Source organism: Rattus rattus, chromosome 10 (assembly GCF_011064425.1).
Source record: "Rattus rattus isolate New Zealand chromosome 10, Rrattus_CSIRO_v1, whole genome shotgun sequence".
Classification (NCBI taxonomy): domain Eukaryota; kingdom Metazoa; phylum Chordata; class Mammalia; order Rodentia; family Muridae; genus Rattus; species Rattus rattus.
Genome location: NC_046163.1, coordinates 7,293,084 through 7,354,031, shown reverse-complemented (window position 1 = coordinate 7,354,031; position 60,948 = coordinate 7,293,084). Strand labels below are relative to the sequence as shown.

Below are 60,948 nucleotides of genomic sequence, written 5' to 3'. Positions count from 1 at the left end.
GAAGCAGAGGACAGTCCTGGACTGTTGGGCCTCCTGTGCTCACACCCCTAGTGCTGGGGTCACAGGCACATGCGGTCATGCACCCTCAGCTCTGTGTTACTTTTCCCATCTAATGTTAGTGTCAGTTTACTTTTTATTTTCCCAATGTATATACATCAATAACCAGTTATAAAATCAGATTTCTATAAAGTCACACAAAACTATCATTAGCTTTAAGTTTTTATTGAATTTCAGCCTCAGAATTGATAACAAGGTTTCGGTGTTACTGTTTCTAGCCAGTGTTTTCAGATACTTTACATGATTTCTGAAAGTAACTTTTAAGACATACCAGTTTTATATTTGTTAAAATCTTGGTAATTTCTCCAATTTTTTTTTCTCAATGTCAAGAGTTAAAAGTTCAAATATTGAAAATTTAGGATATTAGTATGGTGGTCACCACAATATAGAAAAGAAAAAAAATTATATAATCCTAAACTGTTTAAATTGTCCTTAACATTTCCTATAGTGATAGACTATGAATTTCAACCATAGAAATTTCTCATTAAAATGTTCAAGTATTTCCTATTTAAGCATATCTGAAGTTCTAAAACGTTTTGACTTAAATGAATTCGTATTGAGCTACTTAAAAAATAATTGTGGCACTTTAGTAATGCATTAATTCTACTGCATATCTTAAGTACCTCAGGTATAAGCTAATCAACAGCAGGTTACTAGAGAGAATAAAAAGTGCGGCTTTAAGGCGTGAGTCGCTTCGGGTCACGAGGGAACATTGAGGTCTGACGTACATTATGCAATCCTAAAAACAGCATCGTTACCCTTTCCAACCCTGTGGACAAGAAAATAACAGTTAATCTCCTTTTGAAAACCTCTCATTTACCAGTCCAAACGCTGAAACTATACCTAGTAAATATTCCTTTTCCTCCTCTCCCAGACACAGACATTCACCAATCAACTCTCTGGTTCCGAACCTGACAGATCTAAAATGCTGGCCAAGTAGACTCAGACAGAACGTGTCCTTTTGCAACTGGCTTGTGTATTCACTCACATACTGTCTGCACAGTGCATTTATGCTGAAGCATACACCAGCATTTCTGTCTTTTAAAGACTGATTGAACATCTTATTCCAGAAACAGTATGTTCTAAAATCTGGAATTTTGGGAGTATCATGCAATACTCAAGGTTTCTCAATGGTAAAGTCTATGACTTTATTCTAAACTTTAAGAAAATACAAAATTGAAACACTTCTGCTCCTGAACATGTCAGACAGGGGATCCTTAACCAGTACCACATTCTGCTGGCCCATCTACTCACGATGGATACTTGGCTGTATCCATGTCTCAGCCACTGTCAAAAATACCATGAAGATGTATACATATAAGTATTTCTTTGATGTGCCATTTCTAATTCTTTTGGGCACACACGCAGATGTAGACTGCTAGGTCACATGGCATTTCTTTCTTTAAGGTATAAACAGAGGCAGACTGTGGGATTCTATGGTGAATGAATCTTTATCTTGTTGAGGAACGGCAATACTGCCTTCTACAGGGGCGTACTGATTCTCCACATTGTTTCTGGTGAGTATTATCATAGCCTAAGTTAGCAGCTATCCTAGCCAGAGCAGGCGGCCCTCACTGAGGACTGGTGCTGCTGAGCACCCGCTCACACGCTCCCCAACCATCCATGTCCGCTGGGATGAACTCCTGCTCAGAGCCTCTGCCCATGTTGAACTGTTTACTTATTCTGAATATTCACCTCTTATCGAATATGAGCTGTAAATATTTGTTCCCATCATGCAAGCTGTCTTTTACTCATATCTTAACTTGAGAAAATGATTTATTTATGTAATTATATGTCAGTGTGTGTGCAGGTGTGTTCAGGAGGCGTCAGATCTCTTGCATCTGAGGTTTTAGGTGACTGTGAGCCCCCTGATGTGGGTGATAGGAACAAGCTATATACGCTAACTGTCTTTTCTCCTACTCCTAGTACTACGGTCAAACCTAGCCTTGTATATGCTAGACAAATAACTACTTTTTTGATACACAAAGTTTAAAACTCTCCCTAAGTTCAATTTGGCTATTAATTACCTTGCTGTGTTGGCCACAGGTACTGTATCAAGAAACCATGGCCAAAGCCAATGTTCTGATGCTTTTGCTCTGTTTTCTTCTAAAAGTTTAATAGTGTTAGTTTCTCATTTAGGTCTTGGATCCTCCATTTTGGGTTATTATTTTTATATGTGGTTATGTATGGGTTTAACTTTATTCTTTAACATGTAAATATAAATTCTGTTCTAATCATTGGGGAAAAACATTGTTCTATGACCTTTAAAAAGGATTTATTTTTATTTACGTATATGTGTGTGAATACATGAGTTTATGCATACTGCTATGTATGTAAGAAGCCTGCTAAGGCCAGAAGAAGGCATTAAGGTCCCAAAAACTGGAGTTATTAATGGTTGTTATGTGGGTATTGGAAACTAAACTCATGTCCTCTGCAAGAGAGGCACGGCTCTGATCACCACTTCCCCAGGTTCTTTAACATAACTATCTATAAGCAACAGCAGTATTACCAATGCCGCCACCAGCGTGAGGAGGGGCTCCAAAGCGGAAGGAATCAATGTAAGCTTTTATTTTCTCCAAATCTAAAAAAGAAAAAATAACTTATCACCTTAGAATTTTTAAAAAAGCTATTACTAAAATGAAGATGAGGGAGACTTATAACAAGACACCTTTAAAATGTTCACAAACGTGTTATTTTTATAATATACATGTTTAAATATTTTAAATTACTTACCAATTCCATGGTGTAAAGCTCTCTCTGTAAGCAACTGAGGATCATGTATTCTTTGTGCTCCAGACAATATTTCTTCTCCTCTCATGAACATATCGTAAGAGTTGGACTGCTTCTACAGAAGAAAAATGAATGAGTCCACACTATTTTACTGTTATCTCACTTTTCCTAGGATGAACGTGTGGGAGAAACGATGTCCCAGTTACTGATGACCCTTCTACATAATTTCCTCTTGATGGCAGAACTGCTAAGGGCAGAATAGGTTTGTTTTCTCTGTTCATATTTCTGTTCTTTCTTTGCCTTACTTCTCAGTGATCAGAACACCCCATCTAAGCAGTGGTGTGGTTTTACTTCACTTTATTGCCTGAAAAGTTTTTTTAAAAAAAGATATGGATTTTGGTCTGTTTGATTGCAAATTACCAATAGATATCTAGTCCATTTAATAAAACTCATTTATGGGAAGTTAAATTGAAACTGAATTAACCTATGCCTAACTTGTTGCCTATCAGGCATTTGATAGTATTAGTTTTAACTTTCCAATAAACAATAGCTGTGATTCCCAGATCACTTCAGTATTACCTGGAACTTGTTATAAGAGCACTGGCTATTCTTCCAGAGGACCCAGGCTCAACTCCCAGCACCAACATGGCAACTCAGAACTATCTGTAAGTCTCTAAGGGGATCTGATTCTCTCACACGAATACATATAAAATTAAATAAGTTATAAAAAAACAAAAACCCCACAATTTACCACCTTAGTGTTAAATTTAGAGAAGTAAATTCCCAGTTCAACCTAAAGAATGAGACTCTCACTAAACTCTGAGTATCTAGTACTATTAGATTTTTTTATTATATATGAGTGCACTGTCGCTGTCTTCAGACACACCAGAAGAGGGCATCAGATCCCATTACAGATAGTTGTGAGCCACCATGTGGTTGCTGGGATTTGAACTCAGGACCCCTGGAAGAGCAGTCAGCGCTCTTAACTACTGAGCCATCTTTCCAGCCCAGCTATTTAGCATTTATAGCCCCCATTCCAATAAATCCTCAGAAAAAAATGACCTAGGATATTAACTTAGGTTATCAGAACTAATTTGTTACAATATTCAAATTTGGTTACTAGAAAGTTGTCTTTCTTTCCCACAAATAAATGATTTAAGATCAAATTACTTACAGGATTTCTTGGGTCAGGCATGGTATAGAAAGGTCTTACAGCCAATGGATATTTATCAAGAACATAAAAGTCTGTATCATACTATTAAAAGAAAGAAACTGTGTTAGATCTATACAATATTTTGTGGAAATTTGTAATATTAATCATTATATTAACATAAAACCCTTGAATTATTTTCCTAATAATTTAGTTTTCTGTTTAGATATGTAAAGAAAATTGGGTAATGTTCATCAAATGGAAACAAGTATTAAAATAAGTATGGTTAAAGTGTTTGACATTTTTTACTGTCTCATAGGCTTAGTTAAAAAGCAATTACATCTCAGCTCTTCCTCAACTCTATACTGTTTTGTTAAAGCTGCAGACGAGAGAGAATGGGAGAGAATGGGACAGCGTGCTGGAGTGCTGAGACAGCACGCTCAGGGCTGTGCAGGGCTTCACAGGAAGTATTTCAAGTGCAACCAGCAGGAGGAGCTCAAGGTCTTTCTCCACCTCATCAAACCACAATGAAGATAAACTTTACTCTGCTTTGGCTTTAGATTTAGACTAAAAGCAAGGGTGCACAGGTTAGACCTTTACTGCTCAGAGACCTTCACTAGTAATCTGTTAATCTGCTGTCCTTTAGAGACATGTCATACACTGAATTTAAATGGTTGATCATGACCTGACCAAACATTTTTTTCATTTTCTAAGAACAAAAGTATGGTTCTCTTTACTAACTCTGGAGACATACCACTGCAGGGAGATGGTAAAAGATTTTGCTATTTCTTTTCCTAAGGAACATTCCAGATTAAAATAATCCAACACATATATGAATCCTACCTTTTCCTTCACCAAACGACCCAACAGTTTTTCATTTGGTGTACTGAAAAAGAAACATGAAAGTAGTATTTGAAGGTGAAACAAAACTCTCTTAATTTTAAACTTTGTCTAAGTTGGATCTCCTAGAGCTGAGTCACACGGGCTGTTGTGAAGTAGCTTGCTGTGAGTGCGGAGAACTAAACTCACCATTTCTGGATGGGCAGTCAGAGCTCGTAAGCACTGAGCTATTTCTCTAGTCCCCACCAAGCCACAACTTAAACTACTTTTTAAATGACAAAGGCACCTTTCCATTGGAGGGTCTCAAAGGAAAATGGACACACGGTCAGCTGTGCACCCTGCTTCTTTCTTAAGACAGACACTTCAGGGAGCCACCTACAAGTGTACCTCCCACAGCTACTTGGTGCACATACACACACACTGCTCCAGCACTTACAACCAGGCAGGGTTTAGGATTCTGCTGATCCAGAAACGGGAGGCAGAGTCTTTACTAATTATGTAAAATAAAATCTACTGGGTTAGGGTTAGAAGGTCTTGCCATTAAATAGTCTCCTTTCCTATTATTCCACAAAGGTCTATAGCACAACAACCAGTATACCCAAGTCTTTAAATAAACAAATAATGGGCTTAGAGTCAAGTATATTTTTTGGGTAAAAAAATAAAAATAAAGGCAACCACCTTCTGCTTCCATATATTTCCTATGTACTGTCATGATGCTTAACTATTTTGACCAGGAAACTCTGAATAAAATGTCTATTATTGACAGCAATTTTCTATTTTTTACTATGTAACTGATTCCTAAATAATAAGGAATAATATAACAATAATTATGTTTAGGTAACAAAATATGGAATATTGATAACACACAGACATTAGTATTTTAGTCCTGTATGGGGTGATTAGGATGCTCTTTACCCCTGTTATCATGGTGATTTTTAGCAGCGGGCTTTTTTTTTTTTTAAATAAAGATTTATTTATTTATTATATAAGTACACTGTAACTGTTTTCAGATATACCAGACAAGGGCATCAGATCCATTACAGATGGTTATGAGCCACCATGTGGTTACTGGGAATTGAACTCAGGACCTCTGGAAGAGCAGTCAGTGCTCTTAACCACTGAGCCATCTCTCCAGCCTTCATGGTGATTTATAAAGTGAAGTAACATTATAAATAAAAATCACAGGCAAAAGCCAGGTTTGGTGGTGCACACCTTTAATCCCAGCACTTGGGAGGCAGAGGCCAGTGGACTTCTGAGTTCAAGACCAGCCTGCTCTAGTAGTATTGGCAGCGTAGAGACCCTAACTCGAAAGTACAACAAAACAAAACAAAACAAACAAACAGAAGGGAAAACTCTTCACATTCTCTTTCTTGTTCTATATTACTAGAGTATTTCATAAGGTAAGTTAGGTTCTATGCCCTCTATGGCCCTTTTTACACACACACACACACACACACACACTTCTCACTGTCTGTTTGTCTGTCTAGATTTTGGTATATAGACCAGGTGTGTCCCTTGAGTGCGGGGACCACTATGGCTGTCCATAAATACTTTTTAAAGGTTCATTTACTTTTACTTTATATGTGTGACTGTTTTGCCTGTATATATGTGCACTACAGGAATACCTAGTGTTCTGTAAGACCATGGTCCTCTAGAAGAGGACCTATGGATAGTTGTAAGCCATCTGCATTAGAAAGCAAACTTGGATGCTCTGAAAGAGCAGCAAGAGCTCTTAACTGCTGAGCTCCAGTCCTGCCCCCATGTGTGTATGTATATAAATAAATTATATTTACTTGTTGTGTGTGACTGTTTGCCTACATGTGTTCTGCAAGAATGGGCAAATATTCTTATCTGCTGAGCCATCTTTCATTCATTCTGAGGCAAGGTCTAAGCTGCTCAGGCTGGCCCAGATCTTGTTCTGTAGTCCATGCAAGCTTTGAACTAGTAAGCCTCTTGCCTCCAGAGCACACGGGATTACTGGCCTATGCCACCAGGTATGTCTTCCTACATTTGTTATAAATAGGGAGAAAACTGAAAAGTTATAGACAAAACTATTGACACATAGGCAAACAGTATTAACTGTAACATTTTAAATTTTACTATGTAAAATAGTATTACGCAAAATGCTAATGTTAATAAGAATTATCCCCTAGGTGAAGCAGATTAAGTCCAAGCATTCTAGTTAAAGGAGAAAATGTCGGAGACCAACCTCAGATCTTCCTCATCGTCCATTTCAACTCCGGCTTCTCTAAGCATAGCCAAAGCCTCACAATACTCCAGTCTTAAAGTTGGCTCCAAAAATTTGAACGGCTCACATGGGAACTGTTTGCTTACAGTTTGAATTTCAGTCTGAAACCTGTATGTTCAATGCTTTAGTTAATAGTTAGTTAAAAGTTTCTTCCACAAGAGGTCGCTATAAGCAATACACAGTATCAGTCTTTGAACCAGTGACTGAACCAAGAAAAGCATTATCAAATTGTTTAGAATTAATAATTAAAACATTTCAGTTTCATGCTTTTTAAAAAAAATTACAGTGGCATTAAAGGATTAAAATATTTACAGTAACTATCAGCTAACACTGTTACCCGAACACAAAATACCCATTTTGTGAAGCATTAAAAACCCAACTTTTTTAATCCTTTCTTATCCACAGGACACTAATGCATGTCTGCCTCGCTCTCCCATCCCACCATGCTTTCTAAGTTATTTAAAGAGCACTACTTCTTTCCTATTGTGACATCCCCAAGGCCCAATGTCTACCCTGCACATAGTAGGACAAGAAAAATGGTAACTGCAGAGACCTGCACTTCTGTTGTGAAGGATGGTTTCTTTTTTCTGAGACCCTGATTAGCCTCACACTTGTAATCCGCTATGTCACTGTCTCAAATGCTGCGATTTAAAAGTATCAGCCACCATACCTGGCCCAGAGATATTTTAATAAGATTTAGAAAAGCTTTTTTTTTTTTTTTCTTGCTAAAATATTTATGGATGAAATGATAGGAAACTTGCTTCAAATGGGGAAGGGAAATGGGCATAACAAGAACTAGCCTGACAGTACTAAGTACATGGGGTTTGCGAGGCTTAATGTCCCCAATTTAAACATGCTATAAAGTAAGGGCTGGAGAGATGCCTCGTGGTTAAAAGCATTCTTCTTTTGAAGAGGACCAAGTGCAGTTCCTAGTATCCATGTCAGGCAACTCCTAACTGTAGTGTCAGAGAAACGGACACCTTCTAGACTCTGATGACACTTGTCCTCAAAACATATACACATACCACCCCCACATATGCATAATAAAAGCAAAAATAGTCTTTACGCTCATATGGGATTCCAGGTGTGTGTCGCACCTGGCACAATCGTTGATTTGGAAATGACTGCTGCTCTGACTGTTTGCTCCTACTCTCTGAGACTGCTGGGGCCTTCCCAACAGTTGACAGGTCCATTTGCATATTGTCCTGCATCCTAAACATGAGTGGGATACAGCACAAGCCTGACAGTCTAAACTACAAGGGACAGAGTAGCAAACGGTTTCTAAATGAGCTATAAACTATAATAGAAGGCTGTTTTTCAAACTGTTGCCCCCCATGACCACTCCCCAAATCAAAAAACAAAACAAAAAGTGCATTTGTTTTGAAATTAAGACCATTTCAGGATATTAAATAATTTTAACCTTTCTTGAAGTCCTTTGAATATTTGCACCAAAGTGTCAGCGATCTCTTCTACAACTTCATGGTAATGATAATTAAAGGCCATTTCAATATCCAAACCAACAAATTCAGTCAGATGTCTATGGGTATTGGAGTCTTCGGCTCTGAAAACTGTTAACCAAAGAAAAACAGGACAATATTTTAAGCCTTGGGTAAGTGTGAGGACTTAACTGCAGATTTCTGGTTGGTAGTGCCCAAGTGATACTTTTTTCCCACCCCACAGCTCGAGATGGAGCACTGATAAGCCATTTGTTTTAGCATTCTCCTAGACAGCAAGTTCATCACAAACTCCCAAGTCCTGGTGAAAAGAAGAACCAAATGCAAATTAATAAGAGGCTCTTGAGAAACCCCAGGGAATGCAAGATCCTGAGGCGCCACCTCAATAATTAAAACCAGACTCAATTATGACCAATATAGTGAGTTTGTCTCCATTTTATTAAGATATGACCCAAGCAAAATGAAACTGCGTAAGTGAAGCAACATTATACACTTTGCAGCAACTCCCAGTGCAGCCCCATGCTGCCCGCATCCCCCTGCAGTCCTCTGACCGACCAGCTTGGCTCACCTTTCACTCTACTGCACTTTAATATTCCTGTAACCAGCCCCACGTGGACACTCACGTCCACTCACAAGGACTCCCAAGACATAAAATACGTCTGAAACCTTTACACTTTGCAATTTAATCTTAGCCTGTCCTTCTACCTTCTAACCATACTCATTTCTATTTTCTCTGGTAGTCCATACTTTTAACATCACCTCAGTTTTTATATATCCAACTACATCCTTAAAGACACTGTAGTTTGAGTTTTCTTTCACGGTGACTCTAGCAATATTTCTACACTCACTGTTAAATTTTACAGCACATTCTGATGCTTCTTTTTCCTTTGAGACAGGGTCTCACTCAGTAGCCCTAGTTGTCTGGAACTCACAATGATCCTCCTGTCCCAGCCTCCTGAGTACTGGGTTATAGGCACGAGCCACCACATGACTCCCTGACACAGACTTAAGGAGATGTCATTTGGATATACTCATGGGGTTATTTTGCAGTTCATTTGCTTATTCCCCGCATGGCATATTCAGTACAAGCAGTGGGGATAACATGTTACCTTTTCACTCAAGGCATGGTCTGTGAACTAGGAGTGGCAGCAGTCACCTGCGTGCGTGTCAGAGCCCAGTCTCAGGTTTTACCTGAGGGTGCAACAGAACTGCATTTCACCAAATCCTCATCAGCATTCCACATGTGCTGCTGCTTCGGCACCCAGCCTAAGAATACTCGCAATACATGTCCGGCAAATAGCTGCTTGATAATTCCACACTGAGATGCCTGTGCCAGTTCCCCTATTAGCAAAAGCTTAAGCGTGATACCGTACTGCCTTATATTGTCCGGTGCCCATAAAGGCTGGAAACAGGCATCAAACCCCTCTAACTGGAACCCTAGGTGGTTGTTGGCTATGGCTCAGCAGTTTAGAGCACTGGCTTCTCTTCCAGAGGACCTAGGTTTGATTCCCAGCACTTGCATGAGAACTCATTGAGATTTGTCTGCCTCTGAGTCCTGGAATTAAAGGTATGTATCACCAAGCATGCATGGCTGGTCCTTAAAGCATTAACTTTTAAGGTGAGGTGTTGTCATTTACGTGCATGCACGCCTTGCCTTGTGTGTGTATGCCTACCTTTTAGACACACACACACACACACACACACACACACACACACACACACACACACACACACACGCTTTCAATTCTATCTTGAAGTTCAGGTCGATATTTTTTCTGTTTGTTTTTGTGGAACTGAATGGAGAGCCGTGCACACACTAACATGTTCTATCACTGAGCTAGCCATGCACCCAGCTCGTACATTCTAGTGCTTGCACAGTCAGCATGTAGAAGGGTTCAAGCTTTCAAAGTAAACTGGTAACCGCTCTACAATTAATAGACTTAATACAATTATTTAACTCAACATAATCACACAATTAAGGAACATATAAATGAAATATCTTACCTGGCCCAATGCAGAAAACCTTCTCAAAATCAGCACAAATGCACATCTGCTTATATAGCTGTGGAGACTGAGCGAGGTAGGCATTATTTTTAAAATAGGACACAGTAAAAACATTGGCTCCTCCTTCACTGGCAGCTGAAACACAAATGTTTGCATTACATCATCAACTGTATGTTAAGTCATGTGAATTCTTAAGTAAAAGAAAAAGTAGTTCACTTAGAGAAAAAAAGAACACCTAGAAAATCGAGAATTGCAGATAAATGTTCCCTTTTCAGAACTGATTTTATATTTATTACTTTAAGGCTATAATAACCTACATGAATAAATAGAAGGAAAGACATTCTTAATCCCTTTCTTCCCTTTTTCTGAGTCAGAGCCTCATCATGTAAAGCTACTGTCTTAATTTTCTTTTTTGAGACAGGGGTTCTCTGCCTTTCCCTGGCTGTCTTAAAACTCACTCTGTAGATCAGGCTGGCCTTGAACTCAGAGGTCCACCTGCCTCTGCTTCCCAAGTGGGAGAATTAAAGGTATGTGCCACCATGTCTGGCATTTTAATTATTTTTCTAACTGTAACAAAATACAATGTTTAATTAACTGCTATTCTTTTTTTTTTAGAGCTGGGGACCGAACCCAGGGCCTTGCGCTTCCTAGGCAAGCGCTCTACTGGATCCCCAACCTTAACTGCTATTCTTGCTTGTATGTAATATATGTATATTGTATGCACACCTTGTAGCAGAGGAGGTCAGAAGAAGGCACTGCATATCCTGAAACTGGAGTTACATATAGATGGTTCTGAGCTACGGTGTACGTGCTAGGAACTGAGCCTGGGTCCTCTGAAGAGCAACAAGAGCTCTTAACCACTGAGCCATCTTTCCAGCCCATGAATGATAGTCTTTAAAACTATTTATTGATTTAGTGTATATGTTCACCTGTGGGGAATGCATTGGAAGGCCAGAGGACAGCTTATGAAGGTCGGTTCTCTCCTCCTCTCCTTGCCCGCAATGCCCTGGGGACTGAACTCACGTTGTTGGGCTCGGTGGCAGTGGCAAGCCCCTTTACTCACTGATCCATCATACATTGGTCCTGAAATGATTTTGCCTCCTTTGGAGAAAAGCTCTCGTTATGTAGCTCTGGCTAACCTGGACCGCATAAAGATCTACCTGCCTCTGGCTCCAGAACGTTGGGGTGAAAGGTGTTTTGCCATGAGGACCAGCTAGAATGCTATTTGTAATACATCTTTTAAGTGTTATGTCAGCAGTTCTAAAAGGGTAGATGATCAAGACAAGATTCTCATGCAAGAATGACATTAATGGGTATCTAGTGATTTTTACAATGCATTTTATACAAAACCAAATTGCAGTACTAGTAAATTTACGTAATAAAAATATCTATGGTCTAGTAGGAATTGTGCTGTGCTTTGCTACTGCATTATTACCTCATAATTACCACAAAATGACTCTTGAAGGAAGAATAGGGAACACTGTAGACCATGGTATTAATGACCTTGAAATGGAACTAAACCTTAAGGGACTCTTGGGATTATTCAGTTAATAATTAATATAAGCAACACCTAGAAAGAACAATTAATGTTTTTTAAATACAGGAAACATTATGAAGCATACCTGAAATTATTTTAGGAGTTTGGATTTCCACAAAACCTTTGTTAATTAATGTTTCTCGGAAGAGATGGCAAATGCCAGACTGGAGATGGAAGATGGCCTGACTGGTTGATGTCTGTAAGAGAGTATCAAGATCTACTTTAATCAATCTGGAATGCCAAGCCTTCACCAAGAGTAAGTCAAACTATTCCGGTTCTCAACAATTAAGGCCAACAGTACTGGACTGGATAGAACACACAACAACCCAAGCCAGAAGATGATGAAACTCGCTGCAATCTAATGAATACATATGACTACACTGAGCCATTTTGACTAGAGACGCTTCCTGAGCAGATGGTCTAATTTGTAAGAATTCCATTTGAGAAAATACTCAACTATTAATAAACACCTTGCTTGCAGATCCTCTCAGGGACTGTTTTTAGAGGTAACCCATTAAGTGAGATGTGTCAATATTTACATTGCATACAAATACTCTCCTAAGTAAGAGTTTAGCATGGAGCAACAAATTACCAGAGACAATTGGTGGTATAACCATCACCACCAATTATATGCTAACTATAGATAGCCATGCATTTGTTCCATTAAGAGCTTGCTACTGTCTCCTTTTCTATTTCCTTTCATTTTTTTTCTCTTCACCTCCTTAATTATTCTGGCTTCCTTTGTTTACTTTCAGTCTCAATCAGGATTGATAGTGACCAGAGCTCTCTATTAATTATCTGTGCTCCAGTCAAAAGAAGTGGCTTCTTTTGAAGTCTTGCCTAATACATTAAAGGAAAAAAATGTTATAACCAGGTAGGTGTCTGGTAAAATACCGGACATCAAACCATACCACTGGGTTGGTACTGAGGAATTTCAATGAATTGTTCTATGGCACAGCTCACTTCTGTGTAGGCACACACAGCATTCTGATGATGCGGACACTAAGGATGAGGTCACCTCTCTGCATCTCCTTTACTGGAAAGAAGATCCGGGCTTATTTTTGCTTGTTTATTTGTTGTTTGTTTTCCAAGGTAGGATTTCTCTGTGTAGTCCTGGCCATCCTGGAACTTGCTCTGTAGATTAGCTGGCCTTGAACTCATAAAGGTCCTCTGCTTCTTGAGTGCTGGGATTAAAGGCTTGTGCCATCACCACCACCCAGTTGGGGGTTTATTTTTTATATTTTATTCTGTGTGGATGTGTCACACCTTATCTTCGAGGTCAAAGGATAACTTACGGAAATTGGCTTTCTTTTTTTACCACATGAGAACTTGGTACGGAATATCAGGCTTAGTGGCAAGTAACTTTATGCCTTGAGCCATCTTGCCATCTCAAACCAGGGCACACTTAAGCAATGCTACTTTATAATTCAAATTCAAAGTACAAATTAACGATTTCTCACAAAACAATAAATATTCTAAAAGCCTCTATAATCTGTTTAATTATTCACTTTGAAGATATTTACATTTAAAGGGGAGAGGATTGGGACTCTACTTATTTACTTGTTCATTTACTCATTCATTCATTCATTCATTCATTCAATTTTTTGCATTAAGTGACTTAAAGAAACACCAGTTCACCCAATCACCACAAATTGTGTATCCTTCTATTTTCAAAACTTAGTAACCTATACGTTAAAGATACATCAAATGTCATTTATATTGCTACACATACGGAAACACAATTCACTTTAGTGGAAGATATTCTGTAAGGGCCACTAGTTCGCTTCATAGCATTTATTTCTTTTAGCAGGCATAGCTAAACTTAGTACTTTTAAAATGCAAATTTTAAAACAAGACCAAAAAACAAAAATACTGTATCACATATCAAACCCCTATTTTTGGTTTCCTGATTATATCATATCGATAAACCTGTCAATGTGTGTGGAAAATGGACCATGTTATATAGGAATAAAACACCTCCCTGCCCCATTAAGCTCCTCAAGGCACTTGCTGGCTGCTAGAAGAACAGGTACCTATTTTATTAAAAAGAAGGAACTGGGGATATAGCTCAAGGCTGTATCATTTGTCTAGTATGCTAATAATATTCAAAAGCCTGTGCTCAATTTGTATTACAGAAGAAGAAAATATTAAAAAGAAGAAAGCAGGAGTGTAGCTCAGCAGTGGAGGTCTTGCCCAGCACGCACAAGACCCTGGGTTTAATCTCTAAACGCAAAAAATCCAAACCAAACCAAAACCAAAAAACACCAAGAAACTGAACACAGTTATTCAGATGATAATTCCAGTATGTCCCACTTTCTACTTAGCACCTATATGCTAAAGGGTATTCTCCAGCAGATTCTATTCTACCTCTTAAACGGTTTGTCATGATTATGCAGTGCACACCTGTAACACCAGCTCCTAGGGTGAGATAGGAAGCCTGCCACAGACAGGGCGGGGACAGAGTCCTGCCACAATGAAGAATAAGGTTGGCAAGAAGAGTGAATCAGAATTTATATTTTGAAAATACGGTTTTTCTAAAAGCAGTAAGAAAGAAAAAGTTTCAAAGGAAATCCTTAATTATTTTGATTATTTGTAATGCTGACAAGAATTCTTACAAAGAGAACCACACTTGCTACTTCTAACTGAACTTCAGTTATCTTTGTACTCAAGACATAAAAAGCCACCACTAAGAAGCTTAAGTATCTATCTCTGTATGGAAACTTGCCTAGAGGAAAAAACTGTCCTCAGAGGGATTGTGCTCATCAGACCAAAGCACAAAGCCTGGAAACTCTGAGTCTACTGTTGAATCATGTTCCGCATCTGCTCCTTCAGTCACAAAGCATCCTTAGGACACTGGAGGATGACACGGAGTTAGTAAAATCTAAGCAACAGTCAAGGGACTTTTCTGTCTTCTGGACAAACAGTCATTCTAGTTAGAATAATAATATTTAAAGAGAATCAAAACCTGCTTCTGCCAACTCTTTTAAAATAGAGACTAATTTTAGGGACTGGAGATAACCCAGCAGTTGTTAGACAAGGTAAAAATAAAGGGGGAAAATTGCTCAAACCAAGACTCTAGAGAATCAGTCTCCCCGAGGTCACGTTATTAGAGAACACTGCACCAGGAGGTGGTGGGAGTGTGGTACACACCTTTTATCTCAGCTCTCAGAAGGCACAGAGAGGCAGGCAGATCTATGTGAGTTCGAGGACAGCCAGGGGTACAAGGGGAGATCCTGTCTTAAAAAAACTAAAAGAGGAGGGAGGGGAGGGCTGGAAGGAGGAGGAAGAAGAACAATAAGAAAGAAATCACTGCATCTTTTCATCTTTTAGGACAAGAGGCCAGGATAATGGAAGAATCCGAAGTGTTGAGAAATCAGACAAGCCCACGTCTACAATCGAACTGTCAATGGTACTGAGTAGTTCACCAGTCTCACAATAAATTATTTTTAGCTTGTGGCTTAAAAAAAAACAAAACAAAACAAACAAAACAAAAAAATCAATTGCTACCTCAACTGAACCCACTATAGATAGCTCTTGCTTCTTTCTAGTTCATGGTTTATGAAGCTGGACTGAAGAGAGATCTGATGAACATTTCTCAGTTGCAAATCCGAAATGCTCTACAATCTGAAACTTTCTGAACATTGATATGATGCTATAAGCAGAAAAATCCACACTTCAAGACGGTCTTATGCAGAAAATTAATTTAAAATATTGCATATAAAATCACCTTCAGACTATGTATACATACAGATTATAAGTGAATTTCATTTAGACTTCAGTTCCATCTCCAGAGTATCTCGGTATGTACATGCATACTCCTAAATCTGAAAAGACTTCAAAATATTTAGAGTTCCAAGCACTACATACAAAAGACATTCATTCTGTCATAGAAAACTGGATAGAAAGCTATTTCTAAAATTATACCTTTTTCATTCCAAATGAGCTATTTAAAAAAAAAATCAGGTTGATGTAGAATTTATAATCAAGTTCAAGTAACCTCTGAGATAAAAAAAAAAGCCTGGAATCACTGAAAAACTGCAATTATATTAGCATGATAGGGGCTTCAGCAGAGCTCAGGTTAAATCCCTGCCAAGACTCGAGCATTCAGACATGGGGGCACGCGATAAAGGCACTGCAGACTGAGAGTGGTGGGTTTGCAACACAACAGTATCAGGCATCCCTACAACACTGATTCAGGCCAACAGTTACCACACATCTAAGACACTCCCCGGACTACCCTCAGACCATCTGAAACTGTGTTTAAAATGCTACAGACTATGGCAACCACCCATCTATGATTCTTATAGCATTCCCAATGTTCTCTCTGTTGCTCACAGAAATCAGCATTACTTCAACTCGTTTCTGCCTCTACTCATTTCCGCCACGGTGGGTTTCACTTACATAACCATTATTTCCCTTTAAATCACACCTTAAATCCTTAGCAATATCATATATGAACACATGAATTTGATTTGCAAGTTAAATCACATTAGCTATTAAAATATAATGTATCTGATTCCACTATATGTATCTGTATAGATTTCCACTATATATTTCCAGTTTTAGAAAAATATTGCAAAATTGAAATGTCAGAAATTCCAATATGCTGGCATGCAAACTATATTGCCAAGAAAATCTTTTGTATTAAAAGGGTATAAAAATTCTTTAGAAATACAGATTTTTTTAATTTTCTAGTTGAAAAAGAAAACAGACGATTATTATAAACTGTCTAATTGTTGTATAAGTGTTTTAGGATTTTACGGTTTTGTTAATGACATTCTTAGAAAGGGATACATTGGGCTGGAGAGATGGCTCAGTGGTTAAAAACCATGCCTGCTCTTCCAGAGGTCCTGATGGTGGCTTACAACCAACTGTAGTAAGATCTGATGCGCTCTTCTGGTGTGTCTGAAGACAGCTACATACATGATAAATAATTCTTTTAAAAAAGGGGAATACATTTAAGTTTTTTTTTAGATTTATTTTATGTATATAAAGTATGCATATAAGTGTTTTGTCTGAATGTATGGATGTGTACCATGTGTATGCCCATTATGTCCTCAGAGGTCAGGAGAGGCCACTATTAGATTCTCTGAAACTGGAGTTGCAGATACTTGTGAGTTTCCATGATAGTGCTTGGAAACAAACCTGGGTCCCTGGCAAGAAGAGCAAGTGCTCTGAATTGCTGGGCCATCTCCACAGCCCTCCACTCCCCAATGCATTTATTAATATTTGTTTTAACTAAAAATTCACATGAATGGGTGTATGCCATGTGGTTTCAGTGCCCAGGGAGGTCTACAGGAGCATGTTGGATCCCCTGGAACTGGAGTTAGTTACAAGCTGTCATGTGGGTGCTGGGAAACCACAGTGCAAGAACAATAAGCACCCCTAACAACTAAGCCATCTCTCCAGTTCGCGCCTAAATCAAAACAGACCAAAACAACACAGCACTTATGTGTGAGGGAAGGCAGGTACCTGCCATGATGCATGTGGCAGCCAGAGGATGACATTCAAGAGTTGACTGTCTCCAAGAATGTTATTACATTGTTAAAGGCGTTTTTTCTCAGAAACCTCTGAGTTCAATGACTTCTGTAAGAGCCCTCACTCACTCAGCCCCTACTATGGATCACTGTGGCAGTTCACTTCACCCTCCAACAATGGCAGGCTATTTGTGAAACTCTGTGGAAGGGTGGCACGTACACCAGAATCTCTCTTTGACTTCTTATTCTTAGGCACAGATAAAAGTCACCAAAATAGCAATATTTACATTTCCTCTTGGGGTTCATTCTGTAAATAACAGTGTTCCCTAAATAGGAATATATTACATTAGTTAGTGTAACACTGCAATTTATTTATTTCAAAAAACCTTTTACTGTTTTATGTGTAGGAGTGCTTTACCTGCATGTTTATCTAACATTCTATTCATGGAATGCTGTTGGAAGCCCCAAAAGAGCACCAGATCCTCTGAACCTGGAAGTTACAGGACTGTTACAGTTGTGACCTGCCATGTGGGTGCTGGGAACTGAACCCAAGCCCTCTGGAAGACCAGCTAGAGCTCTTATCCACTGTGTCATCTCTGCAGTCCATAGTTTATTCATTTTTTAATTGACCCCCTGCTCATGTTACCAGTTTCATATAGATAAACATTGGAATATATAGCAGTTACCTACTTCAAAGAACTCCTAGGTACTTTTAGGAGATTAGACCGTTGTATGAGGTCTTAGTGCAGTCCTACCTTCCTGGGATTGTCAGGTTATCGTACAAGCTGAACTATTTTAAAAAAGCATATCACATTTAGGCTCCAGATATAGTTAAGTCCGTTGAGTACCTACCCAGCATATTATGAGGTCCTAGATTCAATACCCAGCACAACCGGATATAATAGCATCTGCTTAGACTATCAGAACTTGAGAAGTAAAAGCAAGAGGATCAGAAGTTCAGGTCATCCTCAACTATACAGAAAGTTCAAGTTCAGCTTGGACTGCATGAGGCCTGTCTCAAAAACAATAAACACAAGGGTCTGGTGAGACGGCCCAGCCAGAGAGATGCTTGCTGCTAATCCAGGTGACCTGAGTCTGACCCCTGAAATTACCTGGTGTAAGGAGAGAGCCAACTCCCACAAGCTGTCCTCTGACTTTCACATGTGCTCCACTGCACGTCTCCCTTCCTCAAAATATACAAGTGTTAAGGACAAGGGTTTGGCTCACTGGTGCGTAAAAAGGCAAGTGCATATAGTGATTACTTACACTCACAGCACTGTGGGGCCAGAGGCAGGAGCAGGCTGGTTAGGGAGACCGACCTCCAACAGGGACCCTGCATGTAGTAAGAGACCCTGCATGTCTCAATATGTAAAGTGAGGAGTGGTCCAGAGGAACTTGGGCAACTGCTTCAGGCCCTAACACACAGATGCATGAAGGGCACAGGCACTCACACACACACACACACACACACACACACACATCTTTACACACGGACCTCCACAGAGGGGAATATGCACATGCAAACCACAAACATAAAAGACATATCCTCTACTTAGTATTTTCACCAACCTGGGCCCAGTACTGCTAGGATCTCCAGCTTTTCAAGAAAAGTCATTTAGATGTTAGTATGAAAACCTTCCCAACTTTCTTTTCCTCCCACAGATCATAACACTACAAGATGGCCTCCAACTCATTTTTCTTTTACTTGTTTGTGAGCTGGTCTCATTACTGTAGCTAAGACTAATCTCTAATTACCTATGTAATCTAAGTACACTTTGATATTTACTGCCTGAGCCTCCTGAATTTTGGGATCACTGGTACACACAACCAAGCCTGGTTAAATCCTGAGTTCAAGTGATTGTTCTGTCTTAGCCTCCCAAATACCCGGGATCGCAGGCCTGTGCCATTGCTCTCAGCAAAACTTCCATTATTCAATGGTGGCCATGCATTTAAATTAAAACACCCACACCACTAATGTAATTTTTCTGGGCCAACCTGTAGAGTAAGCCAATAACAATGTTGAACAAATACTATGAGCAAACACATTATATCCAACTCCTATGACCAAATACATGAAAAAAACCTGAGCTTTCTAGGCACTACCAGGTTGCTTTTTTTTCAACATTACTTAAAAATGGAGATTTAAAAATAAGACAGAAAGTAAATAGAAGAAACACTCATACGACAAGGGGACACGCACAACTCCAGAAGAATCAAAGTCAGACAGAACTTGGGGGAGCAAAGAACCTGAGCATGAGATAGAGTACTTAAGGAGGAAGATGTGGTCAAACATTAAGAAAGAAAGATGACAAATCAATGATGAAACCACTGAACTCTTTCACTTGCAACCAAACCAAAAGGGAAATAGAAGCCCCATGAGACGGGAGTGTAGACCGCGACAGACGGGGACCTGCTTCTTCATAACAACACCTGTCCCTACCTGGCTGCACTAAATTGTAAGCAATTTCTTTCTCATCTTGTAGTGATTTAATGGTTGCATTTCCACTTGCTGACCAACCTGTATAAAACAGACATCACCTGGAAGCCACCCAAACATTGGTTTTTATAATCATCTGTTGTTTTCAAACAAAGGAAGACAGTACCCTGTGAACTGTACTCATCTGCTCCTGTTACTGGCAGTCCTTTCTGTGGGAAGGGCCAGTCAGAGAGGTACGCTATGTCTTACATCATGATATTAACACATAGGCAAGTGGCACTTAGCTTTATGGTCTCTCCACACATTTCAATATTGGCATAACAAACAAATGAGGCATACCCTAAGGTCAATGATTCTGTTGTCTAATCTTGTATCTTGGTTAACGGTAGCTCTTCCATCCTTAAAAAAAAAGAGAGAAGTGGGAGGGGATGAGAAAAACAGATTTTACCAGTATTCTGCAGCACACAAGCACACATACGCCCCACTCTAAGAAGCGACGTTTCCTTTTAGTGAGAGATGTGTATGTTAATAATGTACATGGAAACCAAGAAGCCAAGATAATGAACAAAATAAAAAGAAAGCCAGGGAAAAGTCAGTGTTAGAAGGCAGAGATAATGCTGGGGATGGTATGGAATGCCTTTAATGCTAGCACTTGGGAAGCTGAGGCAGGTGGATCTCTGTGAGTCTGAGGCTAACCAGAACTCATAGGGAGTGAAACTCTATCTCAAATACTCTCCTGCCCCCCACTCTCCTGCCCCCCAACACCACACACCAACAAAAGAGAAAAGGGAGCGAAGGGGAGAGAGGCTTAGACTAGATATGTCTCAGTGGGTAAAGCATATGTTATAAGGGATGAATACTGGACTTCAAATGCCAATTATTCCTGGCAGTAATACATGAGGCTAGCTAGACTAGCTTAATTAATGAGCTCTAGGTTCAAAGAGAGATACCCTGTGTCAATATAAAAGGTTAAGGTGGTTAAGGAGGATAGACACCCCACTATCAACCTCTCGAATCTAATCTGCACATATGTACCTACGTACACGGGAACATGGATACACATACATATGCAGCCACCCACACAAAACAGAGAGATGATAAAATGAGAAGGGACAGATAAGCACCACAGCTTTCTTTCCCTTCTCCAACTCTCTGCATTCTGGATTTAACCTGTATGCCCTTGCTAATATCTAACAGGAAAAATACACAGACCAAGTGCTTTGTGTTACTAACCTATGCAGTTTTTTTTTTTTTTTTTTTTTTGGTTCTTTTTTTCGGAGCTGGGGATCGAACCCAGGGCCTTGTGCTTCCTAGGCAAGCGCTCTAACCACTGAGCTAAATCCCCAACCCCTAACCTATGCAGTTTTAAAAGTGTGCTCTGGGGTCTTCCCAAGGTCCCCTAAGACTTTCAGGAATCCCTGAAATCATTCTCTCCTTTGGGGCACTAGTGGGGGTGGGGACAGTGTTTCTCTGTGTAGCCTCAGCTGTTCTAGAACTTGCTCTGTAGACTAGGTTAGTCAGAGATGCGCCTGCCTGGAATTAAAGGCCTGTTCTGTCCCACATGTGGCTAGACCTCTTTCTTTCCTACAATGCTTTTCATTCTCACTCATGAGTCTATTAAGAAGTTTGTGGGCTGGAGGGATGGCTCAGCAGTTCAGAGCACTGACTGCTCTTCCAGAGGTCCTGAGTTCAATTCCCAGCAACCACATGGTGGCTCAAACATATGTAATAGGATCCAGTCCCCTCTTCTGGTGTGTCTGAAGACAGCAACAGCGTACTCACATACATAAAATAAATAAATCTTTAAAAAAAAAAAAAAGAACTTTGTAAAAGCTGTATGGTTGGTAACTTCTCAACACTGTGACTTCAAGAACTATGAAAACCTAGACGTATACAGTTAGATATTTACACTTTGTCCATATTTAACATGATGTCACACTTGTAACAGGAAAGTTTTGTTTTGGAAAATATAAAGTATGTTTTGGACACTTACTTTTTATCTAAAATATATTCAAGCATGCAATACTTTGCTGACAAACACATCAATAAAACAAAAGCTTATGGGGTTATCTTTTATATTTTTAAGGAAATAAAAAAGGACTTTTTCCTTTGGATTCTGGGACGCCTGTCTGATAGACAAAGCTCTATCACTGAGCTGCAGCAACCTTAACTGTAAACCAGATCAGGTCACCAAAACTTCTAAGGAGTAAGAGCAACGTACTGACCCTGGCCTCTTGAATACGAGACTAACCCTCTGCCCTGTAAGTTTAAGAACAGAACTCAGATCAATCTCTAGGTACTGAATACAGTCAGTGTTACTGACTACCCAGAGCAAGCACAAAGTGTGACACAAACTTTACCTCTTCTCCTTCCACCTCAGGCCGAATGGCATCATCCAGCTGCAAGGGCAGGCGAGGCTCAGCCAAGCTAATCACATAAATCTAAAAGTGAGAAATTGCCAAAAATATTAAGTCAAGAAAACCAATTATCTTCTGTTTAAAGACAATGTACATGAAATGATGTTTGCATACATCTTTAACTGAAAATACTTGGTGAAATAAAATAAGGTGATATCCATTTAAAAAGGTCATTTGTTTTTATTTTATGTGCATTGGTGTTTTGCCTGCATGTATGTCTGAGTGAGAGTCAGTTCCCTGGAACGTGAGTTACAAACAGTTGTGAGGTGCCATGTGGGTGCTAGGAATTGAACTAGGGAATTGAATCATTAATCAATTGCCCAGATGATATCCATTTTTAATCTATGTAACAGGGATAATATTTTTGACTTTATGGATTGTTTGAAGTCAACAAAAAGAACAAATATTTTATAAACCGTAGGTATACACCAATGTAATAAATGAAAACTGTGATTAAAAATCAATTCAAAGCTTCATTTTAAAATGGAGTCTACGGGGCTGATTTAGCTCAGTGGTAGGCGCTTACCTAGGAAGCGCAAGGCCCTGGGTTGGTCCCCAGCTCCGAAAAAAAAAAAAAAAAAAAAAAAAAAAAAAAAAATGGAGTCTACCACAAGAACCAAAGCATTAACACAGGAGTTGCTATTACTGTTAGCAATTCTGCAATTCTCAGTCATTCCCCACCACTATGACCTGCTAGGCCACGCCCACCTTCTTTCTTTATTCTTTGTCTCCTTTAACTGTCTCCTCTCATTAAACATCACATTTCTGTTCTTGCTCGTCTGGTCAGGAGCTGCCTCACAGGGGATGCTCTTTTATGCTGTCAAAGTCCCTCAATAAGCACACTAATTTCATATTTTACCGATAGAAATAGTGAGTTTATGAGTAAGGCAGTGTACGGTCTGGTTTTGTGTGTCAACTGACACAAGCTGGGATTATCACAGAGAAAGGAGCCTTCCTTGAGGAAATGCCTCCATGAGATCCAGATGTAAGGCATTTTCTCAATCAAGGGTGGGAGGGCCCATTGTGAGTAGTGCCGTCCCTGGGCTGGTGATCCTGGGTTCTGTAAGAAAGCAGGCTGAGCAAGCCAGGGGAAGCAAGCCAGCAAGCAGCATCCCTCCATGGCCTCTGCGTCAGCTCCTGCCTCCTGACCTGCTTGAGTTCCAGTCCTGACTTCCTTTGGTGATGAAGTGTAAGCTGAATAAACCCTTTCCTCCCCAACTAGCTTCTTGGTCATGATGTTTTGCACAGGAATAGAAACCCTGACTAAGACAGGTAGGGTTTTCTGAACACTCTTAACAACATATTGTCTTATCACTTACACTCAGTGACTCACAAAAGGGAATTAACTTTATTTAGTTAAGCTAGGAAAGGAAGCTATAGTCTCCCAGTTTGTAGATTACACTTGGCATTCAGATAAAGTGTCAGAAGGCTTTACTCTAAAGTAGAATTATCTATCATGGTTCCCTACACCCAAGTTTTAGGCTTCCTTTGGTTAACACAAACTTGACCTTCATATCCCAAGCTGAAGAACCCAAGTGCTACTGTGACTTTCATAACCAGTGGAAATCCACCCTCTCCTCCATTTGGTCTGAGTTCACAGAGTACTTGACACAAAATATATAGCTGTAACTGTTGAATACATTAAGAGTGAGGGACAGTCAATTGCTTATGATACAATTTAAATTTGTTGTAAAATACTTTATTATTATATTATTAATATATAGAATATATCACGACGATGATGGAACTTGTAAGTTTCTAAGACTTAAATATTTATTATTGATACTTCTAATGCAAGATATGTGCCATTGAGGTAGATTCCTTCCAGTAAAAATCATAAAAATATGTGGTTTCTTTTTTTTTTTTTAAGTCATTAAGTTTTCCTTAGTAGAGTACTGAAAACATGTCAGTTGGAAGATAGTGGTGACATATCCTTTTTGTCAATATAAACAGATTTCTTTGGTAGACTTAACAAAGAAAGTAATGTGTCAGGTCAGCTCAGCAACAATACAAGATTTTCTGTATCTCAGAGCTCCATGACAATTAACTCCTATTAAATTTAACTTCATTCCCAAATCCATGGGTATAGATGTCCTGAACTCTCTTGAGTGTGCCAACTAGTCGTTCTTATGCATGCTCCTAAGTACTCTGCTCCTCTCTTCTGTGGGAAGGGGTCTCTGTGTACATGTTCTTTCTGAGGGAGGGAAGAACTATCCCTTGTCTTGGAAACTTCTTAAAACTTTATTTATATGAATGTGCACATATATGATTATTTTTGCTCACATCATAGGACCAGGTCAGAGAGCCATTTTTGAGTTGGTTCTTTCCATGTATTGAGTGGGTCCCACAGCGCATGCAAACTAACCAATTCAATGACTAACATAAACCTCAGAATTTTACATCAATTTGTTGTTGTGGTTTGGTTTTCCCCTGAGACAGGCTAGCCTCAAACTCACAGATATCTGCCTATCTTGTCTCCAGTTGCTTCCATTAAGGGTGTATACTAAGATGCCCAGCTACAACTATTACGAACATAAAGATCTGACATAAAATGGTCTAAGAATTCCTCAAATCTATATATAATCTTATCCGTGTCTCTCTTATTCTTTCTTTTCTTATGGTGCTGGGGGTCAAATCCAGGGTACCATGCATACTATGCTGTATCTCCAGCCCTCACAATTATATTACAAAATGAGGCTACCTTCTGGACGTGCAACTCAACATCCTGCTGTGTACAGCTTCCAATTTTCTGATTTACTTTTCTCACAATGCCTTCTACGTCAATAATACTTTCTTTGTTGATGCTGTCAAGAGAAAAAAAATCCTCATGTTAATAATCTCATTAGAGGTGTCAGAATTCATTTGGTATTTAAGCAGCAGAATATGTCAAGCCATTCTTTAATGCAGGAGACAGTTTCGATAAAGCCAGCCTCTTCGATCTACTTAAAGCATGCTATTATGCAGTATACTTTGGGAGACTTGGTTAAAGTGATGACTTTTTAAAAAGATGCCACAGTTTAGTAACCATTTATAAGATATTTGGGAACATAAAAGGCAATAGGACAAAGTGAACTGTGAAATGTGAAGTTTCTGAATTATTAAAAAACCCTTTCCTTCTTATATTCGCGATTCACTAAGATCAGCATTTCCTCTAATAAGAAACACTGGCTTCAATAAATGCGATTACTGTTATACAATGAAATTAAGTAATAGAAGAAGGTCAACCAAAAAGTGTTCCAAGTACTAAGATTATTAGGGTGCTGCTTTGCAATCACAGTTTCATTGCCTAAGGTTTCTTTGTTCACCTTGCCCCTGGACTGTGACTGATAACCTTGTTGTGCACTCACACTTAAGGAGTGCTTATGTGACACTTGTATTTGATGAAAACTGTAAGATTTAGTGTTCATGGAAAAGTTCTTTCATTCTGCTACAGAATTGCACCTTCAGTAGTTGTGATGTTACTAGATACCCTGGAAACCACACACTGCTACCTTTACACCAGAACACCACAGAAAGCCACAAGGTAATCTACAAAGGGTTGGAAAGCCTAGGCTGAACTGCCTAGGATTCTGTCTGGAGGCAGAAGCATTGGGGTCTCTGAGTGAGTTCAAGTAAAGCTAGAGCTACACCGAGACCCTGTCTAAATAAAATAAAATAAAATAAAATAAAATAAAATAAAGAATTAACAGCTATCCGTAGCTTTTCTCTTTTGAGTATCCTGTATCACAGTCATGACTGAATACCTAGCTAAAGAAAAATCATAGTTTGTAACTAAAAAGTAGGTGGAACAACCCTGGCAGTGTAGTGTCTGCCCGACTCTTCTAACAGCTGCCTGTCTGCATGCATGAGCACACCTGAGGCCTGAAGAGGCGTTCAGGGCTTGTTTCACATGTCTCCGGGAGGAAAGTTTTTCCTCACTTCTCAATATAATATACTGGTAGCTAACCCTACTTCATGATAGCACCAATCTTCCTCTTGTCCATAGCTCATAGCTCTTTGGTTTTACACCCTCTGACTCCCATGTAGAGGCCTTTGATAATCCTCTCCATCTTCTGTTAGCAGGGAGCCTTCTTCAAAGCCACTTAAACATGCCCTCCACCTCCTTTGAGACAGGGTTGCATTACTTAGACCGGCTGGACTAGAACTTACTATATAACCATGGTTGGCCTCAAACTCAGACAGCTGGAATGAAAGGTGTAGACACCATGCCCATAACACTGCTTTAAACAAACAAACAAACAAACAAACAAACAAATCACACTGACTTAATTCTGTGTGTGTTTGGGGGTGGGAGGAGATGCATATAAACCAGTCGGAAGCCCTAGATGACTGAAGTCCTGAGTGAACGTGTGTTTGTTGACAGGGATACAGCAATGTCAGGGACCCCATCAAACCTCAGGCTCATGGGAAAATGGTAGTTTTCCTCTGGACCATGTGCAGATGTTGATGATGTGAAGGAAATGTTCCCCACAGCTTACACCCCATTAGATATTTACTGCCTCAAGACTGCTCCCTACAGAGACTACTCCTACTAAAATTAGCTAAACCTGTCTCCTTAATCCAGTGTATACTATAAACCTTGCTTCCTTGATTAAATTGCATGCAACAATCTGCTTTTCTGTTTACCTCTATAAAACGAACATGTTGGACTAGCAGGGTGCTGAGATTCAGACTCAGACAACTCGGGTAAGCCAGTTCTTTAATCTGATCGTGTGGGTGCAAGGGACCAAACTTGTCAGGTTTGACAGCAAGGACCTTTTCTTGCCAGACTACTTTGCTGGCCCAATCGCTCCACTTTTTGTACTTATTTTTAAGATTCATGTGTGCATGATGAGTGTTCTGCTTGGATGTATACATGGGTACCCTGTGCATGCCTGGTGCCTACAGAGGCTAGAAGAGGTAGAGTTACAGATGGCTGTGAACCCAGGTCCTCTGTAGAGCAAGTATTCTTATCTACTGAGAACTCTAATTTTACACTAGTTTCCTTCCAGAAAAATATAAAAATTTGAATGTAATGGTTTGTATATGCTTGGGCTAGGAAGTGGCACCATTAGGAGGTGTGGCCTTGTTGGAGTGGGTGTGGCCCCCTGTTGGAGTGGGTGTGTCACTGTGGGTGTGGGCTTAAGACCCTCATCCTAGCTGACTGGAAGCCAGTATTCTTCTAGCAGCCTTCAGATGAAGATGCAGAACTCTCAGCTCCTCCTGTACCAGGCCTGCCTGGATGCTGCCATGTGCCTGCTTAGATGATACTGGACTGAACCTCTGAACCTGTAAGCCAGCCCTAATTTAATGGTGTCCTTATAAGAATTGGTCATGGTGTCTGTGCCCAGCATTGAAGCCCTAACTGAGACAGTGAGCAAAGAGACCCTCTGCTTAGGACTGGCTGGAAATTTCCTTATCAGTACCAGATGTTAGGTTTCAAGTGGAGACAATTGGATGAGGTGCCTATTTAACATATCAAAGGGGACATGAAGGCCAGGTTCTCGTATTCTTCAGCCCCTACCTTTTGTTACAAGGCCATCCTGACTGGCATACCCCACCTCCTACCCCCAACTCTTCAGCCCAGGGGGTTAGGCTGCTCCTCCCTATATAATCCAACATTTTGGTTACTGGTCCTCTTTGTACCTTTGGGTCTTTTGGCTGCCACCCAGCCCCAGCACCGCTCAGTCTGCTCATGTCCACTGTGGACTCTCCCAGATGGCCCTGCCTCTGGATGTGCTCTCCCATGTGTCTGTAATATACTTCTCTTCCACCACACCTAGGAACAGTCAGTCAAGTTCTGTTTTCCTATTTTATTCATTCACACATGTTCTTTAAATTTTGAACAATCCATTTAATAATAATAATAAAAAATATATATATATATTTTGGAGCTGAGGACTGAACCCAGGGCCTTGTGCTTGCTAGGCAAGTGCTCTACCACTGAGCTAAATCCCCAACCCTAATATTTTTATATATCTAAATGTATGCCTTTATCTACCCCTATTTGCAGAAATGAGTGAGTTCACAAGAAAAAAACATAAACAAGAAAATTAATTTATAACAAAGGACTAATTCTAAAACTTTCTAGTAGAACCTGTAAGCAGCTGAGAGTTTTCTGTGTATTTGTGTGTGCAGATGCACATACATGCACACTTACAGTCAGCACAGCGACAAAACTACCTGCCGATGTAATTTTTTTTTCTGAGGTGGGGTGGTTTTGAGACAGCTTCCCAAAGCCCAGGCTGGCTTTTATTTAATTCATTATGTAGCCGAGGTTTTCCTTGAACGCCTTACCTCCATCTGAGATTACAGATGTGTCTGTACCACTACACCCAACCCCAGAGCAGCATGTAAAGACAGTGTATAGGACACAGTCTGCCACCAGAAAGACACTGGACTAGGTAGCATTCAATTCCACATTTGAAACATGCCTCTATGTCTGCATTTTGAAAAAGAATTGTCTCTACCAGGTAACTAGAAAGCTTGAGTTTCATAGATGCTGTGTAGTGCAAAATAATCCCTGGTGGAAAGCAAAGGAACTCCCAAGAGCTGATTCGGTACAGGAGAAATGGAGGGCGTAAATTACACACATCTCTGCCAGAGCTAGGTCAGTCGTTTTTATTATTAATGCCTGAAACACATGGTCACTGCATCGTAGTCCAGTCTCTTTCATTTTCAACCACTCTTTTGACTCTCCATATAATTAATCACTCAGTAAATAAGATAAATTAGTACAGTCTTGATATCAAGATGTTCTTAAGGAAAAGGCAAAACAGATTACATGCCATTCATTAGGAACTCCCAACCACTAACTCAAAACTTTAGATATAACCAACAGTTTCCATAGAACAATTTGCAAAAGGAATGAATCATTTTTATATTTTATAAAAGCCTTCTATAATGAGTTTGGCTTTGTTTTGAAAGTTGTTCTATAGTCCATGTTGGCCTTGAGCTCATTGTCCTCAGTTTCCTGAGTGCTAGGATTACAGGTGTGTACCACTTACCCACTTCAGAGGGTCAGTTTATTAAAACATAATCCCGACCTGGTTAGGTTTCTATTGTTGATAACAAGATGGCAAACCCAACTTGGGCAGAAAAGGTTTATTTCATGTTTTAGTTGTAGTCCACCAAGAAGGAACTCAATAGAAACTCAAGGCAGGAAGGAGCCCGGAGGCAGGAACTGAAGCAGAGACCATGGAGGGGTGGGGCTTCCTGGCTTACTCAGCCTTCTTTCCTTATACAACCCAGGCCCACCTGCCCAGGGGTAGCACAGATCACAATGGGATGGGCTCTCCCACATCAATCATTAATCAAATGAAATCACCACAAGCCATTCTGGTGAGGACATTTTCTGTTGAGGTTCCCTCTTCTCAAATGATCCCTGCAGAGGTCTCTGTGACCAGCATGGCCAGCAGAGTAACAATGTGTGGGAGGCAAGAAGGTAGTTCAGTTCAGTAGCCCATGTTGGTTCAACTAGTTTATTTTAGACACATTTTGTAGAGCTTTCCTGGTGATGATTAACTTAATCTTATATGCACAACAATAAAGCTTACGTTGTGACTACACTGAAACTTTTTGTAAAAATACATGTGATGTCTTCCATAAAGATGGGTTCTGCAGATTGACAAGCTCATGATTTGGGTCTGGAGGAGGACCTGGTGTGGTTTTAGCCACACTGATAGCACAAAGGGGACCATGTCCATTCCCAGCCTTCTGGGCAGAAAATAGGTTATACATCCCTCCCCTTGAAGAGACATCCCTGGCTCTCCTAGTACTCATCTGTGAGCACAAGGACCTTGATACCCTCCCAACACACACAAAAGCCAACTTGTGCTGACGCTGACACATACACACACACACACACACACACACACACACACACACACACACACACACACACAACAGTACAACTGAACCCTTGTCAACTCAATACACAAGCATATAACTATTAAACTGTAATCTTTGTCCCTAGATCTCATTCTAATATTAATATCAAAAAATAAAACATAAATAACTTTAACTGTTCCAGTGTTTAAAAAGTTCCAGTCATGGAACTGGAGAGATGGCGCAGTGGTTAAGGCACCTGGCTGTTCTTCCAGCAGACACTGGGTTAGACTGAAGCACCCATACGCTAATTCACAAGTGCCTGTAGCTCCAGTCCCAGGGGACCTGACACCTTCCTCTAGCTTCTGTAGGCACCAGGAATACAAGTGGTGCCCAGAGATACATGCAGATAGAACATTCATACATAGAAATTTAAAAAAAATTCAGTTAATTAGGCGCAGTAAATTGAAATTGGTCATAACACATCTATCAGTGAATCAGAACATGAGGCTGCCTGTGTCAGCCCCTTTTCATGACTGGGATCTTCAGAAAAATCAAATGCCATAGGTGACGTGACTGGCTGAGACACGGGGCTGTAACAAGCCTTGTGCTTACTCCAAATTAAACATTAGAAAGATCAAATACTTTCTCATCCTTTCATATAAATAAATAAACAAAACTAGGAAACTACAAATGAATGAAGGAAGGGAGATAGGGAGGGAAGGGAAGGAGGGACCAACACAAAGGCATATTAGTGAATTTTCTTTCCCTCAGTGAGTCATTTACTCTGGAGATCACTGGACTAAAGAACAAAACTTATAAATGCTGTGAAAACGCTCCTATTTAAGTAGATAATCTGAAGGTCATTGCTCAAATTTTCCTTTCTACACAGGCATGAGATAAATGTTAAGTAGCACACTCCTCTAGTCAAAGGCATGGCAATACTACATGCACATGGGGAAGAGAGTGAAGATGTAAACCTGGGGAGGGAAAAACCATCTCAGCATTCTTATCTTGATGTTGGGTCCTGGGCCAAGTGCCAGCTCTTCCACCCTCCTTTTTTTCCTCCTTCTTTCATTCCTCCAGTTTTGTTTTGTCTTTCTGGAGTACGGTGTGTTAGCACTCAGGAGGCTGAGGTAGGAGGACTGATGTTGAGTTCAGACACGTGGATTACAAAGTAACTAGAAGCCAGCCTGGGTACAGCATGTGACCCTGTAATCTATCTAAAACACCAAGCCAGACCAGACCTCCAGCTTAGACGGTCACTCATCTGGGAAAGACAGACAGAGCAGCACGGTTTGTTCTTAGATTTTAAGCTACTTATTGGCTGTGCTGAGGCTGGAGTCTGGGGCTTCACTATTCATGTTAGTGAAGTATCCTACTTCCTACTGACCCACATTCCTAGTCCTTAAGCTATTTAAAAAAAAAGTTAAGAAAACATGGCTTTAAAACTTATCTTCTGGGTTCAGTAGTTAAGAGACCCTTGTTGCTTTTGCAGAGGACCCAGGCTCAGTTCCCAGCACCCACCTCTGGTGGTTCATACTCTGGCCTCCATGGACACTACACACACATGTTGTGTACTTACGAACATGCAAACAGTGTCACACACAGAAAAGAAAAATAATTTTTAAAAACCACCTTATTTTTTCAATTACAAAAGAATACTTTATTATCCAGATTCAAATGCTAATCCAACTTCATCCTCTATGGTCACTGGTTTCTATTTGGTACATAACTTCACATTTTTTTCTCTCATTTGCAGGTAATATGGAATGCTTTATAAATTTTATGTTACCATTTCACAGTATTTTGTTGAATTTATCTGTGTTTTTCTAAATGCTGAAAGTTAACACACTTTTATTTTGTAGCTCAAAAAAAAAATCAGCGTAATATGCAAATCTCTAAAGCAATGCCCACTTTATTGCGCAGCCATTGCCTTCTAAGTCCAGTTGTTTTCCACTTAAACTTTACAAGTGCCCATACAATAGGCTTTATCATTTAAAGATAGAAAAAAAAGATCCTAAGAGGTTAAATGATTAGCGACCACCGTGCACCTGGCCCAATAAATCAAAGGTTATTTGTTACTGACTCAAAAATTAGCACTAAATTTAAATATAAATATTATCTTCATCACACTTGCAAACAATCTACTCTCATTTTTAAGACCCTATGGGCTATGTTTCTCTAAAGCAAAGCTTTTGTGACATCTTTTGTAATGGGCCATCTGCTAAGAGTTTTCCAAAGTCCACGAATCTTATTACCTTCTTCAATAGTGCTGATATAGCTTGATGCCCTGATGTTGCCAACTTTCACAGAGCTCAGCAGAATCTTTGTATGAAATAATAAGTTATTAGTTATATTTAAGCTAGGTGATTTAAAGCCATAAACTAGCTGAGAATTCCTGACACCAGATTTTAGACTTAATCTTACGTGTGTATGGAGCTCCTAAGGTCAGAGAATAAGTTAGAGTGTCAGTCCTTACTTCTAGTTGGTTTGGGACAGGGTCTTGTTATCATTTTCCTGCGTTGTATGCCAGGCTAGCCAGCCAGAGCTTCCAGGGACTCTCCTGTCTTTACTCTTCTGTGTGTCTGGAGGAGTGCTGGGATAACAGACCTGTAGGATTCTTTGTCCAGTTTTTACACCGATGACTCAAATTCAGGTCCATAGGCTTGAATGGTATGACAAGTGCTCTAGCCACTGAGAAACCTTCCCAGCCCTAGACTGAAGTTTTAAAAAAATTACTTATAGGGCTGGAAGATGGCTTAGAAGTTAAGAGCACTGGCTGCTCTTCCAGAGGTCCTGAGTTCAATTCCCAGCAACCACAAGGTGGCTCACAACTATTTGTAATGGGATCAGATGACCTCTTCTGGTGTGTCTGAAGACAGCTACAGTGTACTCACATTAAACAAATAAATCTTAAAACCATATTACTTATATATTTATTGCTATGTATATGGGTGTTTTGTCTGCACACCATGTGTGCACGGTGTGTTTCGGAGGCCAGAAGAGGATGTCAAATCCTCTGCAACTGCAGTTACAAACAGTTATGAGGTGCTATGCAGGTGGGAATCAAACCCAGTTTTGTGTAATAATAATTGGTTCTCTTAATTGCTGAACTATCTCTCCAGGCCTCCTAGACTAATTTTTAAAGCATACCTTTATTCAAAATTTCGGGGGGGGGGGAGCCGCATACACACACACAGTCATCTCTTCCCTAGCAGACAGCACCTTGTCCCAGCAAAGAGTCAAAGCATGTAGGTTCAAGGAGTGGCAATGAATAACACTGCAAGGCCTTGGCCTAAGCCACCAACTTATCCAAGTAGATACTTGGCTTCTTTGATTCTCAACTCTAGGCAAGTATTTGCTCTTACCAGAGAACTAACATGTCTCCCTATTTTTTAATCTCTTTCCCTTTGTTGACCCTAGTTTGGCAGGTGCCTGGACCAATGCAGGTGCCATTAAGTTTTCTAAGTCAATGAGACTTCTGAGTACTATTTTTTCTATTTCACAGCTCTAATAGTTAATGTAGTAAACAGAAATTTTACACCTACCAATCAGGGAAATATCTATTTTAGGTGAAATATCTCAAAAGAAAGAAAGTAAAGGAAACTAGCACGTAGCTAGGTGACTCAGTAGAGAATGAGGACTGTGCTGCGACTCACCAACCATCACACCATTCAACCACACGACTAATGTGGAGGAAATAAAGCACACACATATGTAGGTACAGAATAAGCTTTGTTTTCAGAATCAAAACAGCCCGATGTTTGGGACAGTGCGCATGAAGAGTAATAGGTAATTCTTAACTTTAAAAACTACTGAAGCAGAGGCCGGAAGAGCTCTGTGAGTTCCAAGTCAAACTTGTCTACACAAAGTTCTAGGCCAGCCAGGTTCCTAGGTGAGAGGCTGTCCCTTACAAAACAAGCATCCAAACTACTATCCATATCAGTTACAGTTCTTTAAGGCTGCTGCTATAAAATCTGCTAAAACCTCAAAACCTTGCATTTATATTAACTGCTGTCCTCTATTAACACGTATGTGATACTGAAAGGCTTCCAGAGCACGTTACCAAAACAAACAAACAAAAAACCGCCCCAGCCATTATAAGACTTAACTGTAACTCACACAAATGACACTGAACTAAAAATGTTTTTCAAAAGAAAAATAAAGTCTGACTTCTTGTACAACTCTTTAAAGAATCAAGTGACAATGTAAAGTGAGGTCAAAGGCATAGCCTTCTGCTTTCCGAGAAATTTCATTTTCAGAAAGACTGTCCACCATTTCAGACACACAATTAAGATTCTGGCCTTAAAATCCCTATGGAGTCAGATGTGTCAACTTCCCTGTGTAATTCATTCAGTTGTTTCATTTTTCTGCTCATTCAGTCACAAGAAAATTGATCCAACAGATTGATTAAAATGATCTGCTCAACCATCCTATGGCACTGAATCTAATTAGTGAGCCAACTTTTGGGTGAGAATATTGATAAACTGGATAATCCCAGGACACATTTTCCTCCACATTAAACTCCACTGTTTCCTTTCAAGGAAAAAAATTCAAAAGCTTAAAATTAGTAATACAGTTTAGTCAATAAGGCCTCAGATTTAATATCTAAAGTAAATGCTAAGATCATTACCTACTTAAGATATTAAAAGTGACCTTGATTTCTGCCTTTTAAGTGATTAGGAAACCCCAGCTGGAACTATCTGATTTGGTATTTTTAATAGTGGAGTCCTGGCTTTTCTCCACCTGGTAAAGGCCAATGGGAATAGGGTTAAACATAGGGCTGTATGGAATTAACATATAAATACCATTCTTTCCCCCACTTTGTTATGTAAGAGTTCATGTTCTATCGTCCAGTGTCCGTGGGCTGCAATCTTCAAAATGGAAACACCTAGAGAGCCAACAGTGTCCTGATGCTCCCTCCACAGTACAATCAGCCACAGCATTTCATATGTAAAGACGGACCCAGGAGAGAATAAACACTAAGTGCGGATTAAAAGCTGCCTTTTCCTCACACACATATTTCTGCGGGTATTATTTTCTAAACCAGATCTTGGCAGCACAGTTAGTTGGCCCACTCCCTAAAAGCAGCTGGCTTCCCCCAAACAATGTGCTACAAAATATTCCTTCCAATCACTTCATGCTTCATTGGTCCTCAGAATCTTAACGTCAGCTAAAAACATAAGTAAGCTTTTCATTTGATTTAAGCACAACACCCAGAACTGGTTTAGAAGCTGGTCATGTGCTGTTTTCATCTTAATAGGAAGCCACTGCATATTTTACAGAACTTATTTGTTTTTCAAATTTTTCTTGTGTAATTCTTCTTATAAATGAAAGGATAAAAAGCAAAGATCCTCAAGAATTCTGCTAATTAACGAAAGTATCTAAAGGCTGTAAGTCTTAGTATCTAAAGGCTGTAAGTCTTAAATTTTGATCCCAATTGTCAGGTAGAATATATGGACGGGCCCAGCTGAATGGCAGATCAGGTCATGATTCACACAATGGCCTCAGTCTGGGTGTGAGAAAAGCACCAGGAGTCTGTAGAATGAGGAGCTTACACACATCGCCAGGCAAGGGGAAGAGAAAGCAGAGGATAAGGGAGTTCTGGGTGAGGTACAGTATGATGGGGAGCAGTGAGGGAAGGGCCTAAGAAAACAGTGGGGTTATTTCTACTGAGTTCCAAAACTCTGAAGCCATCTTCCACTCCTGTTATTTTTCTCATTCCCACACAGGAGTAGTTAGCAAACAGGCAAGACCTTTTTCAAGAAGATGTAACACTTATTTAAGAGCAATGCCAACACTATCTGTCTATATCAGGCATTGCCAATGAGAAACATGAGCCTCCCAATCAGTGGTAATGTGGGTGACTTCAAGCATGAAGAAACATCCTGTGAACTGACTTACTAGTTCTACCCATCTGCACTTGATGTCCTACCTTCCCTCCAATTCCAGGCAGCTCCTACAACTATTTCACAACAAAAGCTACATTCACTTCATTCACAAGCAAATCACAGATATTTCCCTCAAAGTAAAGTACCACACTTACTACGTATTTACTAACCACCCAACATTTGTAAAGTTGTTCACCTACACTTAAAAAGTCAAATTCTTGTCTTTTAAAATTGAGCCATTAATTGGTCCTGTCAAGGCTCAATGTCCCAGTGTAGGGGAATGTGAGGGCAAAGAAGTGGGAGGGAGTGGGTGGGTGGGTGAGGGAGTACCCTCACAGAAGCAGGGAGTGTGTATGTGTGTGTGTATGGGGGGGGAGGGGGATAGTAGGTTTCTGATGGGGAAACCAAAAAAAAAAAAAAAAGGGGGGGGGGGATGACACTTAAAATATAAATAAAAATGCAATTTAAAAACTGAGCCATTAAGTCTCTCAGCATTATGCCATTAACCTCACTCCCCCATAAACCGTGATCTTATTGCCCAATTCCAGGCTGCACAGTGATTTTTTTTAGGGATGTACATGTCACACAACAGAACTGACAATGTCTTAAGTCCCACTTTAGAAAAATGTAATTTAATAGGATGCTGCTCATGTCTGTGCCCTGAGAGCACTTTCTCTAGGGAGAGCACAGAGCAATTTAGGGAGTTTTGGCTTGTACAGCTGTGTGATAAATACCTGCAAGGCAGAATGGCGAGCAACAGGACCAGCCAGTAGATCCTTGTGCTTCACAGAAGCCTGGCAGAAGGCAGTTACTTGGACTTCTAAATCTTGAGTTGCATTTTCCCCAACATTACCACATTACCACACAGCTGTATTCACTGGGGGATTCTGCACTTCATTCCTTACAATGGGAGTGAGGGAAATTATAAAATACACTGCTGAAGGCCATGCTGGTGAGGAAAAGGCCAAGCCTTATCAAAAGTATGTGGGGTTATTAGGTCTATTTGGTAGCATCAAGGTCCACATTTGTAACTATTAAATTTTTTATTACTGAGATTATTCAGAAAAAGTAACTGTCATTGCAAACAAACTCAGTTATAACTCCTTTTCTTCTATTGTTTTTACAACATGCTTTTAAATATGAGGTGATTTCTTGGGAAGGCCCTTCTTCTTTATAAAAGAAACAAACATTAGTATTAAAGTTAGAAAACTTAATTCCTCCTTTGGAATTGTTTTTTGTATCAATGAATTCTAACTATTTCTCTTGTAAACCCCACTGTTCCCCATCCTCCTGGTCTTCTCCCAGAACCCTTCCCTCACTCCTCCCCATCGTCCTGTTCCTCACCCAGAATTCCCTTATCCTCTGCTCCTATGTAAATTCAGTATTTCAATCCCGTGTTTCCTTTGTTAAGACAGACAGAGACCGCAAACCAGTGCTTTAATTCATCTGGAGATTGCACCAATGTTTTCAAGAAAATTGTCTTATTAAGCAACCCAAACAACTACCAATTATCACCATGAGTCTTAGTCACAAGAATCTTCATTTTTTACAAGGTAACAAAACCCATCAATATACCTACTATTAATTACTCTTGCTTAATTCTTTAGTATATCAGTGCCAAGAGTTATACAATTACAATCTAAGCATGTACTAAAGCTACTGTATAAAATTGGCTACATCATTTGTATATAACTGAAGGTTTTATAATTTGCAATAGCTTATACTTTCTCCCACACATTGCTAACTGTATAGAGTCTAATTTTAATGCACTAAATAAATAGGTACATGCTTTAAAATCCTTTCGGCACATGCCTTTCATTCTAGCACTTGGGAAGCAGAAGCAAGCTGTGACAGACAGAAACTCTGTCTCAAAACACCAACCAACCAACCAACCAAACCAACCACAAACAAACAAACAAACAAACAAACAAAACCAAAAGAGCAACAAACTCTTACAGCTCAACTGTTAAGTATGAATGCCATCTAGATCTTTGTTGAGTTCTACTTCATAACCATGAATATAGAATTATCTGTATTTCTGTTTAAAAGAAAATTAATTTCTTGTATTTGTGAGTGGGTGAATGCCCATGGAGTCAGAGTACCTAACCTCCCTTCTTTCCTATCTCAATATCCTGCTTCTTGCAACCCAAACAAAACAATGTTCTTCTGTAGAGCTCTTAGCCAAGCAGTAATTCCGTTACAGCTAGGAAAAAACAAGTTTTATCTCTTTTTTCCCCCAGACTCTTTGGTGTCAAAGTTAAAAGCTGTAACATTATTAATACATGTCTGACTTCCTTCAGGAGGAAATCATCTGCAAAAGCACACTGTCTTATTTTACATACTTTTATTAGTTAGAAAACTTGTTGCTCATTATGCATCTCAAAGGGGTGGGGGAAGGGAGGAAACAAAACTCAACAAACACAGCAAAATCAAGTTGCTGTGCCTGTTCAGGGTGCCAGGCTTTTGTGGCTCTACTTGGAAGGAATGTGACTTGTCTGTGAAGACTGCAGCTTCAGCAGTTCCCAATGAATCACAAGCCTGTGCTCCATATTTTCTCCTTTGTGAGTTTAATGTATTCAAGCAACACTGAACTGACAATTTAAATAACTACATTTTTAAACAAACGAAGCATTGATGTTAATGTATGAAAATGGTCCAAACCCCTGGGAGTCTTGGTTCCCACCATTGTTTATTCTGACAACAGGATATAATTGCTTACTTACTTGGCAGCAAATTTCACCATCTGCTTGCTTGCATGGTCTCCCACCGCCACAAGAGCCTGGACATTAAACTGCTGCTGCCTCAGGACTAAGAAGCACTGCTTCCCTGCAGGAGACAGAAAGAACACGGCACACTAAGAACATATTATTTCAGGTTTTACGAAGGAAAATGCTTTTCCACTTTAAGACTAGGTCAAAATTTATACACTCATCCATAAAGTATATGCCTATGTTCATCTATCGCTTTCAAAGCCAGCATACCCACGCTCAACTGACAGTTACGGAAACACTAGTTTCTATGAATACCAAAAAGTACATTTGACAGGTTCTTTTGAGAACATAGAGATACATAAATCTAGAAGATTACTCTGTAGCATTAAACAAATTACAAGTTATTTCAGATGACTTTCACCATTCAACCAAATGTCTCTATGTTCTACAGGCAAGGAGACTGCACTACCATGGAGACTTCAGTCATGCAATCACAAAGTGCTAATCAAGTGTTTACTAGTTAGAGTGCAGTGTCTTTGGGGTGGTCCATCTACGGGGGTCCTTCTGCCAAAAGACATTTCAAAGAGCACACAGATTAGCAAGCTAGCTCCTGTCTGTGGCATTCCATTTCCCACTCACTTGTCCTTTGCAGCAGTCCCACGTTTTAAAACTTAGCAATATTACTTTTGTCAGTAAAATGCCACTTTTCCCCCCTTTTTTTCTTTTCCTCCATCTTTATTAACTTGGGTATTTCTTATTTAAAATGCCACTTTTTAATAAGTCTTGTAACTAATTGTACTTTCACATGTACTTTCACGCATGCTGGTCTTTTGCTTCCTATCCTTTCATAAGAGTTGTCATTTCCTATTCTTAGCCTGAAAAACATTACTTATGCATTCTGTATCATCCATCCCTCTTCTTCCAAGGCAGATCATGTTAAGTCTCTGATCGAGTTCTAGAAAACTATTTCCTCATAAAGATGAATTAATCTTTTTTTTAAAAGATTTATTCATTTAGTATATATAAGTACACTGTAGCTGTCTTCAGACACACCAGAAGAGGGCATCAGATCCCATTACAGATGGTTGTGAGCCACCATGTGGTTGCTGGGAATTGAACTCAGGATCTCTGGAAGAGTAGTCGGGTGCTCCTAACCACTGAGCCATCTCTCCAGCCCGAATTAATCTTTCTAAGACCATGTGTCTCATCAGATTATCTTATGAAACATCACAAATTATGACTTTTTATTATTCTTTTATATTAAAAATTAACCTTGCAAAAACAAGCAAACAAACGAGCAAACAAACAAAAAAGAAACCAAAAACTGGAAGCAAACAGTTACTACTGCCAACACATAGAATTTTAAATGTGACCAGAGTGCAATCATGAATTTAAATAAGGTTAGCCAGGCATTTTGGCCCACACCTTTGATCCCAGCACTTCGGAGGCAGAGGCAGGCAGAGCTTTTTCAGTTTGAGACCAGCCTGATTTATAGCTACAATATGAAAATAAATAAAAAATTTTTAAGATTTAAAAAAGGCAGGTTGCAAGTAGAATGTCAACAGAGATAGAATTTATTGACTTGGTAGTCACATAATCGACAGATTTTTATCATGAAAAAAAAAAAAAGATACTAACTTTTCCCTCTTGTTTTACAATATGATTCAGATAAGAGTTAAAACTAAACAAATTCAAAGGCATTGAAGGTACTGGATGATAAAAGATTACCCCCAAAACTTGCACATAATCAAAATGACATTATCTAAGAATATTACTATGGAACCCACAGCTGGATCCTATCCCACTTAGAACACAATGTATAGAGAAATAGAAGGTGGTGTGCTTATTATAAACCCAGTGCAGGCTGAGAGAACCAGTATTTTAGCTGCTGTAGTAGTTCATACAGAAGCAGCCCAATCTTCCCTCCATTATAAAGCTTCCCAGCAATACAATACAACTCTAAAACAGCACAAAAGACTCCTAGTGAATGGAGACTTCTAAGGAGTTAACAAAAGGGTTAGCACTAGGAATTAACACTCCACAGAATGGTTTGATAGAGTAAAAACTTTGAAACCTATTTTTTGTCTGTTTGATTGATTGGATAGATTTTTTTTTTTTCCAAGTCAGGATTTCTGTGTATTCCTGGCTATCCAGGAACTTGCTTTGTGGGTAGGGACAGGTTTGGGATTAAAGATATGGGCCACCAGCATCCCAGCAAGACTTTGAACTCTGAAGGTCAGAGAAAACATCCTATCACTTCTACAAAGTGGTCTCACAGGAAAACTATTAAGCCATTGTAGGTCTCTGCTATTCATTTGCAAAATAGAGACTAGCATACTTCTGAAAGGTTTACTCTTCTTATGATTTATAATTGTGAGGATGATATATTGGCAGCTTATTTGAGGATTGCTTATCATTCCTATTTTGTAGGTGAATAACTATGTACAATTTATGCAAAAAGGCTGAGGATAAGGATAACTATTCAGTAAACATTTACATGAGAAACTGATCAAATTGCACAGGCAGTCCCATTTGTTTTTGTTCAGTATGCTAAGGGGTGGGGAGAGACGACTCAGCAGGTAAGTGCACTTGCTGTTCTTGCTAAGGACCCAGGTTAAGTTCCCAGCACCTACACATCAACTCATAATGCTAACTCCAGCTCCAGATGAGATTCAACAACTTTTCTGATGGCCTAAACGCTATTCTCATGTGGTGCACATACATATATGCAAATACTCATAAACATAAAATATTTTTTTAAATTACATAAAAAAGTATGTTAAAATTGATGGTAAGGGGGGAAAAACATCAAAATGTGGCTGGGAACAACTGACAAAATAACAAGGAATATTGCTCTTCTATTTTTCTATTTTTAGAACTTTCTATAGGCCGAGAGTGCTGGAATATATACCCTAGAGGCAGAGTCAGGTCAACACTTATGAGGTCATGTTTTACCTTTTCTATTCAGTGATCTTTCAGGCCAGCCAGGAGTACATAATGAAACTTTCAGAAACAAAACGAACAACAAACCACCACACATACACCCTCTTTCTATAATAAAAATCTTTCCTAATTAAAAAGTTTAAAAAAATATGTATATAGAGTATGCACATATGTATGGGTTGGTGTGCTTGCCTATATAGACACATGTGAAGGCCAGAGGTTGATATCAGGATGTCTCTCCTCAATAGCAGCTCACACCCACGCTCACCAACCCTGTGTGTGTGTGTCACATGGAAGTCAGAGGACAATCTGCAGGAGTTTGTTCTCTCCTTCTGTCATATGCACTCTCAGGATGTGACTCAGGTCATAAGGCTAGTAAGGCTCTCACGCACTAAGCCATCTTGCTGGCCCTCCTTGAATTGTTCAGTTTCTGAACCTGAAGCTTGTCGCTTTGAGTATACTGGCTGCTAGGAATCCACTTGTCCTCCACCATCCATCTCAGTGTTGGGTGAGAGGTGCATGCCACAATGGCTAGCTTTTAAGGATGGGTTCTAAAGATCGGAACTCAGGACCCTATGCTTAGGCAGTAAGCACTGTACACACTGAGTAGTCTTCTAGGCCAAAAAAACAAAAACAAAAAAAACCCCCCACAATCATAGACAAGGCACAAAAGGAAAAGTCAGGGCTAAAAAGGAAAACACATTCTAGATGCACCCTTGGGTGTGGGATTCAACACACAGAGTAAAGAAAATGTGGGAACGTCTAGTAGGAGTTAAACACAGAAGGAAATAAGCATCCCAAGATCTGATACATCTACTACTGGAAAGACTATGAAGGGGCAAAGTAAAAACAAAAACAAAAATGAAACAGAAAAGGCCACAGACTAGGAAGGAGGGCTGAATGGTCAGAGTCCCCTGCGCTCACTCTGCTCTGATCCTAAATCGTCACGTCTGTGAAGCCCAAGACCTAAGCACCTGGCTTCAGAGACTGAACAATAGCTACCAGACGGAGAAAACATGAAGTAGACGCCTGTAATGCTGGAACTCAGGTGAACAAGATTATCCAGTCAGACAGCTGAGGTTGAGGCCTCTCTGGGCTACATGGGACAGACAGTATATCCAAAAACAAATGAAAAAAACAATCAAACAAAAAGCCTCCAAACAACTAAAACAAACAAACCCGAACAAAGAGGGCAAAGCATTTCATCGGGAGAGCTTCCTGGTCCAAGAAGAAAACCGGTAAACAATGAAACTGAGGACTAACTCATACAACAAAGGAAGAACTTTTCTTTGAAAATGGTACAACAGGGGGTGGAGAGACAGGGTTCAGCAGTTAAGACCACAAGCTGCTTTTCCAGAGAATTCAAGTTTGAGCCCCATCACCCACGAGGCATCTCAAAACCAGACATAACCAGTTACTTCTAAGGGACCCGAACAACAATTAATAGGACTAGTGTATAAAGTTCTTAAAGATTTATAAGAACAATGAATCGCCCTTCACAAAGACAAACAAAAACAGGCAATGATTCAAAACGGGTAGCATGAAAGAAAAAAAAAATTATCATCTGGGCATAGTGAGTCACACCTTTCCCAGCACTTGGGAGGTAGAGGCAAGCTCTTTGAGTCCAGCCTGGTCTACACAGAGTGAGTTCCAGGACAGCCAGGGCTACAAGAGAAAGCCTGTTTCAAAAGAAAAACAAAGCAACAACCAAAGTTAATTGTAAGGCACGAGATGTTAGTGCTATGAGAGCAACAGAAGTTGAGGCAAATAATGGTGATACATTATTAACTTCTCAAATGAGTAAATTTAAAAAAAAAAAAGAATATTCAATGCTCAAAGAGTTAAGTAAAAAGCATCCCACCGTAACTGGCTAAAAGTAAACTCAGCCAATGCTAATTGAAGGGCAATCTGGCAATGAGCAGGATATAATTAATTATATTTTAGATCACTTTCTTTTTCTCTTTTTGTTTTCAAGTGTTTTGTGTAGCTCTGGCTGTCCTGGAACTCACACTGTAGACAGGTTGGCCTTGAACTCACAGAGGTTCATCTGTCTCCACCTTCAGTGCTGGAACTAAAGTCCTGTGTTACCACCACCCAGTTTAAAAAAATATGTTTCTTAGGATGTATGTAAAGGGAATTAAGTATGGAAAAAGTCATAATGACAAAGACATTCATTACATTAATATTCATGGAAGAAAATGAAAACTGTTGCCCCTCATTTCGTGTTTGTAGGCTTCATTCACACAACAGACCTACAGTCAACTTCGGTGCCACCGTACCAAGCAGTCTCTGTGGGAGTGTTTCTAAATACTACAGCTTTACAGATAGTCTGGTCAGAAGGAGTCTGAAAACCCAGGGCAGAAAAGCCGTTCTGGTGCCTTGGCCCAGAACTGTCTACTCAAACTATTCCCATCAGTACTTATGAGGCCAAGGTCTTGCCATGTGCTAACACCTGCAACTGTTCTTTCTTTGGTCCTGCCTGTGACATTGAGAGATATGCACTGCTTAGTTCAATGTTCTATAAGGCACTGCCTTGCACATGGAGAGCCAGGAGCAGCATACACGATCCTTCTGTATAAAGTTAAACAGTAACAGCAATGGTTGTGTGTGTACTAGCACAGGCCTGGGTTTGAGCCCCAGCACCATAAACAATACATAGTAAATCAGTCTGGGAATACCTATATGCACAGACATGAAAAGATAAAAAGTATGGGTTATAAAATTGTTGACTCAAACATAGTCTTCATACTCAGGCTCATGAAATCAGTCTGAAAAACTTATGGCTAATTTTCTATTTATTACTGACTTAATTCCATATTATTTGAATATGTTAAATAAGGTATTAGTTTTATAATGAAGAAAACAAATTAAGAATACTATAGACAGGATTACTAAGGCTTGGTTGCTTCTAGTCCAGCTGAAAAAGTGTGAGCGATTCTATTTCTAGGACAAAGCACCATGGCTGTCGCTGGAGCGATGGCTCAGTGTTGAGGAGCACTTCCTGTTCTTCCAAAGGATCTGGGTTGAATATCCAGCTCACAACCGTCTGTAATATAGTTTGTAAGGTATTTGATACCCTTGCACCAATGCCAATAAAATAAAAGTTAAAACAAAATGTTGTAAATGATATAAATGCTGTTATACAGTATAAACAAAAAAATTAGGTTTATCCTAAAACAACTTCAAAATGTCATTTTAAACTTTTTTTCCCTCAAGGAAGTCTACCCAGGCTGGTCTCAAACTGGAATTTCTATTTTTCTGGGACCATAGATCTCACCTTCACTGATGAATTTAAAAGCTGAATAGAGAAGATAGAGAAATGCTCAGTAGTTAAGAGTATATTAAGAGAGCTCTACTCCCAGCACCCATATTGGATAATTCACAACTATGTGTAATCAGGTGCTAGGAGTCTTATGCCTCTGGGCTCAAAGAGTACCTTTACCTAAAACCAGATAATTAAAAATAATATAAACTGGGGTTGGGGATTTAGCTCAGTGGTAGAGCGCTTGCCTAGCAAGCGCAAGGTCCTGGGTTCGGTCCCCAGCTCCGAAAAAAAAGAAAAAAAAATAATATAAACTTATACCACAAAACCCAAAACAAACAACTAAGCAAACAAAAGAAAACAAAACCGAAGAGAGTCATGGATGAGATTTCTTTTTAAAGGGGGAGGGGAATAACAGTTCTTAAGGGAAGCCTTGGTCACATGGATTCACTCTATCGGCTCAGCAGGCTCAGAGCACTTGTTCTCTCAGAAGAATGGAGTTCAGCTTCTACCACCCATGTCAGACACTCAATAAATAAAACAATCTTAAAAGAAAAGGATCGAAGCATAGTGGTACACATCTTTAATCCTAGCAAAGGCAGGTTGATTTCTGTGAGTTCAAGGCCAATCTGATCTACATAGAGTTTCCGACATCCAGGACTACACAGAAAGACCTTGTCTCCAAAAACAAACAAACAAACCAAACAACAAAAAGTGCCTGAGCTAAAGACAGTGGCTCACACCTAGGTTCCAGTGCTCATATGCACATATCTACAAGAATACATACCATAAAGAAAATCTTTAATAGTTAAAAAAGAGAAAAAGCAAGCGTCAGGTTCCCAGTCAACTGAGAGAGAGAGAGGCAGTCAACTACATATGATTATCTGTTGCTTGGTTCAAACTGTCACCAATTTAAAACTATCACTACACTACTCAAAGTCTGACAACAGTATTCATTTGCTTAAGAATTTGATATTAGAATAGACAAACTCTTAATAATAATTAATGGTATTGGGAAGCATGAGTATAAAATGGCAGAATTTTAAAAATTATATGCATATATTCATCTGTAATAAAATGCTTTAAAAAACGCACTAAATAAGTTCTTCTGAAGAGACAAAAATGACTTAGCTTGGGGCTGGAGAGATGGCACAGTAGTTAAGAGCACTAGCTGCTCTTCCAGAGGTGCTGAGTTCAATTCCCAATAACCACATGGAGGCTCCCAACCATCTAGGATCTAATGTCCTATTCTGTAATTCAGGTATACATGGAAATAGAGCACACTCATACACAAAAACTACATAGAAGTGAATTAGAAAAGTCTGTTCTGTCCTCTTCATGTATGTATAGGCATGATTAAATTAGAAAAGCAGGAAGATACAAATGAAGCTATAACAAATATAAATGTCATTACACTTTTAGAAAATGCTGAAGAGTAGGCCAAGGCCATTATTCCATAAAAACTGAAGATTTAAACAACCCTGATGTTTCTTTTGATATTCTCTTATCTAAATAATTACAACTATAAATATAGGATGTGGGGATAGAGAGACAGAAGTTAGGAGTATGCACTGCTTTTACTCAGGACCCATGCTCCATTCCCCAAACCCAAATTCGGTTAGGCAGCTCATAGTGCTTTGACCTTCAAGCCCAGGGCTTTGAGCCACAGCCCTCTCCTGGACTCTGCAGGCGCTGCGCCATGCATACACACACCTGTATAAAGACACACCAGGAAAACACTTACACCCATGAAGATTTAAAGCAAACTGTATACGTATCCAAAGAGCTGTAACCGTTAAGCCAACCTTACCTTTTGCTCTGCTTGTATGAACTCTTGCACGGACCCAAACAACCTCATCAGCTTTTCGTACTGTCAGGTCCTTAACTCGAACCAACACTCTATCTGTAACACACAGCAAAGCAATTTTAAAGTTCAGATTTACAGTGATAATGGTCTGGTAGCTAGTTTAAAAACTTGCTATCACAATATGCCTCCTTTATGAACTGCACTTCCTAATTATAATTTTCTACTATCTTCTTGCCTAAGACTACAACGAAAGGCTCCCAAGTATTCTTTCTCTAATTTAGTCTATACTGTGGTCATAAACATTTCACACTGCAAATTTGATGAACATTTTAAATGGCCAAATACAGGTACCTCACCTGCCTGGGCCAAAGCTAACAGGATGATTTGTGTCCATGCTGTAAAAACAGCCACCAGATGTAAATAGGCAAGCTACAAGGATCTCTGATAATCGTGGTATCTCATTCCTTGGAACTAGTAACCCAGTGAAGCATTTACTAAAACTAATATATAAATGCTGGGGAAAGCCTCTTGAAATTTTCTGCCTCAGGCTGAGATGGTATAGCCTCTCTAGTCTCTAATCCAGCAGGCTTTCAACCTGTTGGTTAAGACAGCTTTGGGAATTATGACCCTTTCACAGGGCTCTACTTTATCTAAATACACTAGCTAGTCTCATAAGGCAAAGATGCTACTGTAGCAAAATGTGGTTCTCAAGGCCAAAAGCAAAGGAAATGAAAGAGGAACACTGTCAGTAGACTATGTACTAAGCGGACTTCTGCTACATCCACTGTGCAAATCCGGACGCACACACTGTGCAGGAGAGAAGACAGAGCAGCCTACGGGTGTAAAAGAGAGATATGGCAGAGAAGTAGTGGCACCTGACTTTAATTCCAGCACTCAGGAGGCAGAGACAGGTGGATATCTTTGAGTTTGAGATCAGCTTGGTCTACAAAGCAAATTCTAGGACAGCCAGGGCTACAGAGAAACTCTGTTTCAACAAACAAACCAAAAATTTAAAAAGTAGATCTGGTTGGAGTGGTGGTGCATGCTGGTTAAATCAGCACTCAGAGGTATACAGGGCAAGTTCAGAAACTACAGGTCATTCTTAGCCACAGAGAGTTTAGGACCAACCCGGGTAATTATAATTTACAAGACTGTGTCTCCAAAATAAATAAATAAATAAATAAAATAAATAAAAATTATTTTCCAGATTAAGACCCGCTGGCTGAAAATGTTTACAGAGTGTAAAACAATGAATGACATTTACTTTTCAAAGCTATTCCTTTGTAGTTATACTTTTAGTCAATCCTATTTTAAACTTCATGTTCTCCTAGAACTAAAAAGAAAATACTAACCTGGTTTTTCTTGTGATTGTATCATAGAGGATATCCCATATCTCTCTTTAGCATAATCCTAGAAAAAAAAGATTTTTTATAATGACTTTTAATTTAAGTACATAGAAGCACCTAAAACTACAAATAAATTTGTATTAATTTCCAAAAACATATTAAACTCAGCCATTTTAAAATATGTAAATGTATTCACTTATGTATGCGCTTACTGCAAACAGAAAAGCACCCAGTTTATGGTTATATATTTATTATATATACATATATGCATAGATGTATCATGCATAATAGTACTCCCAGGTATAATTTACACATGCATAAAATGCATCTTAACTACCTTATTCCAAAGGGAGATTAATCTACTTCAAAGAAGATATAAATTTCCCCAGTGAAGGGAGTAAGATGAAGTCCTACAGTTTTATTAACTTCCTATTACAGGAAGAGATGTTCAAAGAGAACCAATGCTTTGGGTAAGGTTTCTGAGCACCAGATGTTCGGTTCTTAGAAATTGGAGCTGCTTGATACACGCTGACTACAACTTTCCTTTTGTAAAACATGATCAGAAAATTCACCTGCTTCCTATTTCTAGAACCCAGCCTCATAATGACAGATTACATGAGTTAGAGAATGGCAATATTATCAAATTTCACGTAGTAAGTTAGGAACGGCAGCTGAAGTGCAGGCTATGAACTACACTTATTAGTTAGGCAGTCTTTCATTTTATCTTTCTTTACCTCGACAGTGATCTTAAGTCCCTTCCATGTATTTATAGAACTCTATTATGTCTACCGTATACTGTACCTTATACCTATTCTACTTACAAGGATGTGTTGATAATTTATACGACTAGACATACCAACACACAAAAATAATTTCTTAGGTTTTTGCAAGGTAGTTTTGAAAGACGTATGGAACAGTTTCTGTCCTCCTACATTCTCTTGTCGAAATTCTCTCTTCGACACGAGAAACTTTTTCAAGCATGCCGAAATAAAACATGTTACGGGGCTTTTACCAAGCAATCACTTCTGAATATTAATAAAATACTTTTGCAGAGAGTAAAGGGGCCACAGTAGAAAGACACACACATAGTGACATGTGCCACAAATAGGTGTGAACCAAAGGGGGGAAAATAAGAAAAAAGTTTTACCGTTTCTATTTAGTAATTCACATTTCGGCAGAACTAAATATTAACTTATTATTCTGAGTCATGCTACAGTTACCAAATGCTGAGTTCTTCCATCAAAAACTTGGGAGCCAGGCACAGAATAAGGCCTAAGTATTACTACCTAATTTGGAGGATTTCAAACTTTGACTTCTGGAAAGTGCTAAAGGGATCACTGAGGGTTATCTCTGGGAACTGCTTTACCTACCCCACAGGGTCACTGAGAAAGGAAACCGAGATAACACGTGTTCGCAGCTGTCACAAGGAAAAGTCATTAAATACACGGGCAGCCAGTGTTGCAAAGGGTTGTCATGACTTGCCAGAACATTATGAGGGCTAAGAGGATATCGACTAGTAGTGCTTTATCAAAAATTTCCGGGGACTGGGGTGGTGTGTTACGTGCAGGACGTGCTAACCTAGAAAGGCTCGTGTGACCCTAGCTGCAGCTACTTCCGGGTCAGTGAGCGCCACACGTTTCCCCGATCCCTCTACCCTCCCGGGAGCGCGTTTCTTCTAGGCCACGGTTCCAAGAGTAGCAGTCCCAAGTAGTTCGGGCCGCGCGCCCACACATGGCCCTGAGATCCTTGGGAGTATTGGCTTGCGGCGACACCTCACGCCGTGGCCTGCGCAAAGTGCTGACAGGAGCTCCCGAAGCAGCGCCCGATCGCCCCACTCCCTCCCTCAGCGCGCTCCCCCACCCGGGGAAGGAGGAAACCCACTTCCGCCGCGTCCACGATCTCCCGCGGCTTCTCCTGACCCTTACGGCTGGCGTTGGCGCTGGGCATCAGGACACTGGATTGGGGGAGTGGATACCACCCTCCCTCGCAGGCTTCCGTAGGACAGGCTAAAAAACGTCTCCCTCCCGCAGACTGGCCCTCCCAGTCCTTGTTTTAAGCCCCCAGACTCCGCGTGGAACCTCGGCTAGAAATATCGCGAGAGCCGCAGTCGAGCTCTCGCGCGCTGTCGCCAGCCCCTCCCTCTGCCCCGCCCACGGGAGCAATGGGAGTTTCCCAGAAGTGGGTGTGGTCTCGTGGGGTGGGCTCCGATGTACCTTTCCTGTGGAGTCTCTTGACCTACCTACCTGCCCTGTTGGTCTAACTTCATTCCCGTTAATTGTCTTCCCCAAGTTCCCAAAGTCCCTCTTTTTGTTTTTTTTTTTTTTTAGCTTAATTTTAATTAATTTAAAGATAGGGTCTGTATAGCACTGTCTAGTCCGGAACTCCCAAGTATCCTCCTGCCTCTGCTTCCTGAGAGCTGGAAATAAGAGTGTGAAATAGCATGAGCTTGCTTGTTTGTTTGTTTGTTTGTTTGTTTGTTTAGAGACGGGGGTGGTGGTGGTGGTGGGTATCACTGTTTCACCCTCCCTTACAGACAACTTGTCAAAACATCCTGCAAGCCCAGGCCGGGATTTCTGCTTTTGGAATGAATGACTTCACTGTCCTTTGGGCCAGAGGAAGCCTCTGGGCAACCTGCTCCTCTCTGTGGGAACGCAGGATGCTGTGTTATAGGTAGGTAGGTTCCAGATGGAGTACTCTTGTAAAAGATCTAACCTACGGGTTTTCCTTGACTTGTCGCGTTGCTAAAGGCAATGCAAAGTGTTGGTTGGGTGCATCTTCGCTAAATTAGACTTTTAAAAAATGCTGTTGGTTTTGTTGAATGTAGACTTTGGTAATGCAGGCCTGCAATTACAGCACTCAGGAAGCAGGGGCACAAGAGTGAAGCCAGCTTTGTCTGCATACATACTACTTATCCTGCTGGACATCAGGTTTTAGCTGTCTTTGTATAGTTTGGCCATCTGAAGTGTCTTTTCTTGGCATTAAATGTCATGGTCAATACTCGTTAACAGGATATAAGTGGAGTCCCCTCCACAGCCCCACCTCATCCCCTCAAATGAAAGATCTCCGAGAATAACTTTACTTAGGTCTTGGCTCTGGAGAATGTAATTTACTGTGTAATTATATGGGAAAATATGGTCCAAGTAACTGACCGATGATTGATTATAAATACCTGCTTTGTGCTAAGCACTATATAAGCCATTGGCAATAAAGTGATTACTGATGGTTCATATTCCTAACTCTGTCTGGGAACCCGAGCCGACCTTCCGTCTTGATGCAGGCTGACTCCCTAGAAGAGACACATTTTAATAGTCTGCTCCCGTTTGCTCAAAACCGAAGAATGTATTCATTCCTTAGGGAATGATATTGAATACTTACGATCAGTAACACATTCCATTATACTCAAGGGATTCCAATGAAGAAAGCATCTGTGAACTTGCTTTATTTTTAAAAGAAGTATTTATTCTCTTAGGCTTAGTACTAATGTATGTGAACTGATCGACAAAAGTCAACATGTAAATTCTGTTGTCCTTTGGTAGGGTGAGATTGTTATATTTCAGTGTGTCCACAAGACTTCTTTCTGTGTGTTGTTTTCCTGCATCCTTCTTACTGTGGCCCCTTTGCTTTGATAAAACATTTTTTATTTAGATCGTATCTTTGGAGTAGTGATATAAAAATGTGTACAAAATATAAACTATGACTTTCTCTATCAGATACTGTAAACTTGTGTTTAGGACCAGGAATTCAAATCTTTTTATCTCCCCTGCTTTGCAAGACTTAGGAAAATGTTGCAGTCCTCCCCACCCAGTAATACCTTTGTTTACACAAAGGCACCATGCTCTAGTCTAGGAATTCGATGGCCTGGAACAGTGACCCTTTTCCTTTAAGCAGTGACCCCCTTCCTCCTTTTTCCATTTCCTGTGCACTGTTCTGTTCAGACTAACCAACCTAATAAGATTGTGAGGTCAGACCCCAGTCAATGGGGGAAAAGACACAGTTGAGTTAAAATAAAAACCAAATGTACTTCCTGCGTTGGGATGTTTGCTCTTCAGAGCACATCCTCTTGATCAAGAGTCAAGTTTACCTTGTCCAGATACTTCAGTTGGCATGGTGGTTTCTTTGTTTGTGACCCTGAACTTAGTTCTAACAATACGTGCTCTTGTTTTCTCGGCTAACAGAAGAAAAGCATTTGCTACATCAATGGCCACACGCTATACTCCTGAGGTCTCCCAAGTGTCAGTTGTTGGGGTTTCTCAGCAGAAGAGTACCTTGGCAGATCAGGGGCAAGGAGCGCCATAAAGTCACAACCTCACTCGAGATTTATCAGGAGTTGGGGAGTGTACAGAGATTGTCTTTGAGCAGGGATGGAGGAGAAAGAGAGCAAGTTGCGAAGACACAGGCTTTATGAAGGGGGTATAGTACATGTGTGCAGGGAGACTGTGCCACCCATGACGACTGTAGGAATGAATTGCATTTGGTGGCTGTTGAGATAACATGACTGCTGGCCCGGAGTTACTGAAGGCACGCAGGGGTAGGGAAGACCTGGCTCTGGAACGCAGACAGTTCTTGGTTTTCTAACATTCCTCTCTCTTATTTATTATAAAAAGTGAGAAAATAGGAAGGGGTGACAGGTGAGGTAGAAATGGGGACACTGTGTCAAGACGTATTCAGTAGTCCTAAGTCTCTGGCTCTGTGGTTAGGGGTTGGCGGTCCTGTAAAGACCAATTAATTGATTATTGAGATTTTGAATCTGTCATTGGAGAAAGTAGAGAAGAGATTGAGAAAGGAGGGTACCGTTAGTAAAAGCAGGAAAACAAGAAGGGGGAGGGTCAGGAAGGGCAGTGTTCACTTCCATATGGGGCCCTCAAAGGCCCAGGGGCTGGAGGTTTTCAGAGGTCTGTTTGAAGTTGTTGGGTTTTGTTTTATTACGGTACTGGATTGACTGACATAGAAGCAGTATACCTCTTGGAGGAAGAGGCAAAGGCCACTTTTTCAGCTGTACAAGATCTACTTCCTGTCCATTTTGGAGCATGATTGCTGCCCAGGAGTCAAGTTGTCCTTGAAGGGTGAGTATGGTTTGGGCCAGTTGTTGGAGGCCCTGGATGAACTGGGAACACAACTGAAGATACTTGCCAGCAGGGTCAGGATTTGAACGGGCCTTTTATTATGTTGGGCAGCCATTGAGTCCACAACCAGAATTAGCATACGCTCTTCTTCATGTGTCACCCCCAACTTGAGGAAGAGAAATACTAGTATGCAAACTCCTAACCAACCGGCAGGTAGGTGATGGTACACTTGAGTACTGTGAAGAATCAAAGCATTGTCGGTAGTAGGGCACTGGGGCTGAGGTGAGGTGTCAAGGGTTAGAGTTGATTGCCATCTAAGAAATTTAATGACCCTACACAAGTCTACAGTCTCCTACTGCTCTGTGTGCCTCAGAGCAGTTTGCCATGCCAAAGAGGATGATAGGAAAAATGGAAACGGTAAGGAGTTGTGGCAACACTGGACTCAGGGCAGTTAGTGAATGGCGACATAAGATTGATGAGGTTACAGGAGAGGCTCTAAGTAAGCAGTTGTGAGCTAGTCCCAGGAGGAACACACAGCCAGCAATCCCCAGGGTGGCCAAGTTGGGTGACATGAAGGAGCTGGTAGGTCTGTTGAGGTCAGAATCTGAAGCAGGAGTCAAAAGGACAGGTTTGTGTTATTTAGGAGAAGGGATGTTAAGAGGTTACAACTTTGGAGGAATGTTGACTCACCTCCAGTGTTTCTCCTAGTTCCAAGGGTTGAGTAACCAGAATGTATTTTTCTCGCCTGGTGATAGGGAAGTTAAAGAAACAGTAGAGTTTACTGGTAGCACACCCACTTATCACCTGGGATTCCATGGATCTCTGAGATAGAGGCGAACAGCCCCATTTCATAGACAGAGTTAGGAGTCGGAGTTAGGTGCACATGCTGCACATGATTGGTAAGAGCAGCCTCCATATATACCTGGCTACTCTTTACAATGGCCTTCCGTCTGGCCATAGAGGAAGTAGGTGAAAAGGTCATGAAATGAAGGAGGAAGGTTGGACATAGGGGTGATGGGAATTTTACTTGGCTTCTGACAGCCCGCTTGGAATAATTCCCAACTTTATTTGGAAGGACTGAATTGTAGAAGTGAGGGTTTCTTATCTCCATATGTAAGAGTTACCCTGGACAGAGTGGAGAGGAGGGAGAGGAGGAAAAGTCTACATCCAATTTAGGAAAGTCAAGCTTGGCTGCTAGAGTGAAGCCTCATTCTCCCGGAAGTAGATTAAGGTGGTTCACTTGCTGTCCTCTGACACTTAAGGGAGCAGGGTCCTGTTGGGGTTGAAATTAACTTGAGGCAGAGGAATAAAGGGTTTGAGGTGGAATAGGTGAGTTGAAGAGGGAGAGTGTCAAGCTTAGCAGCTATGGAGGTTACAAGAATTATCTTAAAGGGACTCTACAATTTAGGGAGAAAGGGTAAGAGGCATTGGTTTGGAGGGGAGAGAAGGACCCCAATGTTGATTGGGGACAAACAGGAGTTGGCATATGGTCAGTAAAGTTCCACAGGAGAGAGAGGAGATGACAAAGTAAGGGGGTGAGTTGGTGATCAGGAAAGGTGAGGTGTTTAGGTGAGCGACGGGGTCAGAACTGGCTGTCTATTCATGAGCTCATAGGGAGAGATGGAAAGAGGTCACTTGGGGAGAGCCTCCTGTAGCCTGAGAAGGGCCAGTGGTAGGAGCTTTATCCAATCGAGGTGGATTTCCTGTGAGAGTTTGACGAGGGTGATTTTAAAGGAGCAGTTAGTGCATTCTCTCTTCCTGAGGACTGGGAGTGCTATGGGATATGGGAATGCCAAGGGATGCTGAGGGCTTTGCATAGGGTTTGGGAAATCTGGAGGTAAATTCAGGACCATTGACCAACTGGAGGGAGATGGGGGTTCCAAAGCTGGAAATGGTCTCCTGGGGGTAGGAGGAGGTCAGAGACTTCTGAGCCCTTTTGTTGGTAGTGGGCGATCCCTCCACCCATCCTGAGAAGGTATCCACATTTGACAGTGAGCATGTGGGTAAAGTCAAGTTGCCAGTTCCAGGGAGAGAGCCTCTGTCCAGGTGAGTAGGAAAAAGGTGTGTGTGTGTGTGTGTGTGTGTGTGTGTGTATGTGTGTGTGTGTATGTGTGTGTGTGTGTATGTGTGTATGTGTATGTGATAGCTGGAGTTGGGTTCTGACATTTAACAGATTTTACAAGAGGCAGTGATAGCTCTTAAGAAATGTAAGTCCTTATATTTTTAGTTGTGAGCCTAGCCTTTAACGGCTGTTAGTCCAAATGCTCGAATTACCCTAGATGCATAGAACACATGAAACTCAAGACAGATGATCAAAATGTGAATGCTTCACTCCTTCTTTAAAAGGGGAACAAGAATACCCTTGGCAGGGAAGAGAGAGGCAAAGATTAAAACAGACACAGAAGGAACACCCATTCAGAGCGTGCCCCACATGTGGCCCATACATATACAGCCACCCAATTAGACAAGATGGATGAAGCAAAGAAGTGGAGGCCAACAGGAGCCGGATGTAGATCTCTCCTGAGAGACACAGCCAGAATACAGCAAATACAGAGGCGAATGCCAGCAGCAAACCACTGAACTGAGAATAGGACCCCCATTGAAGGAATCAGAGAAAGAACTGGAAGAGCTTGAAGGGGCTCGACACCCCTTATGAACAACAATGCCAAGCAACTAGAGCTTCCAGGGACTAAGTCTCTACCTAAAGACTATACATGGACTGACCCTGGACTCTGACTTCATAGGTAGCAATGAATATCCTAGTAAGATCACCAGTGTAAGAGGAAGCCCTTGGTCCTGCTAAGACTGACCCCCCAGTGAACGTGATTGATGGGGGGAGGGCGGCAATGGGGGGAGGGTGGGGAGGGGAACACCCATAAAGAAGGGGAGGGGGAGGGATTAGGGGATGTTTGCCCGAAACCGGGAAAGGGAATAACATTTGAAATGTAAATAAGAAATACCCAAGTTAATAATAAAAAAAAAAAAAAAAAAAAAAAATGTAAGTCCTCAGGGGTGGGCTGCAGATGGGCCTTAACAACTGAGACAAGGCTTGGCTCTTACGATGAAAGGGCTGGTGTAGATAGGATAGAATTTGTAGAGTGTCAGGGGGTAATAGTGGGGATATGGGCTGTCATGCAAAGATGTCCAGTGGTAGGTAGGATAGACCTAGGCCTCCAAGGACAATAGTTCTAGCCACCTCATTGGCTCAGTTATTTCCCTTACAGATGACAAAATTGTCCGTTGACGGAGCCAGCGCTGGACAATCCCTATAACCTTGGGGAGATGGGAGGATTTAGCATGGCCATAATTGCTCTGGTTTGGTTATTGATCCTCTTTTTGTTGTAAGTAGTACGCTGTCTTTCCAGATGGCGACATGAGACAGGAGGATGTGAAAGGCATATTTGGAGCCTGTGCAGATGTTTAGGGACTGTCCTTATACCAACTGGAAGGCACGGGCGAGAGCCATTAGTTCATCCTGTTGATCAGTGGTATGGGCAGGGAGGGCTGTGTCTCAACCACTCGGGTGTCTGACTCCATGGCATGGCCTGATTTTTGGGCCCCCTTGTGTAAAAGGGAACTGCCATCTGTGTACCAGCTATAGATGGCCTGAGGCATTGTGCCCTCCTATATGAGGGTTGGGGAAGTTGTTCCTTTAAAGTTTCAATGAAAGAAAGGGATTGGGAGTGATCTGGATTTGGCAGGGAAAGATTTGAGATGTTGAGGGGTGGGCATGATTGGAAAGTAAGTCTCATTTTTAACTAGTGCCACTGAGGGAGGATTGTGGGAGAAGATGATAGTGGCCAGTGATCTAAAAATTAGTTTTTTTGGATTCATGTATGAGGAGCTCAGCAGCTGCATATGTACAAGGTGCCTATCCTTGGTGGCCAGGCCTAATTTCTTTGCTAAGTATGCTGCAGGTGCAAAGGGAGGTCCTAGTTGGTGGCCTGGGACCCCAAGGGCATGTCCCTCTTTGTTACAGAATGGGAGAAGAGACAGGTTTAAGTCTGGGAGGTGTAGGGCTGGAGGCTAAAAGAGGGCCTGTTGGAGCTTCTGAAAGGGCTGTGAGAAGGGGTTTATGGGTTTATGTGAGAGGCCAAGGGCTCCCCCATATAGGGAGAGGACAAGGAGGACAAAAGAGGGAATCTCAGAAAGTAGGAAACCAGCTATTCCTGGGAATGATAAAATTTCCTCTTTGGTAGAGGAGACTGTTGCTGGAGAGGGAGAAGAAGAGACTGAAGGAGCTGGAGGAGAAGAAGGAGCTGTGAAGGAGCACAGTGCTCATTAGCAGGGTCAAGAGTAGTGGAGGACTCCTCTGGCTCAGACCTCATAGCGGAGGAGCGGAGTCGGTGACAGGAAGGACAGAGGGAAGGCATGGATCGAAGATAAGAGAATGCTTGAACACAGGAAGTCTCTGGTTCTCCAATCACTGGCAATAGTTGTAGAGTCCCTAATGATGTTGGGATCTAAGGCCCTGCTGGGTGGCCATATTGATTATCTAAGCAGTATTGAGGTCAGATGCAACTGCAAAAGCAGTTAAGTTTAGTGACCTTTAAGTTGGGAGCTAGATTGAGAGGTACGAAGTTCTCTAAGAAGCATTCTAAAAAGTCGAAACCAAACTGGAAAATAAAGCTTCACCCAAGGGAAAGGGTCAGAGTGGGGTCATTAATATCAGTCAACCATAGAATTAAAGACCATGGCTGGAGTATCTCTGCCTTCAATAACACCAGAGAGATGACCAACACTCCACAGACCACCCCCGCCCCATCCAGGGAAGTGTTTGTGTCAACCACTGTTGGATGGGGTTCCCGGTGATTGGTGAGCCAGAGGGTGAGCAAAGGGACTGGAGATAAGAGATAGCGTCCTGGTGTAGCTTAAACCCCTGAAGGGGAACATTCAGGTACCAGGATGCCATACCAAGTCTCTGCACCAAAGTTAGGGTTTTGTGGTGGAAGAGTTACCTTGGCAGACTGGGGCTAAGGAATGCCACAAAGTTACACCATGCAACAGACCTCAAGGGAGAGATCTGTTGGGGGGCGGGTATTCAAAGGCTGCCTCTGAGCAAGGATGGAGGAGATTGGCAGCTGGGGCTGAGTTGCTGAAGGTGGGCTGGGAGGCAGGCACCGGGAGCCCACCTGGTTCTAGAATGTGACTTGTTCTCCTTTTTCCCACATCAGTGCCAGGATTAACTGGAGTTATTGTCTATATGGTCCACTTTGCCCCTAAGCATTCATATTTTAAAATCCTAACCCAGAAGGTGACTGGATTAGGAGACAGAATCTTAAAAGAGGCAACTAGGTTACAGTATGTCACACACACACACACACACACACACACACACACACACACACACACACAGTTACATATGCAGTATGCAATATTCAGCTATACTAATTTTAAATTAAAAAAAATTTTAATTTTTTCACTTTAATGGGTAATGATTCTTCTGCTGCCACAAAGTGTTTTTGCCCTATTGGAGACACAGCCTAAAGTATACATTAAATGGAAAAATCTAGAAACTAACCAGTAGAAAATGCCCAATGTTCTTCTAACATCAGGGGAGGTTATGTTTATGTCTTTCCAGAAAATGAGCAAAATCCCGCGTGACTCCCACTGTGATGCACCTGACCAGGGTCGCTGATAAAATGTCCACAGGTGGCGGTGGCAGACCCATCAAAAGGACCCATCTCTAGAGGAAAAGGAAGCTGATAACCTGTGGAGACATCAAGACTTTAACTCATCAAGCCAAGACCTGGGGGAGACAATGAGGACACAGTTCTACTGACCCTAAGATAATGCTGTTATCTTTATTGACTATATATTATTAATATAGACTATATTGTTAATTCTCAGCTCGTCAGTGCAGAGTCCAAATGCTTTTCATCAGGGAGGATGGAAGGCACACCTCTAAGAGGAGATAGTATGCTAAGGGCCATAGCTCTAATAGGAAGTATGCTAAGCATTGCTTTTAGGCTTTTTATTATTATTATTATTAACAGTCCCAGGAATGATTACTGGAATACAAAGAGAGGTTTCAAAAATGGCCTGTATGACTAGCAAATTACAGCAAAACATATTAGCAGAAATTCATCCAGAGACGGGTGAATTGAAAAATCACAGTTTTATAAAATAGAGCTACTATAGATTTTTCAAGTGATTTTTTAAGTATAATCTTGGTTGTTGACAATTTGTTATGTATTACTTTAACGTGTCAGATTTTTCTCGTATCATCAATGGTCAAATTAATGATCTGGCCGTCATGGTTAGGACAGCTTCTCCCTTTCCCTGGTTCTCTATTAGCTATTCTTATAGCTTGTTATGTTTGAATGTGTTAGACCAGCCATGCAGCTATGCAGTCAATCTTGTTCCCTATTACAGCCCCAAGTTTCTCTTTAAAAAATAAGAAGAGGGGAGATACGAGTGCTCTAGAGGTTCTTGTGCTCACAGATAGGACTGGGAATGTAAAACACCCAGGGTTGTCCCTTTGAAGGGAGGGATACGTAACCTGGTTTCCTCCCAGAAGGCTGGGGTCAGATGTTGTTAATAGCCTGGGTACCTTGGTGCTATCTGTGTGGCTGAGACCCCTGACCCTTATCATGAACTTGTCAGTCTGTAGAACCTGTGTTTATGGAAGACGTCACATGTACTTTACAAAGAATTTTGATGTAGTGATGTCTTAAGCCTTACTGAGCACGTGGGATTGAACTATTTACCACCAGGAACATTTTCACCCAATTGTGCTATGCTTAAATATGCCTAAATGAATTATTTGAAGTCAGACCCCCAAAGTTTGAATTGGCTACTGAGTTGTGTTGAACTGGACTACTTATCTTCTTGCCTCTGGTAGGTCACTGCTCTGCTAGCCATGGTGGTCACAGATGGAGTATATGTAGTGAGACCACATGAAGGCAGCCATCTTTAAGGCAATGAAAAAGGCCTCTAAAGAAACAAACCATGCTAGCAGCTTGATCTTCCACTTTTACTTTTGAAATGGTTACAAAAGAAAAAACCAACAGATTTTTCTGTTAAGTCATCTAGAGTACAAAACTTAGTTATAGAAACCTTGGTAACTACTACACTTGAGAACTTGCTATAAATGTAAGGTTGTAGTCTCATTCCAATCAGAAGCTCAAGGGTGAAACCCAACAATTTCTTTTAAAGATTCTGCACATGATTCTTAGGCACAAGTTAAGTTTGCAGAGAGCTGGTCTGGTTGTTAAGTCTGTAAGCACTGGATGGGCCTGCATTCAGACCTCATCTACATGAACTACCGTGAATTTTGAAGCTAGCTTTATAAACTTGAATAAACTTAAACCTGGGTTTAAATTTCTTCATTTGTAAAAAGTATCTAATCTTCATCTCTTCTTTTGTGAATTCTTTTGTGAATAGTAGGCAAGGGCTCTACTATTGAGGTGTGTCCTTGACCTCTCTCTACATTTTAGGTTGCTATGGTGATAAATAAATCCATCTAGGTAGAATTAGAGGAGAGATTGGCACATGGTTAATTCTCTATACTGTAAAATATTATTATAGTAGGTAACATGCACCAACCTCCATCCTGTATTTTGCCTGTACATTTGTCTGGATCCTCTGAAACTGGAGTTAGAGATAGTTGAAGCTGCCCTGTGCTTGCTGGGAATCGAACCAGAGTCGTCTTCAAGAACAGCCAGTGCTCTTAACCACTGAGCCATCTCCCCAGCCCCCTCCTATTTTTTTCCTTATTATTTCCTGGTTGTGATTGTGATTCGGAAAATGTAGATGGTGCCAA

General features: G+C 40.6%; 1 protein-coding gene across 1 annotated transcript; it reads right to left on the bottom strand.

Annotated features, from left to right (window-relative positions):
• Positions 1 to 201: 201 nt before the first annotated feature.
• Positions 202 to 50,220, bottom strand: Dars1 (aspartyl-tRNA synthetase 1). Its single transcript, XM_032914853.1, has 16 exons — positions 50,002 to 50,220; positions 48,127 to 48,184; positions 46,778 to 46,870; positions 38,775 to 38,877; positions 25,053 to 25,155; positions 22,295 to 22,375; positions 20,274 to 20,333; positions 12,106 to 12,217; positions 10,484 to 10,618; positions 8,446 to 8,593; positions 6,987 to 7,133; positions 4,781 to 4,823; positions 3,962 to 4,042; positions 2,791 to 2,902; positions 2,567 to 2,638; positions 202 to 826 (listed from the first exon to the last, which is right to left on the bottom strand). Exons 1-16 carry the CDS (start codon positions 50,065 to 50,067, stop codon positions 735 to 737), a joined length of 1,506 nt encoding a protein of 501 aa, XP_032770744.1. The 5' UTR covers positions 50,068 to 50,220; the 3' UTR covers positions 202 to 734.
• Between the last annotated feature and the right edge of the window lie 10,728 nt (positions 50,221 to 60,948).

Coding starts and splice junctions, on each gene's coding strand:
- Dars1 (XM_032914853.1), bottom strand. CDS start 50,067: ATGCCCAGCGCCAACGCCAGCCGTAAGGGTCAGGAGAAGCCGCGGGAG. Junction 25,156..38,774: donor ATGGTGAAATTTGCTGCCAA/GTAAGTAAGCAA, acceptor TTCTCTTGACAG/CATCAACAAAGAAAGTATTA. Junction 7,134..8,445: donor TTCAAAGGACTTCAAGAAAG/GTTAAAATTATT, acceptor TTGAACATACAG/GTTTCAGACTGAAATTCAAA.